The sequence below is a fragment of the Coffea arabica genome, chromosome 6e (genome assembly GCF_036785885.1).
Source record: "Coffea arabica cultivar ET-39 chromosome 6e, Coffea Arabica ET-39 HiFi, whole genome shotgun sequence".
NCBI lineage: Eukaryota > Viridiplantae > Streptophyta > Magnoliopsida > Gentianales > Rubiaceae > Coffea > Coffea arabica.
The window spans coordinates 27,539,816-27,611,904 of NC_092321.1; the positions used below are offsets into that span (position 1 = coordinate 27,539,816).

The following is a 72,089-nucleotide window of genomic DNA, read 5'->3' on the forward strand; positions in this document are numbered from 1 at the left end:
TGACTGGAATTGGTTTAGATTTTGTTGTTGGTGTCTTCTGATGAAATGTGGCTTGATGTCTTAGCTATCATATGCCTTTGGAATCAATGTATTTGGACCTGTATAGACTGAGATAGACGAATTACAGTTTTGTGTGATCTGGGAACCTGCAATTACGGTTCTGGGTTGGTTTTCTGCATTTTTGACCTAGTTGTGCTAGGATTTGGACTGAGTGGCCTTCTACATTGTTGTAGCCCTGTCTCTTAGCTTCGCGATGGTGGGTCTTACGTCCTCATCCGATAAGTTTAGCGCATTTTGTGCCATTACCGCATTAGGAGGCAAAAACTGTTTTTGTTGTGGGATCAAATGAGTTCCATTTGCTGAAATTTCTGGTTTGCTATTGTGCTTGTTTATGCATATGAAACCCTATTGGGTTATAATTGGCTTGGCTTGATGACTCGTTATCGAGTCTTATGGTATTTGTTTACATGTTCTAGGGCGTGACGTTAGTGCACGACGTACTAGGGACGACGGTGCATGAAACCTCACTTGCTTACTTTGTGAGTATACTACTCACTTAAATGTTACAATGTGGCTTTGGTATATGTGAATTTGATGCCTTGACGGCTAATATGGCTATTGAAAATGATTGAGGTGAGGGTGTACTTGACCGCCCTCACCCCCTTGTGATTCCATTTAGGACTGTTTACCGTTTTACTGAAATACTGCACTTGCTATATGAGATATTGAATTCCATTCATGGAAAACTGATTTGGTGTCGTTTGGACGAATGTCCAACGGCCTTACTGTATTACTGAGCTCAACCCCGTAGGTAGTCAATTGGATCGAGCCGGCGAGGGCTTGGTCGTGAATATTGACGTGCCACGGGGACTGTACTGGGGAATCTTGTAGTAATGAGACTCTTGGTTCCGGTATACTCGAGTATTACCAAAATGACTGATTGGAGTGCGGGCCCGGTTGGGGTATGTTTGGTGGAAGGAATGGAGTGAAGTGAGGTCTACGGTCGGGTATTCTTTAATATTGACGGAGGGTCAATGAGATTGGATCAAGAATGTAAGCGTGGAAATGGGCTCTTGAGAGCCATCCGTATCCTTTTACCGACTTGTTTTAATTCTTAATTGTGTACTCGAAATGAAAGATTATGCTTATATGATCCTTGTGCTTATGTGGTAGTAACTCACTGGGCTTAAGCTCATTCCGTTCCATTTGTTTTCCTTACAGGAAAATGACCACTTTTGGAAAGGTTATACTTGTTGGTTGTCAAGTTGAGTTCATGTAAATGCATCTTTTGGATAGCTCTTCGAATGAAACCCTAATGTGTATTGGGTTCACTTTCTTTTGATTGGCAAACCGAACATGTATATTCGTAGTGAATGATTTTTGATATGCCGTTTTGGCTTGAAAATGTTACATTTCAATGTGTGTATGTTTGGTTGATATTTGGTTGAATTTTGGATCAACTCGTATTTCAAACGGCGAAAGAAAAATTTTGGCTACTCTCGGCCTAGTATCTGGATTCTGACGTGTCCAGCACTATTCATCTTCGGCTTCGAATTTCATTTGTATTTAATTTGTGATTTTGACATATTTGCGCATGTTGGTATGTTCCGGAACGTAATAGATCGACGTAAACTGATCCGTTAGTCCTGGCGAGAGCTGGGCAGGCAGTCCGCTAACCCCTTTGGTTCGCCTTAAGGGAAAGTGGGGCTGTTACAGTTGGTATCAGAGCCACTTCGCGTGGTCTCTGCGCGGAGTGAGATTGGGCCAAGTGGTGTTGTGGTCCTAATTTCATGAATATGTCTAAGTGCTCATTTCAGCATAAGTTATGAACCGGGCATGTGATAAGTGTACGAATCATTATCATGGGACTCGAGGAAGTTAGGGATGTATGTCGGGTAGGAATCTTTAATAAGGATGGTTTACTCTTGGGACCGGCCGGCTCGAGTTGTGAATTATCTTAGATGGGATTCTTGCGCCCGGATACGAAAGATATGAGGGCTAAGGCCATTCCTTGGGGAAATCGTCTATGTTTGTTTCTACCTTGCCTGTACTTGACTCGACTGATTGTATATATGTGTGTGGCTTGATCTTGCTTGGCTTGTATATATACGTTTGTGATATGAACTACTTGGGACTGACCTCGAACTACCTGAGATTGATCTTGAGCTGCCTGAGACCGACTAGACTGAACTTCCTTGAGACGTGACCCTGTTAGGCGAGTGTGTTCATACGTACTCTTAATGGACCTAATTTCACTGAATATATGGTATGTGACCTGTAGGTGGACTTGAATTTTATGACTATTTACGAATGTGAATTGCTGGACAGAGGTTAGGCCAGTGTGTTCTTACCTGTACTATGATCCTTGAACTTGACCTTGTACTCTTATTTGTGTTCATGCTCCCTGAACGTGTAATATTTGACCCTAGCGGTTGAACTTCTTTGTACTCATGTGGTTGTAGACCGGCTACTACTTTTCTGTAGCGGTTGAACTGAACCTCTCTGGTGGGGCATTGCCTGTTGTGTTGTCCAGCACCGCCATTCTTCTGGCGAGGCATGCCTGTTGTGTTGTCCAGCACCACCAGGGATGAAATACTTGAACGGAGGCTCTCTGGCGAAGTTTAGCCGTTGTACGAACTTGTTGTGTTGTCCAGCACCGCCAGGGACCAATACTTGAACTAAGGCTTTTGGTGAAGTATAGCCGTTGTGCTAGCTTGTTGTGTTGTCCAGCACCACCAGGGCCAACTTACTGAACTGAAATTCTTTGGTGAAGCATAGCCGTTGTGCTAGCTTGTTATACCCTGAATGTCTTCCCCATATCTGGGACATTAAGTCCGATTTCAAGCCTTTTGCCTGTTTTATCTGGTTACGCGATTAACTCCCTACTGGACCACTGGACCATGACTATTTGATAAGTTGGATTGGCGTGATACTGAGTACTTGAATTTGATAAGTGATTTACAAGATCATGAATTGTGATAAGTAAGATTAGAATGTTTCTTAGTATTTGACTGACTTTGGGAAAAACAACTTGGACCTAGTGAATACGAGTTGGAGTAGATGGAATGCTACTGCTTGAGTGGTTTCTGAGCGATATCTTGACCGGCTTTATATAGGAGTTAGAATGTCGAGGACGACATTCTTTTAAGGGGGAGAGAGTGTGAGAACCCGTATTTTCCCTTAATGTTTTTCCTAGGGTTTTTCCCTTTTAATTGCATGTTTTCTGCATTTTCTGGCTAGGAAAATTTTCTTGGTGGATTTTATGCGTTATTATAGTTTTTAGATGATTTTTCTAGCATTGGGTAGTTTTTGAAAAATTAAGAATATATATTGGACGTGGGACCCACTAGTGCGAGAAGTTCGGAAAAATTCGGCCAATTAGGTTAAATTCTGGATACTGTGTAAAATTTATCGGGTGTTTAGAGATAAGTAGAGTGGGTGAAATGATTGATGTGAGAGGTAAAAGAAAAGATAGGATTGCATTTACGAGAGTGACAAGTGTCACATAGTTATTGGATTTGACTTAAGAAAGACTATTCACTATTTTGACTTTTGACCCAAGGAAGTAAATATCTCAAAAATTCACAAAAATTACCATTTTCTTACCTTGCGTTGGCCGGCTCTCTCTCTTGCAAGAAGGAAGGAAATTCTTCAACTTTCTAGCTTCCATTTCACTCAATCTTCCACAACTAATCACCTAGAATAGATTCTACTCCATAAAAACCTTTCTTCTAGTGCTAGTAAGTAGTTTGGTGGAGTTTGTTTGAAGACTTAAGGTGTCCAACATCTCTCTCTCTCTTAATTTCTTGGTAAGTGATGCTCGAACACCCTACTACACCTAATGATGTTTATGTTATGCTTAGAAGTAGCTTGAGTGATGGTATATGTGATTTATTTCTTGGTTTGAAGTGATTTGGTTGAGTTTTTTATTTTTTGAGGAATTTTCTGGTTTCATATGATCTTGATGGTGTGGTTGTTTTTGATGGTTGGTAATAAGGGGCTTTGACTCTAGTAGGTGTAAATGATTGGTAATTGCAACCAATTTCTGTTTTGGACCAAAAATTGAAAAGTGAGGGTTTTGTGATGAACATTCTGTCCGAATTTTTAGGTCCTAGTTAGAGGCCGAATTGGACTTTGCTCAGAACATGAAAGTTGTAGGTATTGATGATTTTGAAGTGCCTGCAAAATTTCAGGGCATTTGGAGTAGTGTAGAGTGAGTTATGCCATTTTTACTGTTGCTCTTTTGGGTGATCAGAATGTGCGAACTGTGATTGTAATCGTCTGGTTTGACTGGAATTGGTTTGGATTTTGTTGTTGGTGTCTTCTGATGAAATGTGGCTTGATGTCTTAGCTATCATATGCCTTTGGAATCAATGTATTTGGACCTGTATAGACTGAGATAGACGAATTACAGTTTTGTGTGATCTGGGAACCTGCAATTACGGTTCTGGGTTGGTTTTCTGCATTTTTGACCTAGTTGTGCTAGGATTTGGACTGAGTGGCCTTCTACATTGTTGTAGCCCTGTCTCTTAGCTTCGCGATGGTGGGTCTTACGTCCTCATCCGATAAGTGTAACGCATTTTGTGCCATTACCGCATTAGGAGGCGAAAACTGTTTTTGTTGTGGGATCAAATGAGTTCCATTTGCTGAAATTTCTGGTTTGCTATTATGCTTGTTTATGCATATGAAACCCTATTGGGTTATAATTGGCTTGGCTTGATGACTCGTTATCGAGTCTTATGGTATTTGTTTACATGTTCTAGGACGTGACGTTAGTGCACGACGTACTAGGGACGACGGTGCATGAAACCTCACTTGCTTACTTTGTGAGTATACTACTCACTTAAATGTTACAATGTGGCTTTGGTATATGTGAATTTGATGCCTTGACGGCTAATATGGCTATTGAAAATGATTGAGCTGAGGGTGTACTTGACCGCCCTCATCCCCTTGTGATTCCATTCAGGACTGTTTACCGTTTTACTGAAATACTGCACTTGCTATATGAGATATTGAATTCCATTCATGGAAAACTGATTTGGTGTCGTTTGGACGAATGTCCAACGGCCTTACTGTATTACTGAGCTCAACCCCGTAGGTAGTCAATTGGATCGAGCCGGCGAGGGCTTGGTCGTGAATATTGACGTGCCACGGGGACTGTACTGGGGAATCTTGTAGTAATGAGACTCTTGGTTCCGGTATACTCGAGTATTACCAAAATGACTGATTGGAGTGCGGGCCCGGTTGGGGTATGTTTGGTGGAAGGAATGGAGTGAATTGAGGTCTACGGTCGGGTATTCTTAATCATTGACGGAGGGTCAATGAGATTGGATCAAGAATGTAAGCGTGGAAATGGGCTCTTGAGAGCCATCCGTATCCTTTTACCGACTTGTTTTAATTCTTAATTGTGTACTCGAAATGAAAGATTATGCTTATATGATCCTTGTGCTTATGTGGTAGTAACTCACTGGGCTTAAGCTCATTCCGTTCCATTTGTTTTCCTTACAGGAAAATGACCACTTTTGGAAAGGTTATACTTGTTGGTTGTCAAGTTGAGTTCATGTAAATGCATCTTTTGGATAGCTCTTCGAATGAAACCCTAATGTGTATTGGGTTCACTTTCTTTTGATTGGCAAACCGAACATGTATATTCGTAGTGAATGATTTTTGATATGCCGTTTTGGCTTGAAAATGTTACATTTCAATGTGTGTATGTTTGGTTGATATTTGGTTGAATTTTGGATCAACTCGTATTTCAAACGGCGAAAGAAAAATTTTGGCTACTCTCGGCCTAGTATCTGGATTCTGACGTGTCCAGCACTATTCATCTTCGGCTTCGAATTTCGTTTGTATTTAATTTGTGATTTTGACATATTTGCGCACGTTGGTATGTTCCAGAACGTAATAGATCGACGTAAACTGATCCGTTAGTCCTGGCGAGAGCTGGACAGGCAGTCCGCTAACCCCTTTGGTTCGCCTTAGGGGAAAGTGGGGCTGTTACAGATTCAATTGCTATAGATTCCAGAAAATTGGCAATGTTGACTGAAAATTCTGCCCTGCACAAGTAAACATAGGAATGTTGTAGTAGCTTATTGCTCAATTTGGACTAACTTATGAGCTGAATTTCTTTGAGGTGTCTTCTAAAGATTATTAGTGTTTTAAGTCTAGTTTTTAATAGGCCAAGTTGTATGAATGTTTGAAATTTATAACTCAAGTTATGATTTTTCTAAAGGAATGGCATAAGTTATTGTTTTTTGTGCATACTAGGGTTTTTGGTGTGTTTTTTGTGCATTTTGGTAGTGTGATTAATTGGCGAGGTGTGTATACTAAATTTGTTGTTAAGAGTGAATTTTATATAAGAGAAAGTATGTGATTAGAAGTTCTAATAATAAGTTAGTGAATCATAAGTTAAAACACTAGTACGCGCGAGTTAAGGAAAATCGGCTTGTACCGACGCGCATCGTTTGCTACCGATTGAATACACCACTTGAACACTATTTTATTACCTTAATCTCCTTGCTATTATTTCATAAATATCAGCCCTTCAGCAGCCTTAAAGTGGCTGAATTTTTTACCAAGAAAAGAGGGAAGGAGAAAAAATTTGGGCTTTAATCTCGCGGCGACACTTGGCGACCATCCATCCAACTTTAACCAAACCAATTCCTATCTTCTTATCATTCTTTTAGCTCCATTTGTTCTCCATTTCTTCAAACGATGTGCGAGTTTAGGAAAATCGGCTTGTACCGACGCGCATCGTTTGCTATCGATTGAGTGCACTACTTGAACACTACTTTATTACCTTAATCTCCTTGCTATTATTTCATAAATATTAGCCCTTCATCAGCCTTAAAGTGGCTGAAAATTTTGACTAAGAAAATAGGGAAAAAGAAAAAATTTGAACTTTAATCTCACGGCGACATTTGGTGACCACCTATCCAATTTTGACCAAACCAATTCCTATCTTCTTATCATTCTTTTAGCTTCATTTGTGAGATCCCGTACATTTTCTTATTTTCTAGGTTTTATGTTAATTAATTGCATGTTATTCTGCATTTTCTTTGTTAGAAAAATTTTTGAGGTAATTTGTATGAGTAAATATAGTTTTTCGATGATTTTTCTAGTATCGGTTAGTTTTTGAGAAATTAAGAGCGTATACCGGACGTGGGACCCGCTAGTGCGGAAAGTTCGGAAAAATTCGACCAGTTAGGTTAAGTTTTGGATACCGGATTTATTTTAGCAGGTGTTAAGAGATAACTAGAGGTTACTTAGTTGTATTATTGTTGGATTAGCATTGGAGGGAAAAAGGATAAGCTTTAGGGCCAAAAGGTGACAAGTGTCACCATGCCATTTATTTTTGGACTTTGACTAACTTTCCTACTTTACCATTTAATCAAAAATTTGACCAACAATTCATCACATTTGGCTTCCCTTTGGCCGAACCTCTTGCTCAAGAAAAGAAAAAAATCCTCCAACTTCCTACTTCATAATCTTGCTCCAATCTTCAAATCAAACCGATAAAACTTCAAATCACTCCATAAAATCCCTTTGCTAAGTGGTCTTGAGGTAGTTGGTGAAGTGGTTTGAGAAACAAAGGTGTTTAGTTGGCTCTTCTCTTGAGTTGCAAGGTGAGTAGCTAAGGAGTTCATTCTTTGGTCTTGCTAATGTTAAATTGGTAGCTTGTGTTAGTCAAAGATGTGATTTGGTGAAAGATTTCATGACTTTTAGTTGAGATTGGTGACTTTTATATTTATTCTTGAATTTTTCTGTTTTCATATGTTTAATATTGTGTGGCCATGGGTGATGACTTGGGATAGCTTAGAATGAAGCTATTGTGCGTAAATTGTAGCTAATTGCGGAAAATTTCCACTTTGTGCGGAAAATTCCAGATTAGGGTTTCATTTTTCCCCAATTCTTCCTGGTACTGTTACACCTAGTTATAGGCCGATTTGGCCTTAGCACAAAACATGAAAGTTGTAGATAATCATGTTTTATGGTAGCCTACAAAATTTCAGCTCAATCGGAGCAACGTATCCTATGAAAAGACCAAAATACCCGGCTGCCCTGTTTCTATCCGAACATGCTAATCAGCTTTTGTAATTGGTTGTTTTGACCAGGAATACTACTGATTTGATTGTCGATGTCTTTTTAAGACTTATAGCCTTGTATCTTAGCTTTCAAATGGCTTTGGAATCACTTGAATTGGAGTTGTATGTGCTGAGATATGATTGAATGAATCAGGACTGCTAGTTGAACTGTGAACTGGAAAATCTGGGGTTGTTTTGGTAAATTTGACCTAGATACATTGCAAACTGGACTGAGTGGCCTTCTTCAACATTGTATCCCTTTCTCTTAGCTTCGAAACGGTGTAAATTGTACCTCAATCCGACTAGTGTTGCTTCAGTTGTGTTAGTTCTGCTAAGCAACAGCAAATCTGCCTTTTGTTTTCCAACCTAAACGTCATTTCCGCACATGTCCTAGCTTGATTTGGTAATCATATGACATTGAGCCTATTGAGTGGCTATTTATGTTGTGTGTAATGTTGGGGTTGATTGAGGAAAAAAATGAAGCCATAAATGGCTGGGAAATAGGTAAATACAAAGGGCGTGCTGCCCAAATTTTCGCTCGAGGGCTAAGTTTATATTTAAACTTGTATATTTTTCGTTTGGCAAATACTATGACCGTTTTCTATTTTAAAACATGATCCTTCTTCAATTGGAAACTCCAAATGTGTACTTACTCTTACCCAAATAAAGAGGAGTGGTTTAGGGTTTTTCTGGGTATTTTGACCTCTTTTTTTCATGAATTTCATTAAGACCTTTAGTGTATAATATCTACTTGAATATAAGATGATTTTGAACCATATAAACGATTCCAAAAACAGTATTTCTTAGCCTATCTAGTTGGATTCCGACTTGTCTTTGGTTCAAGTGTTTCCATTAGAAAATTTTATAATCCTTTTGAGTTTGGCTTTGCATTTGGTCTATGAACCCTAATTATTTTGTCTACGGGTCTAAATGTCCTCGTTTCACTTTAAAGTCTTTTATTACGATCTACTAATCAATTGGCGAGTTTCTTTGATTTCACCTAACTATTTGTGCTAGATGACTTGTAATATTCTTTCTCGTTAATTTTAGGTTTTCTCGGTGACTAAGGATAATATCCGGAAGGATATTTTGCAAGTTGTTTTGCGTACATAGGTGAGTGTTCCTTGTTTGCTATATTATTCTTGACTCCATGACTTGTGTTATTGTTTGATAACGTGTTAAGTGTTTCCAATGATTTCCAAAATGAATTTTCTAGGCGAGTGTGTACTTTATCGCGCTCGACCTAAATAAAACGTGAAATTTTCAACGATTTAATGATTGATACTTTAGTTGTGCATGATGTAAGCCTTTTGGTTGAACTGGGCCCTACCCTTCGTTACCGATCGACTCGAGCCAGAAGCGGACTCGGTCGGGCGATATGATGACCCTGGGTGTGAACATTGGTATACTCGAGTATTACCTTGTAGGTTGGTGGAGCCTGGCCAACGTCCAGGAGGGGGTGAATGAAATGAACGATCGAACGAGGGTTTTACTTACAAAAATGCATTTTCAAATGATTGGAGGAATAAAGGGAATGACAGGAGAACGAACGAACGAACGAACGAACGAACGAACAAATGGCTCCCTGTGAGCCCGTATCCTTTTAATGTATGTGTTATTATCGCTTTCCATTGTAAATGTTTCTTGAATTATTGATTATCGATGGTTAATGTATTGGCTTTATTGTTGAATATGTGTTCGGAACCTCACTGAGCTTTTAGCTCACCCCTTTAGTTTTATTTTCCTTAACAGGGGGATGCGAACAAGGACGAGAGCCCAGTGTAGGTTAGCCTAGTCTAGTTTTTTTGTTTTGTAATGGTTCTCGCCCTAGTGCTTGACACGGGCTGGATGTATGACGAATTGAGAACCTTTGTATATTCGATATTTGTATTTCCTTTTGAGATAGAAATGTATATAAGTTTCACTTTAAGTTTTGGATTTTTATTTTGTTTGATCTTGTGGTTTTATTTCGGATTTGATTGAGGTTCGACTGAGTCCCGGTGAGAGCTGGGCAGGCGGTCCGCCTAACCCTCTGGTTCGCCTTAGGGGGAGATGGGGCTGTCACATCATTTCTTCTCCATTTCTGACTTGTTGGCCGAGCTTGAGGAGAGAAAAACAACAAGAGAGAAAACTCCACCTTTCACCTTGAATTCATCCTTGTTTGAGCAAAAACAACCAAACTAAACCGATTAAACTTCTCTTTTGGTGGTTGGAAAGCTTTGTGTGGTAAAAGTTTTGGAAAAAAATAGTGTGGTTTTCACTTACAAGCAATTATTGGAAGGTATCATAGCTGCCTTTCCTTTTCTCTTCCTTAATCTTGTTTAAATTTGGATAGAAGCTATTGTTCTTGGCTTGTTATGGTTAATGATTCAGTTTTGGATGTTATAATGGAAGGGTTAGCTAGGGTTTACATTTTCAGCCTTGAATATGGTTGTCTACCCAGTAATTGATGGTATTGAGCTAGTAATTGATGGTTTTGATGATATAATGCTTGATAGTACTGAGGTAGGATATGAATTTTTAGAGTAGAAGAGAATTTCTAGATTTGATGATGAATCTACCCTATTTCTGACCTGCATATTCGTCCATGATAGGGGCCGAATCAGGTTTTGTACAAAACATGAGAGTTGTAGGGAATGGAGCTAAAAATCTTTCTGTAAAATTTCAGCTCAATCGGTGCACTGTATCTTATGAAATGACTAAAATAACCCTGACTGCCCAAATGCCCTATTTCACGGACAGTTTTCTGTTTTCTCTGAGATTTCGATTTTTGACCTTGAAAATGCAAGAACTGGGTGTCGATATCTTCACAGGAAATGTAGGTATCTATCTTACCTTCAAAATGCCATAAATTATATCCCAATCCGATAAGTTTAGCTTCAGCTGTGACCAAAGTGTCTGAAGATGTCAAACCTATTACTTAACGATTCTTCTTTAATACTAGTTTCCAGCTTTGATTTTGATGATTGCATTGCTAGAATTGCCTTGTATTTGGTTGACATTGAGCCTAATTGAAGGGCTATTGTGTTGAGATTTCTTATGTGTGAATTTAGGCTGAGTTGAGGAAAATATTGAAGCCATAAATTGCTGAAAAATAGCTAAATACAAAGGGCATGCCGCCCAAATTTTCACTCGAGAGTTAGGCTGTGTGCTCGCGACTTGAGTGAAGATTTGAGGTCGAATTGAACTTGGATTGTCTATGGTATTCGAGTCTTATTTCGTAAAGGTATATAAGATGAAATTTGACCGAAACTCGTACCCTTGAAAAAATGAAAGTAGTGACCACTCGGAATATGTTTTCCTCGTCTTTTAGACTCAAATGCGAATTCCAAAGTTTTAGTTGCTTCTTTAGCAACTCCAAAAGACTTTAGCAACTCCAAAAGAGCGAGCATGAATTTTCTAGAGTTTGATAAGTAACATGAATACTATCTAAATGAGTTTCATTTACTTGATCTTCTTGAAGCGAAACTCCTATGTTTCGAACCCTAGTTGATTTCAAACTCTTAAATGATATTGTATCACAGATTTGGATTCCAACCAAGGAGTTACTCCTGAACGTGATTTTGACAAGCACTAAATCTTTCGTGAGTGCTTCCAAAAATATGATTGAACTTGATATAGTTGCTTTAACTCCTTTACCAACATGATCGGATAAGATTTGCTTGGTTTGGTCGGGCAAGTGTGTACTTTATCGCACTTGACCTAACTCAACTAAACACATGATATCTCATTCATGCTTGTACAAGTGACTTGATTTACATTGACCTGTGCTTGTTTTTTTTTTTAATCCCGGCAAAAGGGAGGGACGCCACCCCACTTTTATTCATAATAAGTAGAGATACAACGGGCACAAAATTGAATAATTTTTGTTTCTAGAATTAGGATGGTTTCACGATCCTAATAGAAGGCATTCCAATGAAGTCTAGTCGAATTCCCCCGCGAGCCAGTCGTGGCCATTCATTCCAATGCTCATACAATTTGATATCCAGGTGTGGATGAGCTACTCCAACATTTGCCAGAGTATCCGTCACCTTGTTAGCATCCCTGAAACAGTGGGAGAGCCTAGTAGGTACGTCAATCAATTTCCATATCTGCTGGACCTGTAACCAAATACACCATGGGCAATTGACCTGTGCTTGTATTTGTACTTGGGCTTGACTTGTAAGTACTGAGCGGCAGTATGTACCACACTCTATTCGAGTGGGAGGTGCCTCTCATTCCCATCTCTGTACTTTTCTCTTGACTAAGTCGATTGGTCATCGACTATGTTAACTACTTGGGAACCCAAACCCCACTGGCTAGTTAATCGAGTCGAGTCGACAAGGGCTTGGTCAATTAGATAACGAACCATAGGTCTCTTGTTTTGTCGAGTGGAGTGATACCTTTTCGACTAATCGGTATACTCGAGTATTACCACCAGTGTTTAGTTGGTGTTTGGGCCCGGTAAGGAGGTTGAATGGTGGACGGATTGGTGTGAAGCGAAGCACTACTGGATTGGTTACTTTACTTGAAAGTTGACGAAGTGTCAACTAATACTTGATCAAGTTCTGGTGAAGCAACGGGAATTTGGCTCCTGAGAGTCATCTGTATCCTTATACTTTGATTGTTATTCGTAGTGTTATTGTTCCTTTCAGAAAAGAATTTTACACTCGCTCATTTTGAGATTTGCTACTTGAAGTGTTATTGTTCACTTTTATGAACTTATTATGCTCGCTATTTTGCTACATTGATACTTGTACTTTTAATTAATAGTCAACTTGATATTTGGAACCTCACTGAGTTTTAACTCACCCTATTAGATTTATTTTCCTTACAGGGGATACGAGCGAGGTGTGAGACTGGTACAGGCTAGCATAGTCTACTTTTTGGAATTTTGCGATTGTACTCGCACTAGTCGCTCGATTAGGGTTGAATGTATCTAAAACTCATATTTTTGTTATAATTGGGATTGTATGAATGTTTGGAATAGAAATGAATGTACATGTACGTTCCAAGTTTGGGAACTATTATTTCCTTTACTTTTGAGGTTGTAACCTATTTTATTTGAAGTGAGTGAGTGAGTTCTGGCGAGAGCTGGGCAGGCGGTCCGCTAAACCCTAGGTACGCCCTAGGGGGAGGTGGGGTCGTCACAAGCTTCACTTAGCTATCGCCTTGTATAAATAGCCGTATAGCCCCCAAGAGTCTTTTCACCACGAAAGTTACATTTTGAGTCTATTCATGGGCAAGGCATGGCTTCATCTATCGCTCTGATCGCAGTCTTTTCAATTGCCCTGGTAAGGTTTCTCAACCATCAATACTGTACTTGAAGTAGTAGTTCATATGAGATAATTGCTAGACTGTATTGGAATACTGATGAAACCTGTGAATTAAAGCTACCTGAGAAAACACATTCTTCTTCCTTTTTGCACATTTATCTGCAGCTCTAACCATCGCCACTGAAGGAATGGAAGCTCTTCAGATGGCTCTGTAGTTCTATTGTCATAAAAGGTTGACTTCCAAACATTACCAATGCTAGTACCATACTTAAACATCAATGTAACTTGAGTAATGGCATATGACACTATTTACCATTTTTTAGCTAGAGGATTCATCCGGGAGAGATTGAAAGTCAAATCAAGAACCTCAAAATCAACTAATTAATATTCCTCTTGCCAGTTGAGCTCATATTTGGACATTGACTATCCTTCTCTACAAGGGGTCATCTTTTAGAGTGCTACCATCAATGTACCTATATTGACGTTAGTTTCTATTATGTTGATATTTGCACTAATGTGTAGTTTGCATGCATCACGGAAGCAAGGAAGAATCCTACGGACTTTCTGCAATATGCTGTCATTAATGAGCATACTGAGGACAATCACCATGCAAAGTCGTCCCTTTCCAATCAGAAGAAGACAAGTAATGGTAACACATTGAAGGACTTTGAGTCGAAGCCCGGCTCCATTTTCTGGGGGTATCATGGCAACGACGCTGAGTCTAAGTCTAAGGAGGAGAAGCCTCATATGAAAGACTTTGAGTCGAAGCCCGGCTCTATTTTCTGGGGGTATGATGGCAACAAAGCTGAGTCTAAGTCTAAGCCTCTTATGAAAGACTTTGAGTTGAAGCCCGGCTCTATTTTCTGGGGGTATCATGGCAACGAAGCTGAGTCTAAGTCTAAGCCTCTTATGAAAGACTTTGAGTCAAAGCCCGGCTCCATTTTCTTGGGGTATCATGGCAACGACGCTGAGTCTAAGTCTAAGGAGGAGAAGCCTGTTATGAAAGACTTTGAGTCGAAGCCTGGCTCCATTTTTTGGGGTTATCAAGGCAACGACGCTGAGTCTAAGGAGGAGAAACCACTCGTGAAAGATAATTAATGTGCAGGGAAGCCGTAACTTTACCTCTGAATGGACTACGGACATACATGTCTTCTAGCTGGTCTGATTTTCTCCATTTTCTTTATTGGTATGAAAATGTGTGATATGTAATAAATGCAGTTCTTCTTTCAACCAAGCGTTCCGTATAATTAATTAAATGAAAGTTAGTAGCGTTGAGTGCATGTTCTGTTTCTTTGTTTGTTGTTCTTCTTGCCATTTACCATAGACAGAAAGCGGAAAAAAATGAGCACTATTCAAGCATGACAAGAATCATAGAGTGAGCGAACCAACTATACCTTGATAATCTAAAAAGAGTTCTTCAAACTCGTACTCTTGTATGAAACCAGGACCATATATATATATATATATATATATATATATATATCGATTCAATTTCCTAATGATGTGTGTGGTACGAATGCACATTAGAAGTACAGAAAATTCCAAAGTAAACTTTCACAAAAGAAGGGAAAGAATGGAGAACTCTTGAAGCGTGATTGATCACTATTCTTAAGAATTTAATTATCCATACTACACTAAGTATTTGCTGTAGAGATAAAGGTAATTTAACTTTAAGATACAACAAGAGAAGAAGAAATTGATAGCAATATCAAGTTTCTCAAATAATTCTAGCTAGTTTTGACAATAAAAGGCTTGTTTTTTTACAAGTAACCTGTTTTCCACTCGTCTCTAAGTATCCTTTGATACGTGGCACTTAATCCCAATTATTTGACTTTAAACTTCGTTCTGTGATGTGGATTCTTTGTGTTAGTATATACAAGACTAATCTTAAACATTACTTGAAAATCATATTATATGTAACTGAGTACCGCATAACTTGTAATTATCCACTTACGCTCTCAATATTATTAGGAAATTACATGGATTTTCGTTTCAGTAACTCTAATTATATAGTCTCACGATCCATCTTAACTGAAGGGGCCATTATGAATTAGATGAACATGAAGTTGTATTTCGATTCTCAAGCTATTCCCTTCCTCTTTCTTCATTGTAAGGATTAGAGTCTCTTTTGGAGAAAAAAAAACACTCTAATTATACAAGATTAAAGCAAGTAGCAATGGTCTATAAGAGGATAAAAAGTAAGCAGGCTGGGGCATATTTATTAAAACATGAAAGTAATATGAAATTTTATAATACACATGATACGAACAATAAACTGTATGTAAATAATGCAAATATATTCGAAAAGTACAAAGCTGAAAATACACTTCATTTACCATGTGCATAATAGCTGTGTGCACATTCTAATGAAGATTTTTTTATTTTTAGTGTAAGTAAAAAGTTTCGAACTCCAAACCTTTTACTTACACTCTCTTTTCTCAAATCATTCAATCCATCTCTCCCCACATTTTTATGAAGATAAGCACATAATGCAAGTTTTTATTTTTTGAGGTGAATAACTTGTTCACAAAAAAGTTTTCTCGATTTAGGTAAAGTTTAAACTTTTTTTTAAAATCAAAATCTTATTTTATTTTATTTTTAGAAAATTTTGATGGAGTTTCCCCTTACAAATGGATGAAAACTTCCTACCAACAAACCCAAATGCAAGAAAAATTAAATTTAAAACTCTCGACTAAACCCTCCTATAGGTTAGTCTACTTTTCTCCTCCTAATAGACGGAATGCCTAACCTATCTACTCGAATTTCCCCGCGCACCAATCTTGGAATTGCACTGAAATGATTGTAAATGCTGATGTCATGGTTACTAGTAGAAGCGCCCACATTTGCTAGTCTATCCGCCACCTTGTTAGCTTCTCTGTAGCAATGAGCAAAATGCGTCGCATCCTCAACCATGTCCCAAATCTGTTTGACCTCTCTTCATACCATCCACGGGCACTGGAGCTGTCTTTGAAGAATTCTAACCAAAACTAGCGAATCAACTTGTATACTTACATTGGTAAAACCCTTTTGATTGCACAATCGGAGACCCGTTAACAAGGCCAACGCTTCTACCTGCAAACTAGAAGTTTCTCCAAAGTAAGCCGAAAAGCCAATAATGGAGTTCCCGATGAATCACGTAGTATTCCCCCACCACCACTCAATCCTGGATTGCCCTTGGAGCATCCATCTGTATTCAATGTTAACATTCCAGCCTCCTTCACCCTCCACCCCACCAGTTGAAAAGTATAACGAGTTGGCAGTTGAGCTGTCCACTCGTTTAATTGAGGAAATGTTTGCACCGCAAGCCTCTGGATAAACTGAAATTCTACTACCACTTTCACATCTAGCAAAATGTCATGACAAATTCTCGTAACTCGCATCTGAGTCCCTTGATAGTATGCTTTATTCCGAGACTTCCAGATATGTTAGCATATAAAACTTGGGATAACTGAGTAAAGGAACCGTCTTTTCTTAGACCTAGGTGAAAACATCCACCAAACCATTAACCATGTCCGTAGTGATGAACCTGTTACCCCACACATCCTACCAAAATAATTCCAGACTCCCTTCGCAACCTAACCATCCGAGAAAACATGCTCCAATGTCTCATTTGATCCCTCTTGGCAGCACAAGCATTTTGATGCCAATTGGACTCCCACCCTCCACAAAACATTTGCTAATGGCAATTTATTCAATAACAATTTCAGCATGAAGAAAGATATTTTCAATGGAATCCGAGGATGCCATACCTAAGAATGAATCATAGAGTAATTACGAGTTTAACGAACCTCCTGAAAGGCCGATGATAATGTGAACCTTCCCGATGTTGTTTGCCTCCATATAAGTTCATCGTGGCAATCTCCCTCCGGAACCGGATGTTGTAATATTGGATGGATAAACTCTTGCGATATATATTGTCCGAGCAAGTTAATGTTCCAGTCCCCATTTGATATGAATTCTTTGAAAGTTAGGGCCGGATACACCCTAGTTTTAAGATATAGAGTACCACTGCCCAACCAATTGTCATGCCAAAAGTTGCAGGAACCCGCATTAACCAACCATACCATAGATAGTTCCACCTGTCGACTTATGTTTAACATTCCTTTCCACGTCACCGAGTCATACCGCCTCAATTCCACCTGACAAGGATGAAGTCCCCTGCAGTATTTTGCTTGCATAAATCCTGCCCAAAGTGAAGTTCCTTTCCGAAAATTCCACCACAATTTGCAGGAGAAAGCCGAATATATATCACTGAGCTTCCTGAAACCCACTCCCCCCTCCGCCACCGGAAAGCATAACTGAGACCATCTCATCCAGTGAAATTTCATCTCTTCGCCTGATGAACCCCATAAAAAATTCGCGCAAACCTGCTCTATTCTTTTAAACATCGAGGCGGGACACACTGCAGCTGATAGTAAATGGACTGGAATGGATGATAACACATGCTTTATTAAAATTATTTTCCCTCCTAGGAAATCAATCTTGACTTCCAAGACATAATTCTAGCCAGCACAGTCTGACACACCTCTCTAAAGTACACTGATTTACTTCTGCTCGTGTACATAGGAAAACCAAGATAGCAAATTGGAAACTCTTGTCTAGTAAAGTGCGTAATTCGCTCAACCACCCTTCTCCGAGCTGTTGGTAGGGCCTTATGGGCCAAGTAGCCACTCTTTTATGTATTTACTAGTTGTCCTAAGGATTGTTGGTAAGCATCGAGCACCTGCACAATTCTCTTTAAAATAGCAGTAGATCCATTAGTAAAAATCAGCAAATGCTAGATGCGTGACGATAGGACAGCCTGTTGGGACTCTAAACCCTACACAATTGTGCTGCATTGGTAGATTATTTAGTCCTCGTGAGAGCAGTTCTGATCCGGTAATAAATAGCACTGGGGATAATGGATCTCCTTGACTTAGCCCCCTGTAAGATTTGAAGTAGCCGTGTGATGTTTCATTAATGATAATTTGTGACAGCCCCACCTCCCCCTAAGGCGAACCAAAGGGTTCGGCAGACCGCCTGCCCAACTCTCGCCGGGACTCACTCACTCACTACAGTCCTCAAATAAAGTACAATATAAATCTCAAATATACATCAAATGTTCCAAAAATTTACATATCATCAGTGCAGCGAATGCGTATTCTAAACGTGGAACGTACACATACATCCACTTCAACCCCAAACAGTCACACTAGCCCAACTATTACACAAAACGAATCCAAATCTAAACTATACAATATATAGGCCATCCAGTCACACAAATAACGTAATATAAGCGCTTCCTTTGCCTCAAACCCTGTGGGGAGAAGAAAACATTTGGGGTGAGCTATAAGCTCAGTGAGTGAACAGTAAAATCAATAATCAAATAAGCTTTACGATAGTGCATTTAAATGATATCAAGAATTAGTGATCAGATGTGCGTATATTGCTCTTTGGAGCCAGTGAAATCCTTGTACTTAAATATCCAACGCTCCCTTGGATCAAGTAACAGATAAACAGAAATAAGGAGCCATCGTGCTCCAAAGAATGCGTAAACAGTAGTGAAGACGTTGGTTCTAAGCACAAGATTTTCCCAAGAACTCATCGGAGCCAAAATGTCATGGCACACACACAAACACAAATGATATGCAATCGTGTAACCAATGCAAGAATTATTTCAAAAGTAACTTTTGGAAAATAGTTAAGGGATCACTCACCAACCACGGCTCACGAACCTTATCCAGCATACATCATTGCCTTGCTCAAGTCGAAACCCTAGATTACAAATATCAGGTCAAGCAAAGGAAATTCTAATATTATCAAGCTTCTATCACCTTTTGGCACTTTAATCACAATTGAAGCTACACTTATCGGATTGAAACAAATCTTATGGCATTATGAAGCTAAGACATATACCAACATTTCTTATGAAGACCTCCGAAGCCTAATCATACATTTGCAGGGTCAAATATCGAAATCTCGGAGAGGACAGAAAACTGTCCGCAAAACAGGGTCTATGAACAGTCAAGGGTATTTTGGTAAATTCACAAGCTACAGTACTCTGATCAATCTGAAATTTTACAGGTAGATAGTTAACTCATATATCTACAACTTTTATATTTTGATAAAGAGCCGATTCAGTCTCTCTCAAGGTCAAACATACAATGTAAAAACAGGACAGATTACTACCACAATTGGAAACCCTAATCCGGAGTTCATGTACTCTAGTTGAAATTCCTTTAGGTAATCAAAACTAGCATACCAAAGCTTCATTTATCACAATATCAAGCTATCATGCTATGAACAACCACTACTTATCACATGAGGGCAGAAATAATACCCTAAAACTGAAGTTACATTTCTAAACTAATCTTTGCATATAACCATCACTAATTACAATTAAGGCTAGTAATTCCACCTTAACACTAGAATAGCTTCTACTAATCATATACATGGAAAATTAAGGATGAAATCACTTAGATAAAGTCTGGAAATATCACTAACATGGAACTTCATCATCTCAACTTCCAAATCACAAGAATTCCATAACAGTAATCAAGATCAACTCAAATTCAAAGGAATCAAATGCTCTCAAAGATTGGACAGCATTTCCCCTTAATTTCTTCATTTTCCATCCTACAATACATCACCAATCCTATCTCAATTCAATCACAATTACACATACAAATCATAGGCAATAAAAAACATCTAATTAGGGTCACAATACCCTTCAATGTGAGCCAATTAATAGCTCCAAGATCATTCACAATTAAGCCCCAATTCGAAACTCTAGAATTGAAATTAATGCACAAAAGCTGGAAATCTCTTTAGGCAAAATATACTAGCCTATCAACCTTTAATATTTCTCATAAAAAAAAACTACCAAACCATAGCCAATCCTTACTCATCATATAAAAGTGGAAAAATCCCCAATAAAACTGAAAATTCCTTAATACTACTTCAAACCATAAACTCTTCCATAAAATAACTTATTTAGCCACTACAAACTACTACTATACAATTATCAAGAACAAAAGGAAATTTCTAGGTGAGTTAACCCTTAGGAAAGATGGTAGCTTAGGGTTTCTTCTACAAAAATCACTCCACCAAGACCTTCATTCTTCTTTAGTGTACACTTGTACGGAGTAGTTTGTGATTTCACCGGTTAAAACTCAAGATTTGGGCAAGGATTGAAACTAGAAAATGAAGAACTTTTTCTCTTAGTTTTGCTCCTCAAAACTGCCGGCCAAGCCAAGGGAAAGAATGAAGATATTTTAGCCAAAAAACAAGATAAGAACATAGGAAATCAGCCGGTCAAACCTGGGTGCGGAGGTGCCACGTCACAATCCGGCCGGAATCTGGCCGGATTCAAGGCAGTAGCTAAACCATTTTTTTTCAAATCACCCAACCAATTCTTCCAAAAGTACTGTTCACAGAATTTTTTTCCTTTTTTCTTCTTTCGGGCGTCACATAATTGAAAACCAAACATTAGAGATAAGCCTCCAGACCATGTCTATAAATCGCTCTCCAAACCCAAATTTGCGCAACATGGTAATAATATTCCTCCATGACATCCGGTCATATGTCTTAGTCATATCTAGTTTTAAAGCTACATTCCCTCCTCTTGCCTTCCTGCCTATATCTGAAATCAACTCCTGAGCTAACAAATAATTATCCGTAATAATTCGGCCTTTGACAAATCCCGTCTGTTGGGGAGAAATAATTCTCGGCAAAATTGAGGCCATACGTTCCATCAAAATTTTGGATAATAATTTGTTAAAAAATTACAAAGACTAATTGGTCTGAATTTAGAGAAATCCTGGGGATTGGGAATTTTAAGTAAAGTTTAAACTTTACGTTGTCTAAACAACGCAAGTAGATGCCACTAGGACAGAAGTCATTATGATGACTTCATCCAAGGTAACGAAAAAAAAGGTGTACAATTGCACTTAAAATTTGTGAATTTATAGTACTCATGGTTTATCCCATCAAAGTTAACAACAAATAATTTTTTGAACCCCATTTAAACAACTTATTAGTGTAATTCAAATTTATTGCTCCATTATGTGTGTACATTGTATCAAAACAAAAGAGTAGCAAATTGTGTTTTATTGCACTTTTTGTTTAGCTAGCTTCATGCAAATTAACCTTCGTAGATTATAGGTAAAGAATTGGTTTGCCATTCAATGTATCCAAGAAATATGTGTTAGTACATAATGTTTATTTGAATGGATGTACTGGTGTAAAACAAAATTACAAATTATTAAGTTTTAAACTTTACAAGTATTAAAGCACAATAATTTTTTATTAAATTAAAATTTTCCCTTTTGTGATTTGGTAGTTTATCTTATAACCCCTCCATAGCTTAAAAATCTATAAACAACCTCCTCATAATCTGGGTTAACATGTCATCGTTAATTTTTCTAAAGTTTAAGTCAAATTAATATATTGAAAATTTTATTCTTTCACTAATTCTTTGAGGTAGTTACAAAACTATTACAATTATTATACACCTTAAACTCTGTATTTGTTTTCAAGTAAACACAAAAGATGCAGCAAACCATTTTTAGCCAAGTTAATAAAATTGCAAATGTAACAATATAAAGCACCCTATGAAAATTTACTCTATATGATTAAGAAAATAATTTATATTTATTAGAATGGAAAAAAGTTTCCAGAAGAGGGAGAGACCATAAGAAAAATAGTTCAGAGTGAACTGCATCAATCATGCCTTCCATCAGGGGGAAAAAAAAAGATAGATGTGCGTGTATATAGGTACATACACGCGCATTTATGTATGTGCATGTACACGGACGTGAGGTTGTTCCTTTGAAAAGTAGCTTCTCTTGCAACAATCCAAATTCTCGCACATTGGCAGAAATGGAAAAGTAGTATAGGCTGCACCGAAATCTACTAAAATACAAGCTTGAAATTCGGATAGAAATCGAAATACATAAAAACGTCCAGAGCCTTTTTTTTTTTGAGGAGATAAAACGTTCAGAGCTGAAAGCAGAGCCAGTCTTTGAGTCGTAGTGTTATTTAGATTCAAGTGAAAGAGGGAGCACAGGATGCAATACAACAGCCAAATAGAGATGGAAGCTTGAGCTCTTAGACCATTTGGCCAGAATGGTAGAGCCCTATATTGGAACCAATACAAAGCTTTCTGCCGGAAGAACATGGCAAACAGGGGAGGTCCCGGAAGGCAACGTGACCATGGTTCCAGTATCCATGTGACAAACAGCTTCGATTGTCAGCAAAATCCGGTACACGCCCGATTGTCAGCCTCTTGAGAATGGCAATAAAAGATTTAAGGATAAGCCATGGTACGACAGGATGTCATCTTCGGAGTTAAAATCATTTCAGGAACTTGTAAGATTGTGTTGTTTTGCAATCTGTCTGGAGTTGATCTCGTGGGCTGTTGTGTCAAAAAGACTCCGATATTGGTCTCCGAACCCATGATTTTTCCTGCAAATTCACCCAATGACTCATAGGATGTGACACAAGTATTCTTCTCTCCGTTGATCGGCATCCTCTCACACTCTCGAAGTGTATTTTCCATCATCTGGGCTTTTCGAGGTCCTTGAGGAATCGAAAAGTGTTCAAGAATGTAAGGGAGTTGCTCTAGCTGTAGCAACTGACAAAATTATCCTTGGTTGCTGTTCTCCCTACAGGGCTCAATGTATATGCATGTGACAACAGTATACCCCGTTAATGGAGTCTTCAATTTGGTGCTATATATAGCCCATTCTTTAACCAGGTTTTGTTTGATTGGTTTTTAAATTTGCCAGTGATCATACTGAGACCGGATTGCCCCTGACGAATTTGAATTATGGAGGCGAGTCCATTATTTGATCAAGAACCGCCAAGATTTACTATTCCCTCCGTCCCATTGAAAGTGTCATACTTTCCTTTTTGGACTGTTTCAAAATGTTTGTCATGTTTAACATTTCAAACTATTTTAAGCTATGAAGTCTCATTTCTGCCCTTCACTAATGATATGACAATGCATGTGCTAGTTGGTCCACAAATTAATGTATGGTCCCAAAGGACATCCAAATGTCCCAACTTGTACCATGTTTGACTTCCAGCTCCAGCAAAATTCTTGGTTCCGACTCCAGCCAAATTCATCACCAAGAATGTGTATATGGCTCTTTCAAACTTCAATTGAAGACTGATTTTGTTATCAAGAGGATAATTTCGATTTTTTGCAGTAAATAGAATATCGAGATGACTTAATTAGTGGTTTTCTTTTAAAAGCTTTCAATTTTTAAATTACTTTCATATACACGAATTTGTTAAGAATAATCAACTTTCACAAAATAAATTCATTTTGAAAGCAAAAAAATAGTGTAAAAATAGGTGAATAATTTTAGATTGACCCAAAAACTAAACGAGCAAAATAATAAGGCATGTTATTCTGCCAGGAGAAAAAACAATGGAGAAGAAATCTGCTAGAAGAAGATTTTGATAAGGAAACCTGTGACGACCCCACCTTCTCCTAGGGCATACCCTAGAAGTTAGTGAATCGCCTGCCTGGCACTCGCTAGGACTCACTCACTCCCATTAACTTCAGAGATAACATTACCATTGGACAACTGAACATTCACTCTTAAGTACCACTCCAATCAGCTTGAAACATAGATTTGTCCACTAAAAGAAACAAAATACACGTTCTAAACATCCATTCTTAATATTACATTAACTCAAAAAAAAAGATTCAACCATCTTAAAATACGAAAGAAAACGTGACTCCAATATATACACATAGTGATGGGATTTCCCAAAACAACTTTCCAATTCCATCCAATCACTTTTCAATCTCCAACTCCTGTAAGGAAAACAAAGCTAAAAGGGTGAGCTTACGCCCGTGAGGTTTCCATGCAGGTAACATTTAAGAATCACATGAATCAATACAAATAAACAAGTAGTGCACATTTCACTGTACAATCACTTTCATTAGCAATTGAGGAAACACTTCACTGAACAATCACTTTTAAAAGGATACGGTGCTCGCATTAGAGCCACTTCAATGCACTACACACTCCGCCGAACTTCTCCGTATAACCTCCAAAACAATAAACAGTTCCCTCACTTGGATGGCCATATCAATATCAATAATCTGCTACTCCGTGGTAATACTCGAGCATACCAAAACACTTACTCAAAGCTACCGTCCTACCCGACCAAGCCCTTTGCTGGCTCGAATAGTCCATTGAACAGAGGGTTTTGGGGCCCAGTTCAGCCGGCGTGATAAAGTACACACACGGCTTACAGTCATGCACACTTACAATATCACTTGATCAATTATCAATCTTCAAGCTCAACTAAGCCAAGTGCGATAAAGTACACCCTCGACTTAGAAGGCGAGGGACAATTGAGATACACTTCCAATGAATCACTTAGCAATATTTCATAATAAGCACATTTGCCATATAATTGCACTTAGGTACACATAAGCAGTTTAACACATAAATTCGGAAAACACTCACCAATTATCCAAGTAAATTACTCTTGAGCCTCGGGTTTGTTTCTTGGCTCACAGCTACATCCTGGACAAGTTAATAATTCCAAATCAACTACATAGTTTGTAGATGTTCACTTATTGTTCTTACTTTATCACTTGGACTATTAAAATCAAGTTTGACTTTAAAGTATAAAATATAACATATTCAATGTTCATGTATCATTTTATTTTGAAACTTATTGACTTTATTGTTTTAATCAAGAATTATACCTGTTTTCCCAAGTTAATAATTCATAAGATATTTATTTTAGGATTTAAATCATTTTCCACTCAAGATTCCAAAATTAAGGTTTAGAAGTATTCCCTTGGTTCCTTTTTAATTAATTAGACTCTAAGTTATTTGGAAATTAAGTTTTATTCCACTATACCAGTCCCTCAATTTAATAGCCTTTAAAAATATTCGTGAAAACAATATTAAATAATTAGAAGCCACTTTACGTATATAACTATCGTGACTTTTCACTCAATTGCCTTAGTCTAACTCTACTCGTGGAACTAGGTATAGCGATTAAATCTCAACACAATGGTAGCTATCATTTATGAAAGCTTACAAGATTGGAAATTAGAAGAAATGTTAGTTAAAAGTTGATTTCCTCATGGCCATTATCAAAGCTGCATGCATGCGAAACAAAAGGAAAGGCAACGAGGAAGGCAGCTTTACCATCCTCTGGTATTTCAATCATAACTAGAGCTATGCTTATCGAATTGAGGCGAACTTTATAGCGTTTCGAAGCTAAAATATAGACCTACATTTCTTGTGAAGACACTAACATCCAGTTCTCACATTTTCATAGTAAAAAATGGCCGGACAGAAGCCCATCCTGCTTCACTCACTCAGCTGTGAAGCAATTAACAACGCAGTTCATAGTTTTTCCTCCCTAATTTCTTTCAGTTTTGTTCATTAAATTCCACATGCAAAGGTTGGTTATCAAACTACAGAGTACCATCAGCATGAATACAAGTTTATAGCCAAGGGAAATCAGAACAATACTGGTTCAGCTCACGATCTTCTTCCTTCTGCATTTTTTTCCAGAATTGTTGCAGCAATCACTCAACACTATTTTCTCTCCAATAATCACTTCAGTTCTTGCTCAAATATTCCATGCATGTTCAGACCAGCTATTATACATCATATACTACAGTTTAACATAGAGATTCAAGGCCATAATTCATGAGGACAGCTAGAAACCTCTTCATTTCCTTCTCTCGGATAGAGTTGGAAAATTCCAGCAAGTTTTCTTCCTACGGTCCTCATTAAAATTTCCAACAATGTTCCTGCTTTTAATTCATCTTTTCCTTGCTTTTAACCTCTCAAAGGTGATATGCATGTTAAGATATGTGACCAGAAAATGTATGTGAGACATGCAACAGAAGATACAACTGGAAAATTGCAGATTAGCTCATCAAGTATCACATAGCAGCTTCAAACTAACATTTCCAACTTTGATAACCTTTGTTTTCCAGAAAGTTTTCTTTTACTTGGTTCCAACTCAGTCTAAAAGACTACTAACTAAACGTGGAAGAACTGGAAGAGGAGGACAGTAGTTTACCTCTGGTTCTTATGGCCTAAGTTAAGAAAATAAAATTCTGGTTTCACTCTCCCATCCTTAACTCGATAGACTGCATTCCTTCTTTCTTTGTGGCTGGTTCTCACAGTTGAAAGAGGCCAGAAATGAGTTCCTCTTTCCTTTAGAATCCGGTAATTGCAGGTTACTCTTAGCTTTCTGCTGCGGCTCCTCAAAGTTTCCGCTCCAACTCTCTCCTTCTTCTTCCTTACGTCACTTTCACTCTCGGTTAAAACTGGTGGATGATGCAGCTAACAAGATTTCTCTCCCTCTCACTCACTTTGGCTCACGGTTATGAGGTTGCGAGCTGGAGAGATAAAGCTAGCACTCTCTCCCTCACTCTCTCTCTCTCTCGGTTGCAAGCTGGACAAGAGGAACCAGAAATATTTCTCACTCGGTGGTGTTTTGGCATGAATGGTTATGACCGAAACTCTCACTCTCGATTTGGTTTCCAATGCTTGGTTGGTAAGAAGAGCATTTGAACATATTTCCTTCACTCCACCGACCACTCAAGCTTCTTCATTCGGTGCTGATCAATCCAATGTTCACCTCATTCGGTCACTGCATACTCAGCAAATTCCTTCAGGGCAGCTGTCCAGACGAGAGCTACCCACCGTCCCAAGTCAGCAGCCAAATTCCACTTATTTCCTCTCTACCGTTTGCTCTAATAGCTAGTTAGTTGACCTCCAATTGGTTTTAATTCCTCAAGCACCCATTTTGTTTGTTAAATTTCTAATGATTGGGTCTTGGTTGCATGGTATTTTATCTGAAATTCGGTGGTTAGTTTGGTATTTTCATCTTAGTTTATTTGGTTGCCATGAACCCGAAATTTTATTGCCTCACACCTTGACTCAAAATTTTCCGTTTGTTCCAATTTTGCATTTACCTTGAAAACTTTCTAAATATATCTATCCAGTAGATTTTCTTACACTTGATCTTAAAGAAATTCAACTAGACGTATCACTTATTCCACTATTCAATATATTCAAAGGTCACAAACGGTAATATGCATATCGGATGTTTATTTGATTCGTGTAACTAATATTTAGAATAAATTCTTCTTGTTAAATTTATATATATAAATATATATATATGTTTTCCTACACTATTCTAGGATATTGCTAAATCCTCAATTTATAGAACAATTAAATTTTGTCCTTTAATTTGACCAATTATTTGTTATCTATAATATTTCAAATGATGAAATAAGGGTAATAATGGCTAAGTTTATTCAAGATTTCTCTCGAGTTATCACAAAACCGGTTTTTTGTGGCTGAAACAAAAGATTCCTTTTTGGTAGGTCCCACTTTGACCCATTTGTTTCTTGGATGAAGGAGATTTTGGTAAAGAAATGAATTTTTTGTAGTTGAAACAATGGAGTGCTTTTTATGGGTCCCACTTTGACCCGTTTGTTTCTTGGACGAGTCAGTGAAATGTAAAGGGCCTTGGAACAAACGAACTTATAGATAACTGGATATTACTGTGCATAAAAAGCGTTGTTCCCAAAGTACGACAGATTTTACTGGACGGAGGGAGTATATGGCAAGCCAAGATTTCAATCTCATCGAGCTCTTTTACATTCATTGTATTGCATGTACAAGAGCATTAGTTTCGGTATGTTATCGATCAATAGTTATAGATGCACATGCATAAAAAAAAGTAATTTTAGTTTATGTACACGACTCAGGAAAAAATATACCAATATATAGTAATTCTTGGTGTATATGTTGATTGTTAGTTCATGTACATAACTCAGGAAAAAAAATTTAGTTCATGTACATAAATCTTGGTGTATGTGTATACAAATTTTTGTGAAAGTTAAATCAACCAAGCACAACTGGACCTGTGCCAATCCCGAATTTCACTTGCCTGTCCCCCTAATCCAAATTTGATGCACATGCCATAAATTAAAAGATAAAAAACTTAACATTGGAGAACTAAGTGCGGAAAAAGAATATATAATATAAGACTATTGTACAACATCAACATATGACACAAGTCTATTGTACAACATCGTCAAATCAAGAAAATACATACACCCAGAATACATAGATGTTCCATACAGTCCCTAAAATTTTTTTTAAATACTAATTTGATACCGTCCACAGAACTCTAGTCTTTACCGTTACTATTTCAACTTCTAATTATCTTTAGGGAATTAAGAAGGCCTTACTGTATAATAGGTCTGAAGAAAAGTTAAGACAAGAAGGAAAGCAGCAGCAAATAAAGCAATCGCAGTCCAGGGACTGTTAAAATAAGTGTAGAAAAGTTCAGCCAGCCATGTCTTTGCCTTGTTGTTATAGTGTGCCTGAATTTTCTCCTTCACACCATGAAAAATGGTGACATTCCGCACCCCGTAAGTGTTTATGTCTTTATAAACCTTCAACACTTCTTCATCACTGCCCAAAGTTGTGAGCAAAATCCTTTTTTCTCTTAGTTCTTTCACGTCCTTGGGGCTGTCGATCAGCGATTTCATGAACTCAATATATGCTGTCACTGCTCGGTCAGTGCTGGTACTTGGGCACATTTCATAGGCAATCATATTTAAAAAGAAAACATTGGTGTAAATCGAAACAAACCAAATTGGAACTTCAAGTGTTGCATAGAAATAACCTGATTTGAACTTGATGCCCTTCAAAGAGTCAGCACTGCTGCGCCTAAAGTGAATTCCCTTGGCCTTCAACTCCGTGGCTGAACGAAAGCAGTGAACGTATTTTGTTGTGTTAGAATCATTGTCAATATTTGATCTTCTCCACCACAGAAAACATGGCAAATTGCAAATATACTCGTGAAGATTGCTGCATCTGCCCAAATTTTTGAATTGATTGAGACAGACAGAGTCATTGCTGGCCCTAGATTTTGGAGAGGTTGGTTTGTCTTTACAGGATTCAGAGACAAGAACTAGCCAGAAAGCGTCCAGAAGATGATGGGGTAGGTCCTTATCTCTGCTAGCTATTCCACTCCCCTTATAATTCCCGAACATAGTCCCATTCAAGAACTCGTTGAGCATCTCTTCACCTTCTTGTTTACCACATCTCAAACACATCAGAAACTTAAGAAGCCAGAAGGGAATTTGATTTTCAAGTAAAAACATGTCACGAAGTACAATTGCCGATGCCAAGTCACCAAGACAATAGCGTGTGATGTAAAAGTTTGCGCCACTTTTGCATCTAGAAATTATGTCGTTGATAATGAAACAGGCATCAAGAAGCATCATTTGTGCAAAAGTTTCATCATCGTACTTTTTAGTAGAATCTTCAAAATAACAATTTCTAGCATCATTCACAAGTTGAAGTACCTTGAAATAGAAAAATAGTACATCATGGCCGCTATCAGCAACGAACATCTCCACCCGATATGGGACCAAGTAGAAAAGGTGGGCGGTAATGAAATCATGAGTTCAAAATGGTTAGTCCAAGATATTTAATAGTTTATGGGACCAGGCATAAATACTATTCCTTTTTTCTTATCCCACCCGATATGGGACTTCTTTTTGGAGCATCACATTCACCCTACTTAAGCACTTTGCATCCTTGTAAAACCCATTATTCACTCATGCCCTCACGTAAGGACTTTTCTCACAAAATCCGTCATAACACCACTGGTCCAAACTCACCTCACACAAAATTTGCCCTGACACTATTTATAACATCCTGAAAAACCTTATCCAATGTGATACTTAGTTTCTTGCACTACTTTACGTAATCAAACTATAACATTATTGGTCCCAAATTCACCCCCAAGCAAAATTTTCTCTAATATCAGATATAACGCCCTGGGTCAGACTTGCCCTCATGCCGTGAAGTTTGCCCTGAATGCCCTATCCACATCGTGGCATTTAACTATAACACCATTGGTTCCAAGCCACTTCTACGCAAAATTTGGTCTGATATCATTTGTAACACCCCGAGTTAGGCTTACCCCCATGCAAAGTTTACTAGCATGACCCATAGGAAGTTTACTCTCAACTGTTTGTAATGCCCGGGTTAGACTCAAATTTACTTTGAACTGTTTGTTAATGCCCTGGGTCAAACTCACCCCCATGCGAAATTTGTTCTAAATTTGTTCTAATATCATTTGTAACTCCTCGGATCTATAGACTTTTTTTTTTTTGTTCTATACGATATTCCTGCTTCTACTTTAGCCTAATCCTACAGGGGAACTAACAAAAACTGAATCACCATCAGACTAGATGGATCTAGTACGCACTCATACAAATTTGAGGAAACCACATACTGAGAACTAAACCCTTGACCTCCCATCCCACCAAGACTTATTGTGGCAAGTCTCTGGTGGTGGCCAACAACCCAAATGACTGTTGGTTCCTCGAATCTATAGACTAGCCCAAATAACTTTTAAGTGAAATCATGAGTTCAAAATAATTAATTCAAATTATCTAATAGTTCATAGGCCCAAGCATATGTACTATTCCTTTTCTCTTATTCCAATAATAGTAATAGGTTGCATTTTTATCATTAATTTTATGATTATTTTCCTCTTTTACTTTACCAAATATTGTTTTAATTGATGGATTCTACTTATATTTGGTTAATGGTGCTAATTGTAGGAAAATAACCAAAACATGATTCAAGGGGGCAATTTTCTGCTAATTTGGTGGTGGTATGTTCGGAACCTATATTCAAGTCCTGAAGACTCGGGAATTTATCGCGCATGGAGATTTCCTAGTTCAAGTCAAATATGGATATTTTTGGTGGAATTTGGAAGACTTTAATTGTTTTTGTTAGTTTTAGAGTTGGATTAGGAAACATGAGTTGGATTAGGAAGCAAATTTGACAAAACCACATACTGAGAATTAAACCTTTGATCTCCCATCCCACCATGACTTATTGTGGCAAGTCTCTAGTGGTGGCCAACAGCCCAAATGACTGTTGGTTCCTCGAATCTACAGACTAGCCCAAATAACTTTTAAGTGAAATCATGAGTTCAAAATAATTAATTCAATTTATCTAATAGTTCATAGGCCCGCATATATACTATTCCTTTTCTCTTATTCCAATAATAGTATTATTAGATATTTTTTTACCAAGCAAAAGAACAAATCCATCATTCAATCAGCAACAAGATTTTATGCTGGATTGATTGGCTTGGCTTTTCTTCACATGTTTATGAAGTTGCCACCATTATTGGAAGGAGGTTTGAACGGTAGTTTTGATTTGTTTTTGCTACAGTTGGATTTGTTTTCCGCTAGAGGTGGCAATTATCTCACTTAGTGAACTGTGGTCAACAAAGTATCCAACACTATTCGAGTAACACTTTTACAAGTCAAATCATATATTGTCTCTCATGAGGTTAGAAAATTCTATCCAATTGCCTGGGACATCTCACACACACACACACATATATTGTCAGAAAATTGGCTTAATTTCTTTTAGGCGAGTTTCTTAATTTGTGTGAAAATAACTAGTTTTCTAATTAGTTTTAGTTACTCGAAATAGAAACTAAGGAAACTTCTATTTTGTTTAAGATTTAGAAGTTATTTCATATTCTATATAAGTCTAGGAATTAGCACAGATTTTTTGTTGTTATTTACGTTTTGGCCAAATAATATTCCCTATAAATAGGTGGGTTGACATACTACAAAGAGACACACAAGGGACACACAAGAGCACACAATAGTGACATATAGCTTTATACATGAGGTGTAAGAGAGCGTTCTTGGGAGATGAGAGAGTTCTCGGGAGATAAGAGATGGTATACAAGAGTTAGGTTTAAATTCAAGTTGTATTCTTGTATATGGTTTTCTTCTCATAATAAAGAATAAGTTTCTCTCAGTGAACATAAGTTCAATGATAAAGTCGAACCACATTAAATTTTGTGTGTCATTTATCTTTCATGCTTATGATTTGTTTGTCATTAAATTGTTGTGTATTTAATATATCAATAGTTGTTTTTTTTGTGCTTGAATCCTAACAAGTGGTATCAGAGCTTGATTGTGAGACTAAACTACTCACAAACACTTAATTCCAACAAACTAATATCAAGGTGGAGTTCATGGTTGATCCTGGTTAACTATTGAGATCAAGTGGATTGCTGGCTATTACTAATTAAACAATTTAATGGGTAATATCCTTATTTCAAAAGTTTGGTAAGAAGTATTGAAGGTGGATAATGGAAAGTCGAAAAGTATGGAGATACTTGACGGTGAATTTAGGTAGGTGATTCAAGAGTTAAGGAGAAAGGTGGAGTCCAATATTGATTTCGGATGTGAATTGGTGGAGACTTTCTTGCAATTCCATCGGTTGATATGTCATTCTGGTGATTTTTAGATTCCAATTATATTCTTTAGATGGTATGACATATGTCCTAAAGAAACAAAGGAATCTAATTTTCAAATGCTAGAAAAATCTAATGGCAACGAGTTTTATGTTGCAGGTGGAGTTTTGAAAATCACACATGGTGAAACAGTTCTGAAAATGGAAAGAAATATGATGATTTTATTGCTTAATTGTCTCAATAGTTAGGAAATAGAACTCACAGAAGCGAATCCTAAGTTGCAAGTGGTGGTGAGAAGAAATCCTGTAAAGAGAGATAGTAAATTGAGGCACCTTCTCACAAGTCGACTAGAGATTGGACTCGGGATAACTACACATGTTCATTTGCTGATTGAATCAATTTGGTGTTAGAACTGTATTGATTTGAATGTGTAGTTCGGTATCATATTATTTGGTAGTTAAAGACAAATGATTGCTAAAAGAAATATTCACCAAGGTGGAGATTTGTTAGAAAATTGTTTTAATTTCTTTTATGTAGGTTTCTTAATTTGTATGGAAATAACTAGTTTTCTAATTAGTTTTAAGCCCCGTTTGGTAAGTGAGTTTTTTGAGTGTTTGTCTAAAATTTTACTGTAACTTATTATAGAAATTGTAGAAAAAAATTTTGAAGTGTGTAAATTTTTGGATATTTTGAAATGTATAGTTTAAAAATTTTGAGAAATTTTTTGAGATTACTATAGTTAAACTTGTTAAAAAACTTGTAGCAGACAAATTGGGCCAAAAACTTACTTGCCAAACAAGGCCTTAGTTACTTGAAATAGTAGTTAGGAAATTTTCTATTTTGCTTAGAATTTAGAAGTAATTTCCTATTTTGTATAAATCTAGGAATTAGCACTAGTTTCCTACTGTTATTTGGGTTTTAACCAAATAATATTCTCTATAAATAGGTGGGTTGACATGCTACAAAGAGACACACAAAATGATGAGAATATAAAGACCAAGGCCCATTCAAGCACATGGGGAATTGGAAGATTCAAGTGAAGACTAGTTGATTGTACGAATGCTTGAGTTTAGTAGGATTATTTGATTTTTCCTCGTTGATTTTGGTTATTTCTCGTTTTAAAAAGTCTAGGTAATTAAGATAGTTTAATTGCGGCCCATTTGTTAGTAAGTAAGGCCCAAAATCTTTCTTAAGTATGTAGGGTAGTTTGGTCAACTTTTGGATTAGGGTTAATGCTTATAAGGGTTATAAATAGCCCCACTTCCTCTTTGTTTTGAGATCAGTTTTTGGCTATTAAATACAATTAGTGAGTTTTCACTTTCTCTTTGGCAAGAGAGTCTCCTTTGAATACTTGAGAATCTTCTCAAGTTATTCACCCGAACTTATCAATCGAGTATCTCCTTGATTGTAGCGTTCTACTACCTCCAATTTGGTTCGTTAATTCGAGTAGTTACGGGTTGAGATAATATCAAAATTATTCGTGACTTCAAGGGATTAGTTGAGTCAAATTTCCGCTGCCTAATCCATGGTGTTTTGGTTGTCTAGATCGGGGTTTCACATCAGTTGGTACCAGAGCTAGTCGACAACCACCAGGTTATATCTTTTTTTTTCCGTTTATTTTGAGTCATATATGTTTATCCCAATCTGTTCGTTTGTTTAGAACCAAAAAAAAAAAAAAGAGTCACTGTTCACCGACACTGTTCACAAAAAAACTGTTCATCATACTGTTCATCGTTACTATTCACCGACACTGTTTATAGTTACTGTTCATCCGAATACAAACCTGTCCAGCCTTGTTGTTTGTGTTATCCAACTTGTTTACTTGGTTTTCAAATCTGAATTTTGGCAAAACTTGTTGGAATTTTGTGAATCTTGAAGAGAACTTACAATAATCTTGAGTTTCTTGCATTCTTGATCACAATCTTGAAATTTCTGAAGTTCCTGACAACTTCCTTGAAAGTTCTTGAAAGATCTTGGAGTTCTTGGTAGTTATTATTTGTGGACTTCCTTGTTTTGTGTCGTGGTTGATAGTTGTAGTCAAAAAAAAAAAGACAAAAAAGAAGAAAAGAAGAAAGAAAAGAGGAATTGGTTGGCAAGAGAAAAAAAAAAAGGAAAGGAAAGAAAGGGGCAACCGAATTGTTTTGGATAGAGAACCAAATCTGATTTGTGCAATCTTTCTTGGAGTAGAATTTGGAAGTTACCAAAAGTTGTTTCAAGAAAATTACCAAAAGTTGTTTTAAGAAGGTTACCAAAAGTTGTTTCAAGAAGGTTACCAAAAGTTGTTCAAGAGGAAAAGGATTTTCAAAGGGTTTCCAAAAACTAACTTGTTTCCAAAATCAATTAGGAAACTAAGTAAAGCACTTGGATAACTCTTTGTACTCACTTGGACACTCTTTCTCCTACCTTTTTAAGAAACTTTCCCAAACTCTCTCATCCATTTTTTTTGGAAACTTTGCTAAATTCTTTCATCCATTTTTTTGGAAACTCTCCTAAAATTCTCTCATCCATTTTTAGGATCTTTCCTATATTCACTCATCCACTTTAGGAAACTCTCCTATATTCTCTTTCTAGATTTTAAGAAACTTTCCTACATTTTCTCCTACATTTGCTCCTATATTTTCTCCTAGATTCTAGGAACACTTTCCTACATTTTCTCCTACATTCTTGTGATTACACTTGTGGAAAGGTTGGTAACGGTTGTTGGACTTGAGCAGCATTTCTCAACTACCTAACCCAACAGGTAAAGGTATTTGGTAAGTCCATTAGAGTGACATCCATATACACGAGTGCGAGTGGATACACGTAAGGGAGCGTGAAAGGCAATATCTTCGGTTTCGTTGCTAACTTTTTACAGGTTCCCTCATACGTCATGGCGAGTATAAGACGCATAAAAGCTAGCCCACAACATTGTCTTCCTGATCCTAAGGGAGTCAAAGAAGTGGCATTACATGGTGTAGATAAGCAATTGGACCTCGTCAAATCTCAGTTGCTTGGTTGGTTTTATACTCGTTGCGGTGTCAAAGATAAAATTTGTAGCTTGGCCATTGATGGTAGTTGTGAAGTCAATCTTGCAAGTGCTATCATGGTTGAGAAATTAAATCTTCCAACCATTGATCAGCTTCAACCGTACAAGTTGACGAGCACTCATGGGGATGTTTAGGTTACTAAGCACACACTTGTACCTATTCAAATCGACAAATATGTGGATGAGGTGTTGTGTGATGTAGTCCCAATTCAAGTGACACATGTGTTGTTGGGCAAAGCATGGATGTCGAGGCGAGAAGTTAAAATTGATGGACATACTAATAAGTATTCCTTCTTATTTAATAGTCGTCGTCTTGCACTTGTATCACTTACTTATGACCAACTTTGTATTGATCTAGCATGCATGAAAAGTGAGCTTGAGCATTATAGAATGGAGAAAAAGTTAGATGAGGGAATTGTGCCTGCAGAGGTAAAACCCGAGGAAGTTGAAAGTAATGAGATAAAAGGGTCAGCTGTTGAACTAGAAAAAGAGATGGAAAAATCTAATGAGATGGGTGGTAAAAAGGAAGAAAGAAGAGAAAGTGGGCTGATCTTGAGCAACCCGGTGAAGGCCTATTATTTTCTTAACAAACTTACCTTTGCTTTGTTTAGTGTTTCTTCTTTTATACAGATCAAGCAAAGGCAAGTTGAGCTGATCTTGGTGTGTTCCATTCCAAAATCAATTGTAGACGTTGCAAGCCTCCATGGAGTTGGTACTCCAAGAGTTAAACCCCCTTGGTATCCATTCATGGAACAATGTCAACTCAAATCAGTCCACACCAAAGGGGAGTTGATTCGAGCTCATCTTCAAGGGAACACTCCATATTTTAGGGATGGTTGTGTACCAAGGGTTCGTTTAAAGAACAAGTACCTCAATGACCATTATGATTTTCGTCTTGCTCTTAGTCCACATGCAGCTCCAACATCACCAAATCCGCCTTGGTGCCTTGCAAGTGTGTTCGAGCCGGAGTTCGATTTCACGGGATAAACTTCATACCACTTTGAGGACCCTTACCTCATGACCACAAACAATAAAGTTGAGCATACATTGAAGATGGTTTGTGAGATTCAAGGTTCGACGAGGGTTATTTTCCAACTTAGCACATGGGCTTTGCATTGGATGCCATCTGTAGCCATCATAACAAGATTGAGTCGAAGGCATGTAACTCGTCTTGTCACCATTCGTCCTTCAATTTGTGGGCAAATTGCTTTTAAGAGGAGGGGAATGATGAGAATATAAAGACCAAGGCCCATTCAAGCACATGGGGAATTGGAAGATTCAAGTGAAGACTAGTTGATTGCACGAATGCTTGAGTTTAGTAGGATTATTTGATTTTCCTCGTTGATTTTGGTTATTTCTCGTTTTAAAAAGTCTAGGTAATTAAGATAGTTTAATTGCGGCCCATTTGTTAGTAAGTAAGGCCCAAAATCTTTCTTAAGTATGTAGGGTAGTTTGGTCAACTTTTGGATTAGGGTTAATGCTTGTAAGGGTTATAAATAGCCCCACTTCCTCTTTGTTTTGAGATCAGTTTTTGGCTATTAAATACAATTAGTGAGTTTTCACTTTCTCTTTGGCAAGAGAGTCTCCTTTGAATACTTGAGAATCTTCTCAAGTTATTCACCCGAACTTATCAATCGAGTATCTCCTTGATTGTGGCGTTCTACTACCTCCAATTTGGTTCGTTAATTCGAGTAGTTACGGGTTGAGATAATATCAAAATTGTTCGTGACTTCTAGGGATTAGTTGGGTCAAATTTCCGCTGCCTAAGCCATGGTGTTTTGGTTGTCTAGATCGGGGTTTCACATCACAAAAGACACACAAGAGCATACAAGGACGATATGTAGTCTTATACATGGGGTGTGAGAGAGAGTTCTTGAAAGATGAGAAACAGTATACAAGAGTTGGGTTTGGATTCAAGTTGTATTCTTGTATTGTATTTTCCTCTAATAATAAAAAAACAGATTTCAATCGGTGGACGTAAGTTCAATGATGGAGTCGAACCACGTTAAATTTTGTATATCATTTATCTTTCATACTTGTGACTTGTTTGTCATTAAATTATTGTGTACTTAATATAACAATAGTTGTTTGTTACACACTTGGATCCTAACATATATATATATATATGTATTCTCATTAAACTATCAGAATCATTTTAAAATTACTCTTAAATTTGTGCCCAAAGTTCTATACTAAAAAGTATTTAATTTGTAGTTTGCACCTATTTAACTACTGAATCATAAATCCTTTTAACTAGAAAACCAATACTTGAACTAACCTTTAACTCCATGCCAGTAATGAAAGAAATTCAACTCAAAAGAAAGGGAAATTATAAACAATAAAAGCATGTAATTTATTTATATATAGAAATTTTAAGACCAAAATCAAATCACTCAACTTTCTCGGTTAATCAGGTTAAAGTTTTAACGTCCAAATTAAACAATATTGTCAAGTGTATATACATGATAGAAAGGGGGAGTAATTGATTGGGTGGTTCGGGAGAAAAAACTGTAAATGAGAGGTTTTGGGTTCGAATTCTCCCGCTTATACTAAAAAAAAATGCATGATACAAAGGGTATTTATCCAGCATTTCCTGAATATTACATTCCAAATGGAAATCTAGCATTGGAATTTGAGCTATGTTATTACTCCACGAGTTACTCTATGATTAATTTGTTGTAATTTGGTTACTAGAAAAGGAGTGTGTTTGGATAGCAAAATTATTTCAAATAATATTTTACTTATCTCATAAATATAATTTTAAATTAATTTTTTATTTTTAATCACTTTTTTATTTACCTACACCACATCTTACAGTATTTCAAATAATAGTTCCATACTGAAGGTTTCTTCAAGTGATAGCAAAAGTTTGAACAAGGACCAAAAATGAGGTTTTCTTTTTTATTCTTGTTTCAGGTAAATTCCCAAAGAGACAGTTTTACTTCCTCCCCCGAAATAATAAGGAAGTTCTCAATTAGCCGGCAACAATTCAAGGAGTTGTACGGTGAAGGTACATGGTCATAAAATCAAGAAAGCAACCACTCGACAGCGAAGGCCACACATTTGTATGACAAAACCTGGATTGACCCCACAACAACAGACTGGAAAGTTTTACAGTACCGCAATAAGTGCCGGTTTGGTTCTTTTGCCCGTGTTTATTTTTTTTAATAAGGTTATAATACCCTTAAAATTGCAGGATCTATGCTAACAGGTTACAACAAACAAGACTGTAAAAATTCCATAAATGATGGAATTAACTCTAACATATCCCTAAACCAAATGCACAACAGTAAATCATCACTCGGCCAACTTCAGTAGTTAGGGAAAGGCTAACATATTACAACAAACAAGATTGTAAAAATTCCATAAATGATGGAATTAATTCTTAATATATCCCTAAACCAAATGCACAATAGGAAACCACCGTGCCAACTTCAATAGTTAGGAAAAGATCCTTAGAATTCTCTTCCCTGTCAAATTTAAGATTTGAATTTCGAGTCTTGCAACTGGGAGTGGAAGGGTGTGGGGAAGAATGAAAAGATTTAAAAGGATTAAAAAAACACAAAAGTGAGAAGTAAAACTTTAACTTTTGTTTTACTAGTTGAAGAAACCCTTGTTGGCTAATTCCTTTTCTTTGCTTAAGTTTAGATTGAGTACCCTTTAACTCATTTTCATCCGCTTCCAGAATCAACAATTTATTATAGTATATGAGCAACATTCTTGCAGATGGGCTATTACGCCAATACTGGTTATAGCAGACCAAATAATGGCCGGAAGCAGAAAAGGGAACTATCATGTCTTCAGGTTCAAGAATAACGCTTTGAAATACTCTACGTGGAAGTGGTATATTCCAAATTGTGATAGTACTTTGTACCAATTAATTGCTTGTTAACTATCGTTTAAAACCAACGAAGAACCTTGTTGTGAAGAGAAAATAAGCCGGAAAATGTTGCTTATATTTAACAATTTCTGTTTTTGCTTAATAACATTAATTTTTTTATGTATTAAATTCTTACTGCTTAAATCTATCGTTGTAGAGGGTATGATTCCCCCTGCTTTTCTTTCGTTTTCACTTCTTTCCTATATCCATCAAGACAAGCAGACGCTGAAATCTTGGAAATACTAATTTTGAAATTCTTTTGGGTGAAAAGAAAAAAGATAAATAACCATATTTGCTAAAATTAGATAACTAAATACTTCAGAATTCGTTTGAAATTGATCTTTTTAAGGTGTACATGTTTGAAAGGAATAGTAAGAGTTGATAAAATTGGGTATCTTTTGAGGACGATAATGACTTCTCACATTCATCACATTCCGTCCTTTTTTTTTTTTTGTCTAGAGAGACTATGTAAAGGTTAGTTGACCACTAAGTCAAAGCACATGGATTATCACATTTTGTCACTATCACAATACGTCCAAGTGAGTACTCATGAAATATAAAATCATGGGAACTTGGTTCAATGATCAGGGAACGTCACTTTAAAACTCTCCCGTGCATTAGATCAGAGTTTAATTCCCGCCTAAAGCATAACAAGAATATATTGTGCTTCCTTGTCTTTAAAAAATCTAGAGTGTAGCAATGCACTTGTCTGATCTGATGATTCACTCTTCAACCTCGATCCAAGCCTCTTTAGACTTTTCCTTCCTCACAGCGCCGGAGTAAGATAGATTGTTACTATTTTCAAAAAAAAAAAAAACACTCATGAGATATAAACTTTTTTTTTGAAAAAAAATGGTGGGCATTAATGATTTCAGACAAACATGAAATAGCATGGCATTAATTATTCAATCCATTGTAATCTCGTCAGCCAAACTTTTTTTTTTTTGAAAAAAAATAGTGGGCATTAATGATTTCAGACAAACATGAAATAGCATGGCATTAATTATTCAATCCATTGTAATCTCGTCAGCCAATGCTAAGTTAGTTGTACCATGTACCTGACATGAGATGAGAGTGAAACATGATAAATTTGACGGGACATGTGTGGCAAGGCACCACTTCTTGAGAGAAACAGTTATGATTTGGATTACAATCCTATCACAGTCTACTAGAAATAGCATGGCAAACATGATTTGGATTACAATCCTATCACAGACAAACATGAAATAGCATGGCATTAATTATTCAATCCATTGTAATCTCGTCAGCCAAACTTTTTTTTTTTTGAATAAAAAATAGTGGGCATTAATGATTTCAGACAAACATGAAATAGCATGGCATTAATTATTCAATCCATTGTAATCTCGTCAGCCAATGCTAAGTTAGTTGTACCATGTACCTGACATGAGATGAGAGTGAAACATGATAAATTTGACGGGACATGTGTGGCAAGAGCACCACTTCTTGAGAGAAACTGTGACGCCCCCACTTCTCCCAAGGGCGAACCCAAGGGTATCCACGGGACGCCTGCCCAGCTCTCGCCAGGATTCAAGACAAATCGTTTCAAGCTTATCGATACATAACAATTAATACGAGCCAAAAAAAAAAAAGTCGCTTCCATAATCAACCATCCAAGACTCACACCACGAGTTCAAAATACATCAGTTAGCCAATCCTTAAATCAAGTTCCCAAAAGATACATCAGTTCCCCAAACTATACAACAATCACAGGTCCAGCCAAAACATTTGAAACCCTAATACCAAAATACATCAAAAGGGGTTCCTCCGAAGTTCACTTCCTCCATTCCTGTTAAGGAAAACAAACTAATGGGATGAGTCAATACTCAGTGAGGCCAAGAAACACACATGCAAACACATAATCCAAGTAGCCGTAAATTACATAGTAAGTAAAGCTATAAAGTTCGAATAATTCACATTTCGAATAGGAAAAATAAACAGAAACAATTCAAGGATACTGTAGCTCTCAGGAGCTAAATTCCACGTAGTCGAGTCAAAGTCTTGATCACATCTCACGTTGACACTCCGTGAACCACATAAGTATCAAATCCGTAGATACAGCACTTTTCTTCGAATCCCGTCACCGTTACACTCCCTTACCGGGCCCGCTCATCAATTTTTTTTTTGATAATACTCGAGTATATCATGGCAATACTGCACGAGTAATGCCGAGCAAGATCTCTCCAATAGATCATGCTCTACGAATATCTCATGGTTTACTAAGCTTGTCGACCAAGCCCATGCTGGCTCGATTCGCAAAGTTAGCCAATGAGTTTGGGCGTCCCCCGTGTGACAGCCCCACCTCCCCCTAAGGCGAACCAGAGGGTTCGGTGGGCCGCCTGCCCAGCTCTTACCGGGACTCAGTCGCTCACTACAGTCCTCAAACAAATATAAGATAAATCTCAATATAACTCAAATGAATTAGAAGATAAATCTCAAATATTACATCAAATTCTCCACTAATAATTACATATCAAAAGCGAACCGTCCATGCTTCCACTGCGCCACTCTGATCCATGATCCAACTATTATACAAGAGAAAGTCCAAATTCAAAGTACACATGAGATAATTCATCCGATCACAGGAATAAGTACTACAAGCCTTCCTTCGCCTTGAGCCCTGTGGAGGGGAATAAAATATTTTTGGGGTGAGCTAAAAGCTCAGCGAGTAACCAGTAAAATCCGAAATCAAATATATTTCACAATGTAGCATTTCGATCATTTCGATGATGTCATGATTCAGAGATCAAATGTACGTTTATTGCTCTCGTGAGCTAGTGAAATCATTGCACTTGAACACCCAACGCTCAAATAGATCATTTAACATTAACATTGAGAGGGAGCCCCTTTTTTAGCTCCAGATAAACATGAACATGAACCATAAACAAGGTGGAGACGTTGGTGTCCAGCACAAGACTTTCCAAGAACTCATTGAAGCCAAATCATGTCATGAATCCACATGCAAGCACGCATGATATGCAATCAAATAAATAATGCAAGAAACATTTTACAAGTACTTTGGAAATAGTTTAGGGTCACTCACCTCCATGGCTCAGAAACCATCCAGCATATAACATTGCCTTGCTCAAATCCAAGTCTTAGATCACAAACTCAATGCAAACAAATCCCTTCAAAGTTCGGACAACACTTCCCCTGAATTTGCTAACTTTTCCAGCCATCATGGCTTCATTATTTCCTCATTCCAACCCAAAGGTACACACACAACAACAAGTTCATCCAATAGCCATTCAGCAAGCTCCAAGTAGTACTAGTACAAGTCAAGCTAGGGAAAAGTCCGGAAATGAAAGTTAAGCTCAAAACCAGAAAAACAGGTTTTGACGTCATTTTGCGGTAATGGTACCAAAGGCGCTACGATTGTCGGATGAAGGTACAAGACCCACCATTTCGAAGCTAAGAGATAGGGTTACAATATTACAGAAGGTCACTCAACCCAGTTTCGAGTGTAACCAGGTCAAAAATGCAAGATACCATACCAGAATCACAAAAACAGATCCACAGAACGCATTCTAGCGGAAACATCATAAAGCAGGCTATCCAAGTCCAAATCCAGAAATTCCAAAACCAGCTGAAAGCTAAGAAACAGGGATACATTTCATCAGAAGACCTCAACAACCAATTCGGAAGCAATTCCAGCCAAAACAACCAATTACAGGCGCAATTCTTACATTCGGGTAAAACCAGAACAACAATAGTAATTTCAACTTTTCTCATTCTACACTACTCCGATTGACCTGAAATTTTGTAGGCACCTCTAAAATATCATTCCCTAAAATTTTCATGTTTTAAGCCAAAACCAATTCGGCCTCTATCTATGAGCTATAAATTCGGGCAGAATGCAAAATCATAAACCCTAACTTTCCAAAATTTCTTCCAAAACAGAAATTGTTTGCAATAATCCACTTTTTCCACCTCATAGAGTCCTTAAATATCATTTCCAATCATCATATATAACCACACAACCATGTTCATATTAAAACAGAAAAATCCCCAAAATTATAAAATTGCATCAAGTCAACCACAACTCAAGATATAATCCATCAAACCATCTCTTTAGCCATCACAAGTCACTAATTTAGCATAATCAAGAACAAACAAAGGATTGCTAGACATGAACCTTGAAATATCAAGAAAGTTGATGGCTTAGTCCTTTGCCTTCTCTAATCACTCCACCACTACCTTCAATCTTCCTAAACAAGTGACTTTTGTGGAGGAATTTGAAAGTTTAACGGTTGATTCACAAGATTGAGCAAGAAATGGAGTTGGAGTTGAAGGCTTTCTTCTTGTTTCTCCTCCTCAAAAATTCGGCCAAGAAGCTTGCAAAATGAAGAGATTTTTGGTCAATTTCAATTAAATGGTAAAGTTATGAATAGTAGTCAAACTCAAGACTAAATCTTATGGTGACACTTGTCACCTTTAGGTTTAAAACTTATCTTTTTGTCTCTCCAATACAAATATCTTAACACTTTGTAAACTAATATCACTTAATACAAAATTCCAACAAGTTGTCAAAAATATAATGCATTTACCGCACTTGCGGGTCCTACGTTCAAAATACGCTCTTAATTTCTCAAAAACTAACCGATACTAGAAAAATCATTTTAAAACTATATTTGCTCATAAACTTTATCTGGGGAATTTTTCTAATAAAGAAAATGTAGAAAAGGCAGGCGATTAAATAAAATAAACCCTAGAAAAATAGAAAATTTCCGGGTTCTCACACTCATTCTTTCGGGGCGTCACACCCCGAATACGAATACGAATGCAAATACGAATACAGATATAAGTCGATGAGTAATGCTCAAATCGACGATTCCAAATAGGAATCACAAATACGGATCACATATATGAATCACAAATACGAATCACATCCACATTATTATGTACAAGTCGAATATGAATTCACATAGCAAAATTCAAATATAAGTTCATTCGAAGGAGAGCGAGTGCGATAAAGTACACACTCGTCTCAAATTTTCAAATTCACATAACGGATAAGAACCAATTAACCATTTAGCAACAAACTCATGCACTTGACACTCACAGTGATTCAAGTAGCAAGTTCAAATGATGATTTAGGCGTCTCCCGTGAGATCCTCTGGAAGGTCCTGTTGAGCGCCTGAGCATTTAATAATAAACTATCACTTATACATCCCACTTAATAAGGAAGATTGTACCCTTGTAGAATCTAAGAAAATTTCACGAGAATGAGCCTTAATTACTTGTAAATCGAGGCTCAAAAGTGAGGTTTTAAAACACAAGCAAAATCTGATTTTCATCATTGAAATCGAGTGTAAAACGATCCAGTGATATCAAAGGAAAAAGAGAGAGTTTGCAAAACTCCATTTCCTTGAAGTTAGACATTTTCAGATTTGTTACACTTACTTTGAAAAATCGTATCTCACTCTCTACAAGTCCAAAATTGGAAAATTTGGTACCGTTGGAAACTACTTCCAATATACTAAAAGTTCCTAGAATACACTTTTCCATGATTCCAAATGGCAGGCATTCAAAATTGGCTCAAAGTTACTGTTTTAAACTTGCAAGACATTTTGAGGTTGGTTTTTCGCCAACTTTGGAAATTCGGTAAAATTCATACGTTGCAAACCAGCCTCCGAAATTTATAAATCAATTAGAGGTACAAGTCAGGTTTAGGACAGAACAAGTGGACCGAGAATCGGAGTTTCGAGCACCAAGATATGGTAGCTCAAAGTTGGGGAAAATTTAAGACTGTTGAACAATTTCCAGATTTGGGTTTCCGACTTTGGACCTTTAGTTAAGTGTCGAAACGGATTTGGATTGGTGCCAAATTTTGTAGTATAGTACTCCTATATGAAGGGTATTTCTCTATCAAATTTCGTGGAAAAATACCTTCGGGAAGGTGGTTAACCAATCAACCAAAATTTTGAAATTACTAAGGCAAAACTGCCTTTAGCTCCATTTCTCTCCGTTTCCAAACATTCGGCTAAGGAAAACCTCCAAACATGGTTCATTTGTGCAAGAAAATTCTAAGGAACATACATGGTACATTTGGTAGGTGTTTAACACCAAGAAATTTATTTAGTAAGACCACAACAAGTCTCATATCAAATCTGTCCAAATCCAAGGGTTTTCAAGAACAAGGTGGTCACCGTATTTTGATCATGATTCACTCAATTTAACTCAGAATTGAGCATAGTTGATAGTGTTGGAAAATACATTCATAGGGATATAATTTCACAGAAGAAATTGTTTTAAAATTCAGCATGCAACTGGCTCGAAATTAAGCCTAAAGTTGCAGCATCATCAAATCGTTCCAGCAGAACAGAGAAACAGGGCAGCCTTCTTAAAATGATTGGTTTGGCTCACACGCTTGGAACCAAAACATCCATTTTATACCGTTGGAAAGGTGTGGATGTCTAGTTTCAAATGCCACTGACAGCACTCGATTTTGACGTCGGAGGACAGATTTACGGCCAAAACACTATCACTGGACAGAGCTACACGGAAACAGTTTTCCAGCTTGACTAGTTTCACAAAGAAATTCATTTGCCCAACCAAACCTCAATATTTTCCAATGAAAATTTTTACACAACTAATACAACATATAAACATCATATTCAAGCCATTAGATCATCAAAAATTGGCCTTAAAATAACCGAACAAGGCAGGGGCAAAATCGGAAATTTCTATCCCATCAGTTCTTTGAAGTTTCTACTAATTATACACCATTAATCCACCATTTCAAGTGTCGCGCCCCATTTTTTGTGATGGAAAATATAAGTATAAAAATAGGTATTTACAAAATATGTAATTTTATTTTAAAATAAATGAAAAGGACCTAAAATGGGACTTTAAAGAATGCGACAATTTGGGTCCAAATATTTAGTCTAAAAAGGGTTTTCAAGAAAAAGGGGAGTCGCCACTTGGTATTGAGTTTGGGTGTACCAAGTCACCCAAAAAGTGTATTTAAATAAAATAAAATAAAACCCTTTTCGACAACTCCAGGTCTTTGAAAAATAAGAGAAAATGGATTCGGGAGTCACGATTGAAGAAAGAGAAGGCAAAGGTTCGATTAACTCAAACCTAAGGCACCCTTTCAACCTAGTCTAAGCTAGTTGCGAGGTTTAGACAAAATTTTCCTAATCTAACCCTTAATTTTATCATGTTTGGATGTTTTCTACATGGATGCAAATCTAAAAATATCGAAAGGGACAAAATGTTCATTCAAGGGTTTAATTGGACCAATCACATTAATTGCGAAGGCTAAAATGATTCCTTGAAAGTGTCACGAGTACGCAAATGATGAAATTAAAATAAAAGAAAAGAAATTAAATTATATACATATATATAAGTGATCGAAGAAAAGGGGAATGCAACATAAAGGGTACGGAAGACAAAAACTCGTGACCTAATTTTCTTATACAAGGATTAATGGGGTATTTAAACTAAAAAGTTATAATCACCCATTTCTCATGTTTGAAAATAATTATCCTAACATGAACAAGTAAATGAACTAGCTTAAATGAGATGCGATTCTAAATGACATGCATAGTACCTATAGAGGGTAAGAGATAATATAATAGGGAATATCATGCAAATGAGAAAAGATCCTAAAAATGAAAATATGCATGAAAATGTAGTGAATAGCACACAAAGATGAATCTAGCGCAAGACAACCTAAAGGGTCTAGCGTTGGACTAGCCCATTTCTAAAAATCCTTACTAGCGTTGGACTAGCAAGTAAGCGGAGGGAGAAGCCACAACTAGCGTTGGACTAGTGTGGTGACGTCATGCATTAACAATTCATAGTAAAGCAAATAAAGCATAAATTAAAATAAATAAACACATAAGAGCACGTAGCACATAACACGTAAACATAATATCTAGATGCTAAAATCCTAAGAAAAGCGGATAAAACACATAACACACAAGCCACATGAACACGCAACCTATCTATTACATCGGGGAGCACCTAACTACAATCTAGAAGGGAAAAATATAATAAAACAAATCTAATTATCCTATCTATTATATTTTTGAGGTATTTAAATGCCTCTCGAATCATTATAAAAATTAACTAAAGCATATATAAGGAAATTTGAATAAATGTTTAAATCAAATAAATAAAGCATTAAAAAATATATATATATAAACACATAAGAACACGTAGGAGCACATAAGAGCACGTAATTGACATTGAAATAATAAAAATAGGAATACCTCCCGTTTGAAGTGGTGACTAAATGGAGTCAAATTGTCCTATTTATACTCACAATGAACAAAAGAATCATGGCACCAATTTAATTAAAAAAATAATAATAAAAGTACTAAATTCACGCTAATATGTCAAACATAAAGAAATTTAAAACATCTAAAAATTACAAGTTGAATATGTTCAAAAGTAACATAATTAGTTATTGAAGAAAAGAAACAATCATAATAAAGAGAGCCAAAATTTGCCAAGGACTGAATTGCAAAAATTGAAAACTTTTGGGGGACAAAAATTATATTTTCCAAAGTTCAGGGGTCAAAATTAAATGAAAGATAAAATTCAGGGACCAAAGTGCAATTAATTTAAGGACTTAGATGAAAGGAATTTAAAATGTTCTGGGCTACAGTGAAACTACTCCAAAAATAGGAGATTAAAGCGCAACTTTCGGTTTCTGATTTGGGCAAGAAAAAGGCCATCGGGCCAACATTTTATTCATTTCTGGGCCAAACACTACCTAAGCCCAGCCAAAAGTCCAAGCCAAACGAGCAGGCTAGCCCATCTTTTTATCACTCAAGCCCAACAAAAACAATGCATGGGCTCTAACCTTCTAACCCAACCGAAACCCAAAAGAAATAAAACGAAAGCCCAACTAAAGAAATATAACAAGCCCACCCGAAAATAAAAACATTAGCCCAAACCATTTGTTTTTCTCCTTTTCTTTCCTTTCTTTTTTTTCTTTTTTTCTTTCTTCTCCTCCACCTTCAGCCGTTTCTTTTTCCTTCTTCTTCGGCCAGCTGAGGAAACTTCAGCTGGCGGCCATGGCGGACGCCGGTGGCGCCGCCGCCACCGGACCGCCGTTGTCGGTGGTCGCCGGCGACCTCTCCGGTCACCGAATTTCCCCAAAATACACTCCCTCACTCGATCTTTCGCGTAGATTCCATTTTCGGAGTTATTTTTTATAAAAAAGGAAAGAAAAGTGGTCAAATGGCCAAAAAATAGTCCAGTTTTTATTTTTTCAAACACTCAAATCTTCACCAAAAAAACATAAAATTTATGCCAAAACACTCCTTACAACTTCTACAATACAACCATGATTTTAATTTGACAAGAAAACAACATAAAAAGGATACAATAAAGCAAAACAGCCCCTAAATTTCCTTTTTTTCATTTTGGCATTTTCACAAGCACTTGACATGCATTCATGGGCCCGTTTCTTTTTCCTTAATTCTAGTTATGCCATTTCCAAATTCAGCAACCCAACAACATAATGACAACATAAACCAGCAAGAAAAGAAACAAAGCTAACGTCTACACATGATTATAGTATAACGAATTAGAAAATAAAAGCTGGAAAAAGAAGAGAAAATGAAAGGAGATACCTCAATGAATATGAAAATCTTTCGGTTGAAGCTTGATGAAATTTCCAAGCCTTGACCGATAGCTGCCTTTTCTTTTTTTTTTTTTGTTTGGATTTTGTGGGAGAAAATGTGTAGAGGGAGCCCTTTTTGTTGTTCCTCTTGTCTTCTTTCTTCTGCCCAAATCCGAGAGAGGAAGAGAGTGAGGAGTGGAAAGTGCTTCTTTTTTTTTCTTGTCTCTGACTTCCAAGAGAGAGCCGAGAGAGTGAGGGAGATCCCCTGCTTTTCTTCCTCTCCTTCTGTTTTTTGTTTGTTTTTGTTTTTTTTGTTTCTTGTCCTCTGTCTGAGCTGAGAGAACAGATTTTTTGAGCCCCAAAAAGTCCTTTCTTGTCACTCCCCTCCCTTCGAGAGAGTGAATTGAGGGAGTGTGTTTTGTATGTTGTGTGCAACGAGCGAAAAAAGGGATATGGCAGAGAGAATTTTTTTTTTTTTCAAATGGGTTTGTTTTTGTTTTTTTTGTTATTTTTCTTTTCTTCTTTTGTTTTTTTTTCTTTTCTTTTCTAAACAAACCTGCAAAAATAAGAAAAATGCACATTAAAATTAAGAAAATAAATAAATTATTAAATAGAAAAATCTTGGGAAAATATTAAAAATTGACAAAAAATTGGTGTCTACATCAAGCACTAAACCAACATTATAAATATCATCAACCACAAAATCAGCAACAACCCAAGAGTGGGAGTTCATAGAGCCCACTTTCCAATTTTTCCAACAATATCAAGCCACCCACATGAATATTCAAGCTCATAAGTGTAAATTAACTTCCATAGGACAAGAATTTGAGAGTGGATCATTACCTACTTTGGTTGATGAACCTAGCAGAATTTTGGCCCTTTTCTCAGCTCAGAAAAACCATGGAAAGCTCCTCTTTTTTGTAGCTAAATGGACTCTCCAAATGTTAAGCTAAGTAGAGTTAAAATTTGAGAGGATTTGGTGCAAGAATTTGGAGTAGAATGTTGAACAACTTTGGATGGTTTTTGTTCCTCCTTGTAGCCGGCTGCCTTTGTGAGAAAGAGAGGAGTGTTTGGTCTGATTTTTAGCTTGCTAAGGAAGCTTAAAGACTAAGAGTTTAGGTGCACAAAAGTCAACCGTAAATAGTGCGCGTACGCGCGCGTTTTGTGCTTGATTCCTCTCGAGTTTATTTCACTAGTGTATTAAACCTCTAATGCACTTGTATTCATACTATTATTATTCACTCTTAGTGGTCTAAAAATAATGGTCTTAAGTCCCTCAATTAATCGCGCGCGTAAAACGCGTACTTCCGATTTGTGCGCGATAAAGTGAAATTTTCAAGAATTTCTTATAACGATAATACTAACAACTATCACTTGAGCACTTAAACATAAAATTACCTATTTTAGGACCATTGTGTAAGTCTCTAATTTTTCAAACTTATTGTACTCTCAATCGGTTAAAATTTTCAAACACTTTTTTCACTATTTTCACTAAACAAGCTTCCAAAAATTAAATTTTGAAACGAGTCACTTTAAAAATGTAATTGAGTTATAGACCCATGTAATTAGGTCTAAAGAGCTTAGAAAATAATATTCGGAGTAAATGGCCAAGTAAATAATTATATAAACTAGAAATAGGAAATTTAAATAAGTAAATTTTGCGAGTCCTCACATTAGTCGAGTGTTAATTCCTCAATTCTCAAATTAACTTTTCTTAATCTACTATTAATTATTCTTACTTCTCCAAAATTAATACACTCTCAATTCAAATGTAGCCTCGAAAAACGTGTATTCGTGTTCCGAACTAAACGAGTTTTTAAAAAAAATAATTTTTCTAACAAAACGCTTTAAAAACATAAGAGAGGCGTTTTTCCATATAAATGGATTTTAAGTAGTCGAATTAAATAATTCGGAGAAAATGAGTGAATAACTATTTAAATAAACTAGTAATATATGACGAAAATAAGAAAATTTTCGGATCCTCACAACCTCCCCTCCTTAAAAGAATTTCGTCCTCGAAATTCACGCATAGGATAACCTCATCCCCCTTAATAGCCGTGCCTATCGGATCAATCAGAAATCTTACAATCGCTAACCCATACCTCACAATTTCTATTTTGATTCTATCTTATGAATCTAGGATTTTGTAAAAGTGTGAATTGTACTAGGGTCACTTAGAACTTCAGATAGACAATGAAAAGCAAGAATCATACCTTCAACGACCGTAGCAGAATTGGAAACCTGCTGATAGCCTAATGCATAAACCCTAGCTGGTGCTTTAGATCGACTTCCTCCAGCACTAGACTGCCTAGCGGCTGACTTTTCAGGCCTTTGGGTACTACCTCCTTCTTTTGGTACGGTTGGGCATTTCGATATCTGGTGCTCGGTACTACCACAATACAAGCACCTCCCTTATTTTCTAAAACAATCACTCTCTGTATGGTTGAGCTTGCCACAATAACCACAAATAATTTGGGGAGCCACAGATTGACCACTTGGAGGTGTCCCTCTCGATTGATCTCGTCCATTGCGATCTCCTCTTGATTGAGTCTCCTTTGGTGTGTTAGATATCTCCACTCCACCCGTTCCTTTTCCCTTTTTAAAAGGTGGGGCATTCTTATCTGCCTGTCCCGAAGGGTTACTAGAAGTGCCCCTTTTCTTAGCATGAAAATCTCTAACTTGTAGCCTTGCACTCTCGACTCTCTGTGCTTTTTCTAAGACTTCAGTGAACGTAGAGATTTGGGCTGCGGCCAAGCCCTCCTGGATTTCTACATTAAGTCCCTGCACGAACCGTCTAATCCTCCTCCATTCATTGATCACCAATTCAGGAGCGTATTTAGAAAGTTTAGTGAACTTTCCCTCATACTCCGCTACACTAAGGGTTCCTTGCTTCAACTTGATGAATTCATCCTCCCTTTTCTCTTGGATTAAGGGTGGAAGAAATTTCTCATTAAATTCTCTCGTGAAATTCTCCCAAGTCCAAGGGGTTTGAGCTCTCTCCCACTTCCCCCTTATCAGGTCCCACCAAGCGCGTGCCACTCCCTCAAATTGGAATGCAACAAAATTCACTCACCTATCCTCAGTATAGTCTAAGGCGGCGAATATATTGGTCATTCTCTCTAACCAGTTTTCAGCTGCCTCGGGGTCGGGCTCTCAAGTGAACTTAGGCGGGTTAAATTTCAGGAACCTCTCCAAAGCCCTATCCTCTCCTCTATCATGTCCCCCAGGTTGGTTAAGCGGTCCTAGACCCTGTATTTCAGCTGAGCGTTCTAGGATATCAGTCATCCTATTGATGGCAGTAGCCATTTGGTTAACCTCTATATTCGCTTGTTCTTGGGTCGGTCCAGTTGCTGATCCTTGTTCATCCCCTTGAGGTTGGCCTGTCTAGTCCCTCGCCCACGGCCTCGACTACTCCTTAGTCTTTCCATTATCTTAAGGGTGCCTAATGCAAGAAATAAAAACGATCACGCATGGAATTTCTTAAAATACGAGCCGATCTTGAAAACATCAGAGATAACAATAATTAACATATATTTACACTTTAAAATTTATACAATTAGCAAGTTGGGGGGGTATTACAAAATATAGCACACAAGTGTCACAAAAGGACTTTTAGTCAAGCACAACTAAAGTAAAGTCAAGCGCCTCAAAAGTAAGCCACAGAGTTAAACAAAAATGCAATGGCTTTAGCACTAGCATCACCCCAACTAAGTCAATCATTTATAACACTGGTAGGTCTGATCTTCTCATTCATTTCCGACTCATATTAAGCACTAGAATCCGATTAAATTACATATGACCATCCATCATTCTTTCTTCACGTCTCTCTCTTAATTATTGTACCATCTTAGCCAAACAACTATTGGTTTCCTGTAACTATTTACGTAAAATATCGATTCGATCTTTTCCTTGCAAATGGAGATCTCAAGTCCTTAACATTTCCCTCAACTCTTAAGTATTCGGGAACAAGAATCCGAAATAAAATAATTCACATCTCGAGCTGGCCAGTCCCAAGAGTAAATCACCATATTTGAGATTCCTACCCAACATACATATCTGGTCATCCCCAAGTATTATAATAAAAGATTTATACCTATTACATTCATGATTCACAGCTTACGCTCTAAAAGAGTACTTAAACCTTTACTCATTCAAATGATAAGGACCATGACACCATTTGGCCCAAGCTCACCCCGCGCAGATACCACGCGAAGCGGCTCTGACTCTTTTTCTTTTCTACAGGTAGTCACTTAACTTTCAAACTAGTCCCACAGACCAGCATCCTAAACTTCAAGTCTATGATACACTACAAAGATCTGAAGCCTAGACTCTGATACCAGCTGTGACGCCCCCACTTCTCCCAAGGGCGAACCCAAGGGTATCCACAGGACGCCTGCCCAACTCTCGCCAGGACTCAAGACAAATCGTTTCAAGCTTATCGATACATAACAATTAATACGAGCCAAAAAAAAAAAGTCGCTTCCATAATCAACCATCCAAGACTCACACCACGAGTTCAAAATACATCAGTTAGCCAATCCTTAAATCAAGTTCCCAAAAGATACATCAGTTCCCCAAACTATACAACAATCACAGGTCCAGCCAAAACATTTGAAACCCTAATACCAAAATACATCAAAAGGGGTTCCTCCGAAGTTCACTTCCTCCATTCCTGTTAAGGAAAACAAACTAATGGGATGAGCCAATACTCAGTGAGGCCAAGAAACACACATGCAAACACATAATCCAAGTAGCCGCAAATTACATAGTAAGTAAAGCTATAAAGTTCGAATAATTCACATTTCGAATAGGAAAAATAAACAGAAACAATTCAAGGATATTGTAGCTCTCAGGAGCTAAATTCCACGTAGTCGAGTCAAAGTCTTGATCACATCTCACGTTGACACTCCGTCAACCACATAAGTATCGAATCTGTAGATACACTACTTTTTTTCGAATCCCGTCACCGTTACACCCCCTTACCGGGCCCTGTGAGGACTCGTAAAATTATTATTTTTCGACTCTTAATTTTGCTCATTTAATTATTTATTCAAATATTTGCTTCGATTATTATTTTCTAGCCGTATTAGACTTAAATACATGGAGTTATGACTTCATTATATTTTTAAAGTGACTCGTTTCAAAAATTAATTTTTTGGAAGCTCGATTAATGAAAATAGTGAAAACGTGTCTGAAAACTTTAGCCATTTGGGAGTACAATAAGTTCAAAACTTGGAGACATGTACAATGGTCCTAAAATAGGTAATTCTAGGTTTAAGTACTCAAGTGATAGTTGGTGGTACGATCGTTACAGGAATTTCCCGAAGATTTCACTTTATCGCGCCTAAATTGGAAATACGCGTTTTCACGCGTGCACTTAATTGAGGGACTTTGGACCATTATTTTGGGACAATTAAGAGTGAATAAATTTATATGAATACAAGTGCCTTAGAGGTTTAGTGCACTAGCGAAATAAACTCGAAAGGAATCGAGCACAAAACACGCGCGTATGCGCACTATTGTGGTTGACTTTTGCGCACCTAAACTATTAGACGTTAAGCTTTCTTTGTACGCCAAAGAGTCAGACCAAACATATCATTTCTCCAAGCTTCCATGGCCGGCTAGCAGCTGCAAAGAAACAACCAAAACTCTTCAACATTTCCCTCTACAAATCTTACTCAAATCTCTACCAAATTCTCTCAAATTTTAACACTATTTAGCCTAAGACTTGGAGTTCATATCTAGCTAAAAAGGGGGGACTTTTCACGGCTCACTTAGGAGCAAGGAGGGACCGAAATTTCTGAGTTGTTTATCAACTAGAGTAAGTCATGATCAAGCTTTCTAATTTCAGTTTTTGGAAGTTCTAGTATACCTTTTTGCTCTTAATTTCCTATGGGTTGTTGTTGTTGTTGAAAAAAAATGGAAGGTGGGCTCTATGAACTCCCACCTCTGTCTTGATGGCTGTTATGGTGATTGATGCTATTTATAATGTTGGTTTAGTGTTTGAAATGGTGGATTAATGGAGTATAATTAGCAGAAATCTCAAGGAACTCATGGAATAGAAATTTCCGATTTTACCCCTGCCCTGTTCGGTTATTTTAAGGCCAATTTTTGATGATATAATGGCTTGAATATGATGTTTATATGTTGTATTAGTTGTGTAAAAATTTTCATTGGAAAATATTGAAGTTTGGTTGGGCAAATGAATTTTTTTGTGAAACTAGTCAAGCTGGAAAACTGTTTCCCTGTAGCTCTGTCCAGCGATAGTGTTTCGGCCGTAACTTTGTCCTCCGATGTCGAAATCGAGTTCCGTCTATGGAATTTGAAAATAGACATCCACACCTTTCCAATGGTATAAAATGCACGTTTTGGTTCCAAGTGTGTGAGCCAAACCAATCGTTTTAAGAAGGCTACCCTGTTTCTCTGTTCTGCTGAAATGATTTGATGATGCTGCAACTTTAGGCTTAATTTCGAGCCAGTTACATGCTGAAACTTAAAACAATTTCTTCTGTGAAATTATAACCCTATGAATTTATTTTCCAACACTATCAACCATGCTCAGTTCCGAGTTAAATTGAGTGAGTTATGATCAAAATACGGTGACTGCCCTGTTCTTGAAAACCCTTGGATTTAGACAGATTTGATGTAAGACTTGTTGTGGTCTTACTAAATGAATTTCTTGGTGCTAAACATCTACCAAATGTACCATGTATGTTCCTTAGACTTTTCTTGCACAAATGAACCATGTTTGGAGGTTTTCCTTAGCCGAATGTTTGGAAACGAAGAGAAATGGAGCTAAAGGCAGTTTTGCCTTAGTAATTTCAAAACTCTGGTTGATTGGTTAACCACCTTCCCGAAGGTATTTTTCCACGAAATTTGATAGAGAGATACCCTTCATATAGGAGTACTATACTACAAAATTTGGCACCAATCCAAGTCCGTTTAGACACTTAACAAAAGGTCCAAAGCCAGAAACCCAAATCTGGAAATTGTTCAACAGTCTTGAATTTTCCCCAACTTTGAGCTACCATATCTTGGTGTTCGAAACTCCGATTCTCGATCCTCTTGTTCTGTCCTAAACCTTACTTACACCTCTAATTGAGTTATAAATTTCAAGGGCTGTTTTGCAACGAGTGAATTCTGCCGAATTTCCAAAGTTAGCGAAAAACCAACCCCAGCTCAATCCTGAACATTCTGGAACAGTGATTTCAAGCTCATTTTGAGTACTTTTCACTTAGATTCGTGGAAAAGTGTCTTCTAAGAACTTTTAGTACTTTCCAAGAGGTTTCCAACGGTATAAAGTTTTCCAATTTTAGACTTATATCGAGTGAGATACGATTTTTCAAAGATCCATATCAAAACTGAAATTTTCCAACTTTCAAGGAAATAGAGTTTTCCAAGAACTCTTTATTCTTTCGACATTATGCAAATGTTTTAACCTCGATTTTCAAGATAAAAATACAAAAGCTTTTGTACTTTAAGAAACTCTAATTGAACCTCGATTTACGAGTAATTGAGGTTCGATTTCATGAAATTTTCTTAGATTGTACTGGTGTACAATCTTCCTTGATAGTTGGGATATATGAATGACAATATATTATTAATTGCTCAGGCGCACACGAGGACCTTCAAGAGGATCCTACCGTGCACACTTGAAGTTCCAGAAAATATTTCTTCTTGATTTGCTCGGTGAGTGTCAAGTGTATGACTACTTGAACTCTATGGACTTGATTCATGTTTGGCTTACCTGAGTACATGCTTGGCCTGCTTAGTTTTGAAAAATGGAGTCGAGTGTGTACTTTATCGCACTCATTCTCATTTGAAACAAATGACTCATGCTTAACATGTTTTGCCTGGTTTACATGACCTGAAATACATGCTTAAACTTGTCGAATACTTTATTACATGACATGGTATGATATGGCTGCATACGTCGTTGGAGTGAATCTCCTCGACACTTACATGATATATGGGGGACGCCCAAACTCATAGGCCGACCTTGGAACTCGAGCCGGCATGGGCTTGGTCGGGAACCTTGGTGAGCCATGAGAATCACATGATAAGCTTGATCTATTTGAGAGATCTTGCTTGGCATACTCGTAGAGTATAGCCTTATAAATGTCGTGCGGGCCCGAAGTGGTGTAGGGTGGACGGATGAGAAGTAAGTGGTGATCTACTGTTTGGAAATATCAACCCGGTTGACGGAGAGTCATCGCGGGGAGATATACGAATGAACTGGCAAATCAAGTGGAACTTAGCTCCTGAGAGCTACTATATCCTCGAAGTGTTTCTGCTTACTTTCACTGGCTTTATTAATTACTTGTAATTATCTCTTCGACTGTTATTTGGGACTGTTATTTGAACTACGTGCTTGCATGTGTGATCTTGGCCTCACGAGCGTTTTGCTCACCCTATAGATTTGTTTTCCTTAACAGGATTGAATCTCGGGGAAGTGTGGAGAAACCCTCCTGATGCACTTTTGTTTTAGGGTTTCTATTATATTTTGGCTATGCCCTTGGTTTTGGATTGTACTTTTGGAATTGAAATGTAACTTTTGGAGCGTAATGTATATTTGGGATTCATGATGTATTTTGAATACCCGACGTGCGGGCTGGATAATGGATGACTATTGATAAGTTTGAACGCTTCCGCATTTACTGTACTTAAGTTACTTACTTTTGTTGTGTAGTTCGATAATAAGTTTGAATGATTTGGCTTGAGTCCTGGCGAGAGCTAGGCAGGCGTCTCGTGGATACCCTTTGGTTCGCCTTAGGGAGAAGTGGGGCGTCACAGGCCCGCTCATCAAATTTTTTTTTTGATAATACTCGAGTATATCATGGCAATACTACACGAGTAATGCCGAGCAAGATCTCTCCAATAGATCATGCTCTACGAATATCTCATGATTTGCTAAGCTTGTCGACCAAGCCCATGCTGGCTCGATTCGTAAAGTTAGCCAATGAGTTTGGGCGTCCCCGGAATACGAATACGAATACGAATACGAATGCAAATACGAATACGGATATAAGTCGATGAGCAACGCTCAAATCGACGATTCCAAATAGGAATCACAAATACGGATCACATATATGAATCACAAATACGAATCACATCCACATTACTATGTACAAGTCGAATATGAATTCACATAGCAAAATTCAAATATAAGTTCATTCGAAGGAGAGCGAGTGCGATAAAGTACACACTCGTCTCAAATTTTCAAATTCACATAACGGATAAGAACCAATTAACCATTTAGCAACAAACTCATGCACTTGACACTCACAGTGACTCAAGTAGCAAGTTCAAATGATGATTTAGGCGTCTCCCGTGAGATCCTCTGGAAGGTCCTGTTGAGCGCCTGAGCATTTAATAATAAACTATCACTTGTACATCCCACTTAATAAGGAAGATTGTACCCTTGTACAATCTAAGAAAATTTCACGAGAATGAGCCTTAATTACTCGTAAATCGAGGCTCAAAAATGAGGTTTTAAAACACAAGCAAAATCTGATTTTCATCCTTGAAATCGAGTGTAAAACGATCCAGTGATGTCAAAGGAAAAAGAGAGAGTTTGCAAAACTCCATTTCCTTGAAGTTAGACATTTTCAGATTTGTTACACTTACTTTGAAAAATCGTATCTCACTCTCTACACGTCCAAAATTGGAAAATTTGGTACCGTTGGAAACTACTTCCAATATACTAAAAGTTCCTAGAATACGCTTTCCATGATTCCAAATGGCAGGCATTCAAAATTGGCTAAAAGTTACTGTTTTAAACTTGCAAGACAGTTTTGAGGTTGGTTTTTCGCCAACTTTGGAAATTCGGTAAAATTCATACGTTGCAAACCAGCCTCCGAAATTTATAACTCAATTAGAGGTACAAGTAAGGTTTAGGAAAGAACAAGCGGATCGAGAATCGGAGTTTCGAGCACCAAGATATGGTAGCTCAAAGTTGGGGAAAATTCAAGACTGTTGAACAATTTCCAGATTTGGGTTTCTGACTTTGGACCTTTAGTTAAGTGTCGAAACGGACTTGGATTGGTGCCAAATTTTGCAGTATAGTACTCCTATATGAAGGGTATTTCTCTATCAAATTTCGTGGAAAAATACCTTCGGGAAGGTGGTTAACCAATCAACCAAAATTTTGAAATTACTAAGGCAAAACTGCCTTTAGCTCCATTTCTCTCCGTTTCCAAACATTCGGCTAAGGAAAACCTCCAAACATGGTTCATTTGTGCAAGAAAAGTCTAAGTAACATACATGGTACATTTGTTAGGTGTTTAGCACCAAGAAATTTATTTAGTAAGACCACAACAAGTCTCACATCAAATCTGTCCAAATCCAAGGGTTTTCAAGAACAAGGCGGTCACCGTATTTTGATCATGAGTCACTCAATTTAACTTGGAATTGAGCATGGTTGATAGTGTTGGAAAATACATTCATAGGGCTATAATTTCACAGAAGAAATCGTTTTAAGATTCAGCATGCAACTGGCTCGAAATTAAGCCTAAAGTTGCAGCATCATCAAATCGTTCCAGCAGAACAGAGAAACAGGGCAGCCTTATTAAAATGATTGGTTTGGCTCATACACTTGGAACAAAAATGTCCATTTTATACCCGTTGGAAAGGTGTGGATGTCTAGTTTCAAATTCCACTGACGGCACTCAATTTCGACATCGGAGGACAGAGTTACGGCCAAAACACTATCGCTGGACAGAGCTACACGGAAACAGTTTTCCAGCTTGACTAGTTTCACAAAGAAATTCATTTGCCCAACCAAACCTCAATATTTTCCAATGAAAATTTTTACACAACTAATACAACATATAAAAATCATATTCAAGCCATTAGATCATCAAAAATTGGCCTTAAAATAACCGAACAAGGCAGGGGCAAAATAAAAAATTTCTATCCCATCAGTTCCTTGAAGTTTCTACTAATTATACACCATTAATCCACCATTTCAAACACTAAACCAACATTATAAAAATCATCAACCACAAAATCAGCAACAACCCAAGAGTGGGAGTTCATAGAGCCCACTTTCCAATTTTTCCAACAATATCAAGCCACCCACATGAATATTCAAGCTCATAAGTGTAAATTAACTTCCATAGGACAAGAATTTGAGAGTGGATCATTACCTACTTTGGTTGATGAACCTAGCAGAATTTTGGCCCTTTTCTCAGCTCAGAAAAACCGTGGAAAGCTCCTCTTTTTTGTAGTTAAATGGACTCTCCAAATGTTAAGCTAAGTAGAGTTAAAATTTGAGAGGATTTGGTAATGATTTGGTGCAAGAATTTGGATTAGAATGTTGAACAACTTTGGATGGTTTTTGTTCCTCCTTGTAGCCGGCTGCCTTTGTGAGAAATAGAGGAGTGTTTGGTTTGATTTTTAGCTTGCTAAGGAAGCTTAAAGACTAAGAGTTTAGGTGCACAAAAGTCAACCGTAAATAGTGCGCGTACGCGCGCGTTTTGTGCTCGATTCCTCTCGAGTTTATTTCACTAGTGTATTAAACCTCTAATGCACTTGTATTCATACTATTATTATTCACTCTTAATGGTCTAAAAATAATGGTCTTAAGTCCCTCAATTAATCGCGCGCGTAAAACGCGTACTTCCGATTTGTGCGCGATAAAGTGGAATTTTCAAGAATTTCTTATAACGATAATACTAATAACTATCACTTGAGCACTTAAATATAAAATTACCTATTTTAGGACCATTGTGTAAGTCTCTAATTTTTCAAACTTATTGTACTCTCAATCGGTTAAAATTTTCAAACACTTTTTTCACTATTTTCACTAAACAAGCTTCCAAAAATTAAATTTTGAAACGAGTCACTTTAAAAATGTAATTGAGTTATAGACCCATGTAATTAGGTCTAAAGAGCTTAGAAAATAATATTCGGAGTAAATGGCCAAGTAAATAATTAAATAAACTAGAAATAGGAAATTTAAATAAGTAAATTTTGTGAGTCCTCACATGAGTCGAGTGTTAATTCCTTAATTCTCAAATTAACTTTTCTTAATCTACTATTGATCATTCTTACTTCTCCAAAATTAATACACTCTCAATTCAAATGTAGCCTCGAAAAACGTGTATTCGTGTTCCGAACTAAACGAGTTTTTAAAAAAAATAATTTTTCTAACAAAACGCTTTAAAAACATAAGAGAGGCGTTTTTCCATATAAATGGATTTTAAGTAGTCGAATTAAATAATTCGGAGAAAATGAGTGAATAACTATTTAAATAAACCAGTAATATATGACGAAAATAAGAAAATTTTCGGATCCTCACAGAAACAGTTATGATTTGGATTACAATCCTATCACAGTCTACTAGAAATAGCATGGCAAACATGAAATAGCATGGCAAACATGATTTGGATTACAATCCTATCACAGACAAGCATGAAATAGCATGGCATTAATTATTCAATCCATTGTAATCTCGTCAGCCAAACTTTTTTTTTTTTTTTTTTGAAAAAAAATTGTGGGCATTAATGATTTTAGACAAACATGAAATAGCATGGCATTAATTATTCAATCCATTGTAATCTCGTCAGCCAATGCTAAGTTAGTTGTGCCATGTACCTGACATGAGATGAGAGTGAAACATGATAAATTTGATGGGACATGTGTGGCAAGAGCACCACATCTTGAGAGAAACAGTTATGATTTGGATTACAATCCTATCACAGTCTATTAGAAATTTTTCTCCAATTGAAATGAGAGTGGGGAGAAAATATCAGACTTAGGCTCCGTTTGATAACACTAAATCTGAATTCTGAATACTGAAATAATTAATTTGCTGAATTTTAACCACTGAAAAGAGATATATGAATGTCTGAATGTTAATACTGAATCTATTTATACTGTTTGATAAATATTCATAACTTAATGCTTAATAAGCTAAATTGTCTTTTAATCCAAAAAGGAAATAGAACCTATGATTTAATTAATTTAAAATTGTTAGGTATGAAAATGACAATGATTGTGAAGAGCAATTCATACAATGATAATGTTTCTTTGTGTGGGAAAAGGGTATGGTTTCACGTTTTGAGAATGAGAAAATGAGCTTTTAATACTCCAAAAGCACGTTCAATTACATTTCTCAATCTTGCATGTGCTTGGTTATAGCGTTTTTCTTTTGATCTTGGACGAGAAGCATTTTGAAAATCAGACAACCAATATCTAATATTTCGATATGGTGTCATAAAGCCACGTGTGTGTGGATAAGCTGCATCACATAAATAATATTTATCTGCACAAAAAAAAATATCAAAATATAAATGTTTGTAGATGAAAATTACTGCAAAAAAATACTATTGTTAAAAAAAAATTTTGAATAGAGAATATCAGGTTGTTTTGTTTAATTAGATAAGGATTTTGAATAGGGAATATTAGGTTGTTTAATTAAATAAGGATTTTGAATATAATTAACAAACAGGGATATATTTGGTAGATAAGATAAAGTAGAAGTAAATCTCTTAATTCTTATCAAATTAAGCATTCAGCTACGATTCTTGTGCTGAAAAAAATACATACAAATTCAGCACCACTTAATAAGTTCAGCAGGTGAATTTTTATTTATCAAACACGCACAACATCTGAATGTCTGAATGAATTCAGTTTCAGCACTTTTTTATGTTATCAAATAGGCACTTAATATTGGTGAACCTCACTTTGTTTGGAGGAGTAAAATAGTACTCCCTCCATTTCATCAAAAGTGTCATACTTTTCTTTTTTAACTGTCCCAAAATATTTGTCATACTTGACATTTTTATTTACTTTATACTCTAAAATTTCCCTTATGTCCTCATTAATAATGCATAAAGACAAATATGATGGGATTGCTTTTTATTTTTTATTTTGACCAACACATGATTAAAGGTAAAAGTGAAATAAAAGCAAAATTTTTTTGATGGCGTGTACTATACATAAAAAGCAAATATCCCCAAATATGACTAAATATATAGGATGGGGGGAGTATATCATAGAGTGCACCCAGGACTGATGTCAGGGCTCCAACCCAAAAGAAAAAAAAAACAGCCTGTTGATCCTTATGTTTAACAGGGCCAAACTGAAGTTGGGACTGAATACAAAACCTAAGTTAAATGTGAAATGGGCCTAAGCTTTGCTAATCTCAAGTCCAATTACGGACTGATACGTGCACATATCATTATACATGTACACAGAATGTATATGAATAATATATATAATCTATAATTATACATATTATAACATAATATATGAATAATTTTATCTAAATTCATAACAATTCATAAATATTTAAACATATTTTATATATAATTATATATTTAAGTATAAGCTTGGATTGAGCCCAATTTGAGTTTGAATCAAATATTAAAGTTTTTGTGGAATTTGAATATTCTAATTTGGATCCAAACTCGACAATCCAAAAGCATGGTAACTCTTTTTATTTTATGAGTCGATGTTATTCTTGATTTTGATGATCACAAAGCACTTTGAAATTTTTATCTAAATTCTCTTCAAATATAAGTGTTTTGCTTTTTAGAGAATCAGGTACAAAGGTGTCAAGGAAAGAAAATCAACCAAAAGAAGAAGCAAAAATAGGGCACTCATGTCAGACGTCCGAAAGGATGAAGAACATCAAGAAGGAAACTCCTTCGGACGCTCGTGAGGAAGCATCGGACGTCCGGGAGGATCGGACGCATTCTTCGGACGCATATCGATCGCGTTGGACGTCCGAAAAATTTCGCAAAGTTTTGATGACTCTCTGGACGACATTCGGACGCAGATGCTTTCGGACGATAAAATCCCATCGGACGTCCGAACGACAACTTGGTGAGTTTTGGACGATGGGATCGAACGATGATTAATCTGTCGGACGTCCGACAGCCCCAACGGCTAGCTGACTCTTCATCTGCCTTCTATCCGTTAGAAGCATTAATGAAGCCCATTTTTAGCCCCCTTCAAATACAAATGACTCTGAACGAGAAAGGAACTTTTGCACACTTTGTTTACAAGATCTAAAGAGATATTTTAGCTAGAAAATAGTCTCCCAAGCAAGATTTGTTCTCCTAGTTGTGTGAAGTTCTTGTAAGCACTTCTCTTGTGTTTGGGATTTTCAAAAGTGTAGCTTTGTTGAGCATTATCTGAGTGATAGTAAAACTTCCTAGCTTGACTAAGAGAGGCTTGGGGCAAGGAGGAAGTGATCCCTCCATTGTACATTGAGTTGATTATTGTTCATCAAAGAGAAGGTGCTCATCTTTGTGATTGGTCTTCAAGTTTGAGGAAAGTTTGGTAGACAATCGGTTTGATACTCTATCTTATTCTTTTTGTTTAATAAAATTCTCATTGCTTATATATATCCTTATTTCTGATCAACATTGTTCTATTCTTTAAATTTACTTGATTGATCTCTACTAGAAAAGAAGGTAAATTTTTATTAAGTAAAAAGTGCATAAACTCAATTAAGTTTTTAATCAACCTAATTCACCCCCCTCTTAGGTTGTCTTTGGGCCTTACAATTGGTATCAGAGCTTGATCTCTTAGAGATTAAGCTCAAACGGTTTGGAGTAAAGATGACAACCAATCATGCCATGTTTGTTGAGGGGCAATCTGTCACTAGGCCTCCCATGTTTAATGGTTCTAATTATGTTAATTGGAAAGAAAAAATGATTATCTTTTTGCAATCAATTGATATTGAGTTATGATTTATTGTGAATGAAGGACCGCATAATGCTAACATTCTTGATGCAGATACAGGTTTGTTTCGGTCTAAAACAAGAGCTGAGTTGAATGCTCATGATAGAACCAATCTCACATTGAATGCCAAAGCTATGAATGTTCTTTATAGTGCCTTAGACTCAAATGAATCAATTAGAGTAAAAGGATGTAAATCTGCCAAAGAAATGTGGGATAAGCTAAGAGAAATTCAACGTGAGAGAACAGAAAAAGTCTATCTTGGTCACAAAGTATGAATCATTTAAAATAGAACCTCTTGAGGATATTGACAAAATGTATTGCAGGTTCAATGACTTGATCAAAGATCTCGAGGTGTTGGGCAAAGAGTACACCTTGGGAGAGAAAAACAGGAAAATTTTCAATGCGTTGGGCAAAGAATGGGAAAGTAAAGTGACTGCAATAGAGGAGGCTAAGGATTTGAATTCTGTGCCTATTGAATATCTCATTAACTCACTAATCTCCTATGAGTTGAAGTTGAAAACTAAAGTGCAGGAGGAAGAGGACGCGAGAGCAAAGAGAAACATAGCTCTAAAGGCAGCTCAAGGTGAAGATCATCCAGCTCTGTTGGATGATGAAGACTTGGATGGTGATGACAACGATCTTGCTCTCATCACAAAAAGCTTCAAGAGAATCTTGAATAAAAGGAAGTTTAGAAGGGGAGGACCTAGCAATCAATTCCAGAATCAGTCTTCAAACGCAAGGAACAAAGGAAAACAAGAATTCAACAAGAAACAATTGGACAAATGCTACGAATGTGGACAGCCTGGACACTACGCAAACGAATGCTCCCTGAAGAAAAAGAAAGATGGAAAAGCTGATCGAAAGCCAAGGTTCAACAACTTCCAGATTACATGAAATGAATGTAACTCCGAAGGCGAAGTTGAAGAAGAAGAAGAATCAGCTCAAATGGCCTTCATGGTTATTGGAGATAATGAGGTAACTTCCATACACTCTCAATCTGATAGTGATGATGAAAATGATGATGATCTTGAATCCTTTGTTGAAAAATTGCATAATGCCTTGAAGGAATCTTGTGATAAAAACAAGCAGCTAAAACAGAAAATTGTCTTTCTCATTCAAGAAAATGTAAGTCTTTTTCAACAAAATAAACAACTAAAAGCTGACAATGAGTGTCTTATAAGAACCGGATTTGATGTTCAAAATAAACTTGATAGAAAGACAAGTGTTTGTAAAATGCTAAAGGAAAGACATGGGGATTTGAATAAAAGAATGGACAAGCTAGATGAGACCTTAAAAGCTAGAAAACAAGACTATCTCAAAAAGACCATGTCAACCACCTGTCTTACTAATCAGAAAAGAACATTAACACACAACAAAAATGCACATGGTTTTAAAACACATAGAAGGAGTGGATTGAGATTTATGAAACCATTACATGTTGAAAACTCTTCCATTATATGTAATTTTTGCTGTCAAAGTGGACATTTAAAAGGAGATTGTTATGTGAAAAGAAATCTGAACAGAGGAATGAGATGCATGTGGTTAGTTAGACACAATGCTAACTATTGAGGACCCAAAAGTTAAAGGGTACCAAACACTCTCTCTTTTCAGGGAAAAGGCTCAAACAAGTCAAAATGGTTCATTGGCAGTGGCTGTTCTAGGCATATGACCGGTGATCCTTCTTTGTTCATAAACCTAAAATCAAAATCAAATGGAAAAGTGACGTTTGGTGATGACGTGAAAGTTAAGACAATTGGAATAGGTGATGTTGGTAAGGATGGTAAGGATGGTGAAACTTTTGTTCATAATGTGCTCTTAGTTGATAACTTAGGTTATAACTTGCTTAGTGTTAGTCAATTATGTGATAAATGTCACAGCCCCACCTTCCCCTGAGGCGAACCAGAGGGTTCGGCGGGCCGCCTGCCCATCTCTCGCCGGGACTCAGTCGTTCACTACAATTCTCAATTGAATTTCAAGATATATATATCAAATATACATCAAAGGTTCCCAAACTTTACATATCAAAAGCGAAGCGTCCACGCTTCCGCAGCGCCACTCTGATCCTTGATCACAATTAGTATACAGGAGAAAGTCCAAAACTAGACTATTACACATCCAATCAATTCTAAACGTTCAATACAATCCCAATATGAATGATTACACAAAAGGAAATCCAAGTTCAATCCATACATGAGATAATCCATGAATAAACACTACAAGCCCTTCCTTCGCCTTGAGCCCTGTGGAAGGGAATAAAACATTTTTGGGGTGAGCTAGAAGCTCAGCGAGTAACCAATAAAATCAGTTATCAAATCTGTTTAACAATGGTTCATTTCAATGATGTTGTAAATCAAAGGATAAGTCTAGAAACAATTACAACGTTTACAAAACATTAAATATGGAGTATCAATAATTCAAGAAACATTTACAATGGAAAGCGATAGTAACATTCATGAAAAGGATACGTTCGTTCTCCTGTCATTTCATTGCATTTTTGGTTTCATTCGTGCATTCATTCACCCCGTCCCTGGCTTTTGGCCAGGCTCCACCAACCTACAAGGTAATACTCGAGTATACCGAAACGTTCACCCAAGTTCCTAGTCGCCCGACCGAGTCCGCTTCTGGCTCGAGACGACCGGTAACAAGGGGCAATGGCCAGTTCAGCCCAAAAGGCTTACATTCATGCGCAAGTAGCATTTAATCATTAATCATTGAAATTTCATATTTATTTAGGTCGAGTGCGATAAAGTACACACTCGCCTAGAAAACTCGTTTTAACAATCATTGAAAGCAAAATCAATAATAACAAGACACTGATATGCAAGCACGCATGATATGTAAGAAAACAGTTCCAAAATTAAATTTGGAAACAGTTCAAAAGTAAATAATGCAAGAAACGGTTCATAAATAATTTTAGAAATAGTTTGAGGTCACTCACCTCCATGGCTCAGAAATCATCCATTAAATATCATTGCCTTGCTCAAATCCAAGTCTTAAGTCACAAACTCAATGCAAACAAGTTCCTTCAAAGTTTGGACAGCACTTCCCCTGAATTTGCTTACTTTTCTAGCCATCATGGCTTCATTATATCCTCAGCCAGTCCCAAAGGTACACACATAATAAAAAGTTCATCCAATAGCCATTCAGCAAGCTCCAAGTAGTAGTAGTACGAGTCAAGCTAGGGAAAAGTCCGGAAATGAAAGTTTAGCTCAAACCAGAAAAACAGTTTTGACGTCATTTTGCGGTAATGGTATCAAAGGCGCTAAGATTGTCGAATGAAGGTACAAGACCCACCGTTTCGAAGCTAAAAGACAGGGCTACAACAATGTAGAAGGCCACTCAGTCCAAATCCTAGCACAACTAGGTCAAATATGCAAAATACCAAACCAGAACCTTAATTGCAGGTTTACAAATTACACTATGCTGTAATTAGTCCAACTCAGTCTATACAGGTCCGAATACAGAAATTCCAAAGGTATATGATAGCTAGGACATCAAGCTACATTCCATCAGAAGACCTCAACCACCAAATCCAAAGCAATTCCAGTCAAAACAGCCGATTACAGGCGCAGTTCGGCCATCCTGATGAACCCAGAACAGCAATAGTAAATTCGACATTTCTCACTCTACACTACACTAAATGACCTGAAATTTTACAGGCACCTCAAAAACATCAATACCTACAACTTTCATGTTTTAAGAAAAGGCTAATTCGGCTTCTAACCATATGATACAAAACCGGACAGAAAAGGGGGTTATGAAACCCTAACTTTCTCAAATTCCTTCCAAACCCAAAATTGGTTGCAATTACCAATCATTTACACCTACTAGAGTCATTACCCCTCATTACCAACCATCATAAATAACCACAACATCATGATCACATTAAACCAGAAAATTCATCAATAAATTGAAAACTTCACCAATTCATCTCAAATCAAGAAATAAGCCACAAATTTCAGCACTTTAGCCACCACTAGGCACAAATTAAACATCATTAAGTGTAGGAGGAAGGTCAATCACCACTTACCTAGTAAACAAGAGAAGAGGAGTTAATGGACACCTTAACTTCCTTGAACACTTCCACAAAATCACTTACTAGCACCAAATGGAAGGATTTTATGGAGTAGAAACAAATTTCAGCAATTGGTTTGGATGATTTGCACTAGATGCTAGCTCAAAGTTTGAAGAGGTTTCTTCCTTCTTGAGCTCAAGGTGGCCGGCCAACATAGAGAAAGAAATGGTGATTTTTGTGGTAATTTTGTGATATTTAATCAAATGGTAAAGAAAGGTCAAAAGGTGAATAGTTGTCTTAGGCTTCAACCAATGGAAGAGTGACACTTGTCACTCCATTCAATGCATTCCTATCCTTCTTTTTCCCTCTCACATCAATCACTTTACCTCCTCTATTTATCTCTTAACACCCGATAAATTTCACCCAGTATCCGGAACTTATCCTAATTGGTCGAATTTTTCTGAACTTTTCGCCCTAGTGGGTCCCACATCCGGTATACACTCTTAATTTCTCAAAAACTAACCGATACTAGAAAAATCATTTTAAAACTATCTTTGCTCATAAACTTTATCTGGGGAATTTTTCTAATCAAGAAAATGTAGAAAAGGCGGGCGATTAAAAAAAATAAACCCCAGAAAATTAGAAAATTTCCGGGTTCTCAAACTCATTTTTTTTCGGGGCATCACAATAAAGACTTAAATGTGTTGTTCAAAAAGCATGAATCCATTGTGCTTGACTGTAAATATAATATTGTGTTCAAAGGTAAGAGGTTTAACGATATTTATATTGTTGTTCTTGATAAACTTAATTCATCTAGCTTCCAATGTCTTAAAGCTTCAAATGAAGATCCTTGGTTGTGGCATAGGAGGCTTTGTCATTTTAACATGGAATTACTAAAGGAAATTTCGAAAAAGGAGTTGGTTAGAGGCTTGCCAAAAATCAGCTTTGAAAAGGACAAAATTTGTGATGCATGTCAATTTGGGAAGCAAACAAAATTTCTTTTAAACCAAAGAAGTGTGTATCGACTTCTAAACCTTTGGAACTCTTGCATCTTGATTTATTTGGTCCTACTCAAATTACTAGCTTGGGAGGTAAGAGATATTGTTTTGTGATTGTTGATGATTATTCTAGATATACTTGGGAGATATTCCTTGCTTATAAAGATGATGCCTTCAAGAATTTTACTTCATTGTTTGCTAAAGTGCAAAATCTGCTTGGTTTAAAAATTGTTAGGATTAGAAGTGATAATGGGACGGAATTCAAGTTTTGTGGTTTTCCAGAATTTTGTGATCATAATGGCATAACACATGAGTTTTCTATTGCAAGGACTCCACAGCAAAATGGTGTTGTAGAAAGGAAAAATAGGACACTCCAAGAGGCTGCTAGAACTATGTTGAGTGAATGTAATTTGCCAAAATATCTTTGGGCTGAAGCGGTAAACACCGCATGTTATGTGATGAATAGAATCCTCTTGAGACCTATTTTGAATAAAACATCTTATGAACTGATTTTTGATAAGAAACCTACGGTTGGATATTTCAAAGTTTTTGGTTGTAAATGTTTTATTTTGAATTTAAAGGAACATCTTGGTAAATTTGACAAAAAATCTGATGAAGGAATATTTTTAGGGTACTGTGAGAATAAAAGAGGATATAGAATCTTTAATAGAAGAACTCTTGTGATAGAAGAAGCTATACACATAACATTTGATGAAACTAATGATAATAATTCCAAAAGTTCGAGTGAGAATGATGATGTAGGTGTTCGTGAAGGAATGAAATGAAGCTCTTGAAGATCAAGAAAAGGAAGATGAAGACAAAGATAATGATTCATTCAAAGACCTTCCCAAAGCTTGGAAATTTAGCCAAAATCATCCAAGAGAGCTTATAATTGGTGATCCATCCGAGAAGGTAAAGACTCGTTCCTCATCTAAGATATTGATAGACAATTTTGCTTTAGTCTCTCTTTTTGAACCTAAAAATATCAATGATGCCTTAAAGGATGAAAACTGGATTTTGGCAATGCAAGAGGAACTTAATCAATTTGAGAGAAATAAGGTTTGGACACTTGTTGATAGACCTCAAAATCAACCTATCATTGGCACGAAGTGGATATTTAGAAATAAGTTGGATGATAAAGGTGTAGTTGTAAGAAATAAAGCTAGATTAGTTGCTAAAGGATATGCACAAGAAGAGAGAATTGATTTTGATGAAACATTTGCTCCCGTAGCTAGATTAGAATCGATTAGAATGCTTCTTGCTTTTGCTTGCTTCAAATGTTTCAAATTGTTTCAAATGGATGTTAAAAGTGCCTTCTTAAATAGTTTTATTGATCAAGAAGTATATGTGGATCAACCCCGCGGTTTTGAAAATATAAAATTTCCAAGTCATGTGTTTAAACTCTCAAAAGCATTATATGGACTAAAACAAGCTCCAAGAGCTTGGTATGAGAGATTGAGTGGTTTCTTGATTGAGAATGGTTTTAAAAGAGGTATTGTGGACACCACACTTTTTACTAAGCAAGTGTCAAATGATCTTCTTATTGTGCAAATATATGTAGATGATATTATTTTTGGTGCTACTAATGAGTATTTATGCAAGGAGTTTTCCACCATTATGCAAAGTGAATTTGAAATGAGTATGATGGGAGAATTAAATTTCTTCCTTGGACTTCAAATACATCAAGCACTAGAGGGAATTTTTATAAATCAAGCAAAATACACCAAGGAATTGCTGAAAAGATTTGGCATGGAGGACTCAAAGCAAGTTGGAACTCCAATGTGCACTTCTACAAAACTTGACAAAGATGAAGAAGGTAAACATGTGGATGAAAAACACTATAGAGGTATGATTGGAAGCCTACTCTATTTAACCGCAAGTAGACCCGACATTATGTTTGCTGTTTGCTTGTGTGCTAGATTTCAATCTTGTCCAAAAGAATCACATTTGAACGCCGTTAAAAGGATTTTTAGGTATTTGAAAGGTACATTAGACTATGGTCTTTGGTATGCTAGATCTTGTGAATTTGCTCTATATGGATATTCGGATGCGGATTTTGGTGGTTGTCGTGTGGTCAGAAAAAGTACTAGTGGAACTTGTCACTTTCTTGGTAATTGCTTAGTTTCTTGGTTTAGCAAAAAACAAAATGCAATCTCTTTGTCTACAACTGAATCGGAATATATTGCCGCTAGTGCATGTTGTGCTCAACTTTTATGGATGAAACATACCTTGAATG

At 36.8% G+C, this 72,089-nt stretch overlaps 1 protein-coding gene and 2 long non-coding RNA genes across 3 annotated transcripts; all 3 read right to left on the reverse strand.

The window, feature by feature from the left end:
- Positions 1-23,920: 23,920 nt before the first annotated feature.
- LOC140010037 (uncharacterized) lies at positions 23,921-26,969 on the reverse strand. The gene is made up of 3 exons (XR_011817293.1): positions 26,393-26,969; positions 24,808-24,867; positions 23,921-24,146 (listed from the first exon to the last, which is right to left on the reverse strand). It is a non-coding gene; the product is annotated as an uncharacterized lncRNA (long non-coding RNA).
- Positions 26,970-28,504: 1,535 nt separating this feature from the next.
- LOC113696673 (UPF0481 protein At3g47200-like) lies at positions 28,505-30,451 on the reverse strand. Its single transcript, XM_072056165.1, has 3 exons — positions 30,329-30,451; positions 29,267-29,753; positions 28,505-29,176 (listed from the first exon to the last, which is right to left on the reverse strand). The coding sequence occupies exons 1-3, from the start codon at positions 30,449-30,451 to the stop codon at positions 28,566-28,568; spliced, it is 1,221 nt and encodes a 406-aa protein (XP_071912266.1). The 3' UTR covers positions 28,505-28,565.
- A 10,725-nt stretch (positions 30,452-41,176) lies between these two features.
- On the reverse strand, positions 41,177-49,546 carry LOC140009612 (uncharacterized). The gene is made up of 3 exons (XR_011817095.1): positions 49,155-49,546; positions 44,627-44,701; positions 41,177-41,353 (listed from the first exon to the last, which is right to left on the reverse strand). It is a non-coding gene; the product is annotated as an uncharacterized lncRNA (long non-coding RNA).
- Positions 49,547-72,089: the final 22,543 nt, after the last annotated feature.

Bases quoted from the DNA above. Each gene is read 5' to 3' on its own strand.
- LOC113696673 (XM_072056165.1), bottom strand. From the start codon at position 30,451: ATGGGGGTGAGTTTGACCCAGGGCATTAACAAACAGTTCAAAGTAAAT. The intron at 29,754-30,328 runs GTAAGCCTAACT...TATCGGGTGGAG, and splicing joins CTAGTAAACTTTGCATGGGG to ATGTTCGTTGCTGATAGCGG. The intron at 29,177-29,266 runs AATCTAGGGCCA...TTTGCAATTTGC, and splicing joins AGACAAACCAACCTCTCCAA to CATGTTTTCTGTGGTGGAGA.